Source organism: Vidua macroura, chromosome 2 (genome assembly GCF_024509145.1).
Source record: "Vidua macroura isolate BioBank_ID:100142 chromosome 2, ASM2450914v1, whole genome shotgun sequence".
Classification (NCBI taxonomy): domain Eukaryota; kingdom Metazoa; phylum Chordata; class Aves; order Passeriformes; family Viduidae; genus Vidua; species Vidua macroura.
This window is the reverse complement of record NC_071572.1, coordinates 60,839,183-60,898,875: the sequence shown is the minus strand read 5'-3', so window position 1 is coordinate 60,898,875 and position 59,693 is coordinate 60,839,183. Positions and strand designations below refer to the sequence as shown.

Sequence of the window (59,693 nt, the reverse complement as noted above, 5' to 3'; positions counted from 1 at the left end):
TATACTCTTTTTCTTCCGTGTCCGCGGTATCTCTGGGTGTACTCTGCGCTTGCGCCCTCTGTTGCCAGGGGGTCTTCTTCTACTCTCTGGTGGTCATTTGAGGAAGGCTCCTCTCTTCTTCCTCGGTGAAAGTCCACGGCCTTGTAATGATCTTTTCCATATAAGGTTATATGTTATATGCGCCTAAGCTCAAGTCCTGATATCTACACAAGGTTTCCCCTTTGGATTCCTGTTATTTACACAAGGCTTCCCCTTTGGTTTTCTGTTATCTACACAAGGCTTCCCCTTTTTGTCTTGATGAACAGAGTCTTTTCTAACTTATCACAATCCCCCCTTTTCTTTTTCTTTATTTTGTTCATCAAACCTTTTTAGTTCTTGTAAGCTAAGGGCTAAGGTTTCATTAGTCTCAGGATCCTCCAGTGTGGGTTCATATTTGGCCTTTATCAACATGAGGTGAGTGGCTTCTAATCTCCCCTTTACTATGTTTATGATCTTATTAAAAATACACGGGCTAAAGGTTAGTCCCAAAATCAGCAAAATTAGGGGCCCTGCAATTGTGGACAATAGGGTAGTCAGCTACGGGGAACTGTTGAACCAGGTTTCCCTGATTACCCCTGTGTGATCTGCGTAGATACAACACTCCTCTCTGAGCGCTGCACATAGCCCTCTTTGCTGTAGGAACAGGAGGTCTAATCCTCTCCTATTTTGCAAAACCACTTCAGATAGGGATCTTACTGATTTCTCTAAGGCTGATATCGATTGCTCTATTTGCTCTAAGTCTTCGTCCACTGCTACCCTTAGAGAATGAAATTCTTTTGTTTGTTTTACTAAGGAGGCCACTCCCGTGCTTACACCCGCTCCCCCCATGAGCATTCTTGAGGGTGATATATAATTTTTGGGATTATAACTATTTGTATGCAGTAATTTGAGGTATCATTGAAAATTTCTAGGGAGATGCAGGGTGTGAGTCCTCTTTTTGCACAGATCCAATTTGTGTTTTTAGCAGGGAGTAACCAGTTGGTTGGCTTATCCTCTCGTTTTGCTGTAGTCATTGTTTCGCACAGGAACTCTATGTGCTGGGGCACTCGGCTAATGCATCTCCCCTTCCCTGTTACCGAGGCTAATGTGATTCCTTGCTCCCGCGAATCTTTCCAATTACATGAAGGGGGGTTACTGCCATTTGCACATCTTGCCTTTTTCTGATATTCTAACAACAGTTTCATAAAATGGGGGGTTAACATCAAAGCAAAGCCAACAATGCTCTGTAAGCATGGGTTAGTTACGTTCAAGACCCGGTACGCTCCCTCTACCAGCTTCCAAAGGGTGTTAAATGGAGAATCCTCGCTAGGGGGTACTATTGTCTGGGTAACAACAGTTGAATTTTCCATTCCTGCGTTACTTTGATTACTGATTATTTCAACATAACTTGGCTCTCCATCTTTAGCTATTACCGGGTTAGGGCCTACTGGTTGGGTATCTGGTGGGATAGGCTCCTTCTTTATGGTAGACATGTTACCTCTGTCCTTACCGGGTTCCACGAACCGAAAACCCCATGTTCGTCCTACTGGCCATCCTGGATCTGATGGTTTAGTTACATTCAGATACACAAATTGACAATTCCCCTGACTGACTATGCCACCCGACCAGTCCTTCTGCGGAGCTTTACAGCCATGGGGTCCCCAAGAAACAGTAAGCCATTGATCTCCTTCTACTGACCAATCCGATGCTAATGTTTCACAGCCCCAATACCCACTGAAGTATTCCCCGGGGTAATTGCAATATCCCTTTCCTGGATTTGATGCTGGACACATATAGAAACCTATTTTATTTAGACATGGTTTGATGGGGGCTAATGTGCATAATGACGATGTAAAACTAGGAGATCTGGACGATATCTGAGTTTGAATTTCCTTCCTACCTACTCGGGTTAATATCTACTTAAAGGGTTGATATGAAAATTGAGAATATCTTCCTGGTAATAACATAATCAGAATTACAATAACGATAACTTGCCAAGGAGGATGGAGTCCTGGTTTTGCACTTAACTCATAATTCCCTGCCATTCCCCTTTTAGCTTGTTGCCCTTTTTATCTACCCGGGGTGGTTGAGTCGGTACCTTTGGGGAGATTATCAATACCCAGTCAGTAATATTTGGAGTATCTCTGCATTATTCCACTTGGGATTGGGAAGAGCCTGGTTCTTTCCCCTCTGCCTTGCTTGCCAACTCGGGTGCTTTGAGCCGCGGGGATTACCATCTTCTTGGCAGCAGCGGTACTCTCCAGAGCATCCATTCCCTTTTCCCCTTCTAGCCTTATACTGCTCCCAGTTCTTATCCTTGACCAGGGATGAGTCACACGGGATTTCTTTCAGTTCTTTCCGACAACACCGGTTTACAATATGGGCAACAAAGGGGGCAGGTTCATTCAGGTGGAAACAAAAATTCTCAGGGTTAACCCCTTTTCTGTAAACCTCCCACTACTCTTCTGATTTGAACCTTACCCACTTATTCTCCAATTCCCCTAACTCTAATATGATTCTTGTTAGTCCTCGCTCTAGCTTGTAGCAGCTGGAGCAAATCCCAGTAGGTGATTTTCCTTTGCGGCAATGGACCCACCACCGTTCTTGGCAAGTTTTACAAACAAAGCACACAAAAGGATAACAATCACAACGTATTTCTTTACACACTACTCTATAATCATCAGCCAAGGGGTAAGTGTATCCTTTTTGTTCCCCTTCTTGGTCTATCTGGATTACCCACACTGAGTCCGTTAGTTTTTCTTCAAGGTGACCTTCAGGTTTCTGGGTTGGCTCGTTACTCTCTAATGGTCAGCTGTAGTCCTTTTGTTCATCGGATGGTAACCTGCGTCTGTCGGTCACACGAGGGGAGCACGCGCATATATACTTTCATTCGTCCACATTCACTTAACTTTATTTTTCACTTACTCTCACACACAACAAAACAACTACAACAACAAGGTACCTTTTATTTTTCAACACACTTATTACACTTTTAGGTGTCCCTGGCCAGTCCCAGTGTTCTTGGATACCCCTCAATCTAGCTGTGTTGTTCCCAACCCTAGATCCTCTCAGGCTTAACCTCAAACTGGCAAAATTTTTACTCAATCCTGGGTGCTCTTGAATATTAATATCTCAACACAGCAAACTCAATTCTGGGTGCTCTTGGAATGTTAATCCCTCAACCCAGCAGGTTTGAATCAACCCTGGATGCTTTTGGAATATTAATCCGTCAACCCAGCAGGTTTAATCCTGGATGTTCTTGGGCATTCTTATCCCTCAATCCAGCAGAATTTTTAGGGGCCCCTCCCAATACATTTTACCTTTTATTTTTCCCCAATAGATTATGTCAAGAAAACCCTCTTTTTACCTTTTTTTTTTTTTTCTTCCCAATTAATTATCTTTTATTTTCCTCCCCTACATAGGGGTCCCACTCTTTCCCTAAGACCTAGTCCCGGTTTCCCCAGCAGGGGGTTCTCTCACTCTTTTTATCACTTGCTTCGTCTCTTTACTGGCTGCTTTTCTCGCGAAAAAGATGGAAACACAGCATGGGAGACTACCGCTCTCACCTAGCAGGTCTGGGGTAACCAGCCCGCCTCTCATTCACACACATTCATCCCCCCTTTTCTGCCCCGTCCCACATAAATTTATGAACTCCTAAGGGTTCAATCTAAACTACTGGGGAGAAAAGAAAAGGAGAAAAAAATTTCCTTCGTTCTTCCTTTTAATGCTAAGGCTGTGCCACTCCTTTATCCTTTCTCAATCTTCTTCAAACACGACTCAGGTTTCAGGGACTAGGTGGCTTTTCTCACAGATCAAATTCACTATTTCACACCTTGCTTGTTCAACCCCTGGGTTATAGTATCTCGGTAATTCAGGGGTACATGCACGACATGTAGATCTCTGTCTATATGAAATACAATACCACCTCCTCTGACACTTCAAGCATCGGAGGAGAACCCAAGCTGTGTGCCAGTCTGGCTTCTAGCAAAAGGTTGTCAATCTGCACACAAAACAGGGGATTACCCCTTCCAGACCCTACCTCAAGGGGTTCCTAAGCACCCGTTCAACTGGTGGATGTTCCCAGTCAAAGGCTAGATAGCAACTTGTTCAACTTTGGTATATCCCTCTCAAGAATACTCTGTCTCTCTCTCTGTCCTCCTGCTCTATGACTACCAAGTTCCCTGATGGATGAAGAGACTGACTTGGTTCAAGCTGAAACCAGCTGTGGAGAGCCTGTCTGGGAGGCCAGGCTCCCTCGGCCTGGGCTTGGAGTTCTGCAGCCACTGTGGGCAGATTGCCTCTCACTTGTAACAAGAACCAAACAGCAAACCCCATAATGCAAAGGAGCTCTCAGTGACATCTTTTAACGCTAAAGGGCAGTGCTATAGCACAACAGAACTCTTAGCCTAGCCGGGTTGGCTGGCTACTTTTGCAAGCCTTTTACCAACCAGTGATGCTTGTAAGCGGTGCTCGTAACTCTCACCTTGTACCATGCTCCCACTAGCTGCACTATCAGCTAGCGGCGTTCAAAGCAGCTCCCCAAACCACGGCTTGTGCCTGCGCGCCTGCTGTGTTATCAGCTAGGCTGCGCCTAAAGCACCTTTGCAAGCCCCGACTTAAGCCCCGTGCCACGCTCCCCCCACTCGCCAGGGACAGCCCGTGCCACACATGCGCACCACCCACTCTATCAGGTAGTGTGGACTGCTAGCTGCCCCACGTATGCGCTCTCCAGCACCGTCGGGCCGCGTCTCTGTATCTTAGTAACGCCGCACCGTGCTTCACGATTTCACTCACACATACACACACACACACACACACACACACACACACACACAAGCACGCACGTCCAGATGTAACAGACACACCACACCGAAACTGGGACACACCACACTGCAATCGGGACACAACACACAAGACACTGAAATCGCAATTTCTCCCTCCCCGAGCTGCGCTATCAGCTGGGGAGGTCCTCCCGCCTTTTCCTAGTCTGGCTTCTAGTTACCCGCTGGTTATTCCCCTGGAGCTCAACATTCAACTCGTCCCTCTCCGAGTCATCTTGTACCAAGTCATCTTGTACTGGGGCAGAGGGTTCAGGATGTTGTGGTGAATGTGGAGGTAGGGGTGGAGGGGGAGGAGGTATGTAGGGTGGAGGGGTGGAATCGAGTAAGTCTGTATCCTCTTTCAATCTTTTCTTCTTCTCCCTAGTACTAAGTGCAAACAACTTAGTGCGAATTTTCCCCACTATCTAGAGGGAGGCATACTTGCTTTCCTCTAAGTTCAAGGGCTCTTTAGAACTCACATAAATATTTAAAGCCTGACATATCTAATCCTCAAATGAACCAAACACTGGCCAGTACAAATGGTCTCCTCTTATTTGTTTCCCTCCCCAAACCTCTATGCAGTAGTGCACCATTTTCACCTTGTCCTTTCCTTTCCTGGAGGGGAAGGCATCCCAATTTTTAATCATTAGTCCTAATGGGCTATCTGGAGGAATTTGGGGAAGCTTTACAGGGGTTCCCCCACCCATGGGACCAGAGGGCTTGCTTTTCCTCTGTCCCATCTTCCTGAGTGCCTTCTTACATACACCTCCACGCTTCCCTCAATTCGTGGCCCAGCCCGTTGCTGGGTGTGGGAAACGCACTACTATGAGGTCCACACTCACGTCGTCTCACAGAGACGTCTCACTCATCACACTCCAGGATCCCAACCCCAACCGAGCAGCCCCCATTCCCTTTAAATGGAGCAACCTCAGTAGCCCCGAAGGACCACTGAAAGGTACTTATACAGTCCTGTGTCTTTGCCCGGGACTTCGTGTACAAAGATTAAGGGGTTGCCGGCTATTCTTTGCTTGCCACCGAATTTGGGTTCGTTGGTAAGGGTCCCAGAGGGAAGACTCCTGAGCAGGGCTCGCTGCCAAGGCAGCTATCAGCTGCCCCATGAGGAGCTTCCAACGGATAGCCCTTATCCGAGTCACGGCACCAGATTGTTATAAATTGAGGCGAATAATTTGTTCAGCCTTTCGAGAGTCAATCAGAAATTTATTGATTACAGCAAGCAATGGCAAGCAAACAGCGCTGGGTGCAGCAGCCGGGGAGTCAGCGCTCTGACAACGGCTCACACCGTTTCCCCCTTCCCACAGTCTTTTTATACTCTTTTTCTTCCGTGTCCGCGGTATCTCTGGGTGTACTCTGCGCTTGCGCCCTCTGTTGCCAGGGGGTCTTCTTCTACTCTCTGGTGGTCATTTGAGGAAGGCTCCTCTCTTCTTCCTCGGTGAAAGTCCACGGCCTTGTAATGATCTTTTCCATATAAGGTTATATGTTATATGCACCTAAGTTCTAGTTACACAATCAGCTTAAGTAATCAACATATTAGCTAGTTTCTGTCTTGCGGTTTTCTGTTATCTACACAAGGCTTCTCCTTTCTGTCTTGATGAACAAAGAGTCCTTTCTAACTTATCACAAAGGCAAGTAGCATCATCTTTGCATAATATTGCCTAATAAATGTCCTAAGATTTGTACAAATGGGAAGATGCAGGTTTGTGCCAGAAGTTGGAGTTTTCCTTTCCATGTCAGAGATTCCACTGGAAAGGAAATCACAAATTCCAAATCTGGAAATCACAGAATCCCAGCATGCTTTGGGCTGGAAAGGACCTTAAAGCTCATCCAGTTTAAACTCCTACCATGCACAGTAACACTTTCTACTAGACCAGGTGGCTCAAGATGTGTCTTTTAGTCAGACTACTCTGGTCAACAGGAAAAGGCAAGGACAGCCTCACCATCTACCAGAATATAACCTTTTTGAGATTTATTCAGAATTTGTAATTATGATACTCTAGCAGAGTATGAGTTCTATTGCACCCAAGATGTTTAACAGCCAGCCCTGATATTTGTAGAATGTCATGTATGTATGTGATAATTCGTGCAAATTAAAATATTCTTATAAAAGTTTCTAAGGAAAACTAAAATATAAAATGCACAAGCCAGCGATGGGGATTGCAACACTGGGTCGAAGCCACCTGGACAAAAGAGGGAGGGCTTCATTTGCAAGCTAATAGATGTGGCCAGCCCGGAGATGGATCATCCATCAAGGTAATCCGAAGAATGGAAGAACGCCTGGACAACGAACACGCGATAAATACCCGAGATCAACCATCAGGAGGATACATCTGAATACCAAACTCTGGGAACATGATCACGGGTGATCATCACTCTCCGAAGGGGTTTTGTTCCACTTGCCACAGTGAAAGAACTCCACATGAATGGGTACAGCCCAGAAAAGAAAAAAGGGACTTTTGCCCCAGGCAAGAAAAAACCTATAAAAATCACACGGACAGGAGAGTTGGTGTGAAGCATAGGGGAACCTCTGCTGCAGTGGTGGAACCTGTGTCTGACCCAGCACCGATCCCAGGCTCAGCACTGACCTTTTTGATAGTGGTTTTTCATTGTTATTTTCTAAATTTATATTTGGACTATTTAATAAATTTCCTTTCATTAATAAATTGGAGCATTCCATTTATAACATAGAATAAATTATTCCATGAGCAGAAATGTCCAAACCTGCCTTCTTAAAGAAAACTTATCTACTAAGATGTAGATTTTAGCGAGATCTTATGTTTGAGTTTGTGTCTTTATGAAAGTGCTCTGTTCTCAGAGTGAAATCACTGCTAATTATGCAGCTCATAAGGAGCAGAAATACCTTTTTCAGACTTGCTTAATTAGATCTATTTTGTATTTGTTTTCAAACTTTAATTTTTTTTTTTCCAACATGGATGAAAGTAGCCAAGAGAAAAAGTTATTGTGGGTAAGGTGGACAGATACACACTGATACATATGTATGTATTCAAGAAAGTGGTATTTGCTTCATTTCCTTTGGTACACGGAGCAGAAAAGCAATGTAAAAAATGAGCCAGTTACATATGTATGAAATGTCTGAAACTGTGATTGCTGCATTTCTACAATGACCGAAGAAGATTTCCAAGTATACTTGTTTTAATAAAGGATGAAGACCCAGACTCAGAGATGTATGAGAGGTTCAGAAAGTCCAAAAGCCAAATTTTCCTTGTAGTTAAAGCCATGATGTTACCATTTACTTCAGACTAGACTACAATCAATTCTCCATTACCCAGAAAAATGGGAGGGCTGAGATGGCATGGAAAAAGTAAAAAAATGCCCAAAGCACATAAATAATGAGTCCTGAAAAGCATAAAAAGGCCAGAGCTCTGCAGTGGTTAATCAGCTTGGATCAATAACCAAGATTGTCCAAGCAGATGCACCAGCAAGGTCTGGTCAGTGTACTGAACAGTTTCCACATGTTCCCCAGAGATGCGGGCAGGGCCTTCTTAGTTCCCATGGCAACACTAAAAAAACTACTAACTCTAGCTAAGTACCGATATTGAAATGCTAATTAGCTAATTACTCTGTTTGTTTTCTCTAAACTACCTGGAGATAACTGGCCTCCCACCCCTCCACACTGCCATTCTGGGACTAACATGCAAATAAAAACCCCTTAGGATCATGGGAGTATTTTTAGGAGATAAAAAGGACTATAAATCAAAAACTGAACACAGTAGAGGAGTCTAGACAAATGCCCTAGCTGAGGAAGAGGGAAACGCACCCCCTGATTGACTTTTACCTGTCGCCATCACCTAAGAAAGAATAGACTATGTTAGGCTGTGAGAAGCAGGGAGACAGAGAGGGAGAGAGAGCCCTGGTGCTGCCACCATGGAAGGAGCGGGGACAGCTGTTGTTCTGGACTTCAGCAACAGACTCTGCACACCATGCCTCCTCACTCTCGGGCCACTGGTGTGCCACAAGGAAAGAAGAAAGGACAGCTGCTGCTCGGGACTCCAGTGACAGACTCTGCACACCTCCTTCCTTTTGGCCGCCTGGGAAAGCTACAACTGCGGGGGCGAGCTCTGCGTCAAGTCCCCTGCCCAGCTGATCTTTTTAATAAAGAGCTGAACATTAATAAAGGCATTAGCCCTGTTCATTTCAGTCAGGAGGGTCTTCTCTGATGTGGGTCAAATCCCACATCACATAACCAGTCCAAGAACAGCATGGATCTTTCTGTAAAACTGAGCTAGGCTTGTCTGAACTCAGAATGACTGCATGCAGGCAGCTCAGATCTCCTAGCCTAATCCAGGCTGAGACTTAACAGCATTTCTTTATGTCTCATGACCAAAATATCAAGTGTTCCAGTTATAAACTAAAAAAATGAGAAGAAAAAAAGACAATATAGTTTAGGCTTATTTCATTAATACAGCAACATGGCTAAATGTCCCACATTTGGTCAGTAAGCTCATATAAAATAAGTGAGGTCATTTTAGGTAAAGGAAGAAAATGCAGTGTGAAAATGACAGCATTTTTTCTAGCCTTAGATGCCTCACAGATACTAATCATTTTTTTCATTTCTCATAACCTACATCGTTGCTGAGTCATCATTTAAGGAGGCCCTGTTATATATGCAATTTGTGCAGGTGGGGGTGCATGTAATAAATTGTAGTTATGAATGTTATACACTGTAGCCATAAAATGTTTTAGAGTTGCTGTAAAAAAAACAGGGCAAAAAACAGATTAAGTTGCCAAGCACCTAATTAGCATTTTAAAAGCCCTAGCCAGCAGAAATCAATGACCGAAAAAGCTGGCTCTTAGGTCACACCCAAGCGAATCACAGGCAAGTGGCGTAGAGGCTGGGACCTGGACTCAACACCAAGAGGGAAGACAAGGAGGGGAACATCTGGACTCATCACTAGCTGATGATCTGCTGCTCAGAAGACATTAGGGGCCAAAATGCCTTCTCTGTGAGAGAAGACTGCATGAATATGCAGCTTGCCACAATGACTTATAGCCAAAGGTGAAATAAAAGTATAAAAACCCTCTGCAGAAATACAATGGTGTGCAAACTTGAAGGAGGCACAGACTCTGTCGGTTTGCACCCAGAGCTGCTCTGTAGAGTGTGGGTGAACCCTGACCGAGCTGCGGTCGGGGCAAATTCGAACTCTAAATTGTTACGTGATCGCAAATAAATTTAGTTATTAATTATTAATTCGGATTGGCTTGTCTCTATTTACAACAGCCCAAAATTACAGAGCACTTTCTGACTGTCCAGAAAGTAAAACAAGATACAAACTTGTTGACAGTAGCATTTTGTTATCTTTCTTATGGAAGCAAAGCTCAACCGTGTAAAAAATCCACAAGGTGAAATTAATTTGTCGGCCAAGGGGAGATAAGAACTCAAATGATCAAATCTGTTGGTGACCTGATGAGCAACACTCTTCAAGTTGTTGTGATCTCTCCTGTGCCTTCATTTCCCACTTTTATAATGCATTTTAAAAACTAACAACAATGATGTGAAAAACAACTGTTCACTTTTAAAATTTAAAATATTTATTAAACCTTAACAAAAATACAACAAAAGGACTGCATAAGGAAAAATTTGCAGCGCTGGGAACTGCCCTGGTGGGTACTACATGGTGGGTTCATCTTCAAGATGGATGTTCCCTCTTTTATACTCGGGGCGGGGGGGTTGCATCAGCCAACCCTGGCCCTGCCGAGCCGTGGGGGCTTTTAGCCACTCGGCACAAAGCTCGGATAGCTGGTACATCTGAGGGTCCACCAGAAGAACGGGAGGGACACTCGGGCTGCTGAAATCCTGCTCGTTTATTGAAGGGTCGCAGAAGGGGCAAACAGGGAGACAACGAAGCAGAAGGGAGGCAGATTCCGAGAGCCCCGAAGGGCGGGGTGAGGATTCTTTTACTGCGTAGGGGTAGGAGGGTTTAGCATTCGAGGGTACAATCGGGAGAAGGCTAAAGGGAGGGGAAATATAACATTAACCATTGGGGAAAAGGGAAAGGAGTGTTCTTGGTGGAAGAACCAAAGGAAAAACGTGGAACAGAGAAGATTCTAGGTAAGGGGCAGACTTGAACAATAACTGACAGGACAGGGGGAGGGTACAATTCTCTTCCAAAAGGGGGTGGAGAACTCATACAACTGCTGTTTCCCATGGCAACCCTAGACTGACTTCCCCAACCCCTCCTCCTACATCTCCCCCGTTTTTATTTATTAAATAAGCACTTCCCAATGTTTTAAGCAACATACGTCTAAACAAAAATAAAGCAACCGAGATAATGAACATTATCAGAAAGATCCAAAAGAGTCCCTTGAGGATGATAGCAACCCACCCTGGGACACCCCATTGAGATAGTAGTTTATTCACAGGATCTACAGTCGAGGTCTCAGTCTTGAGGTCGTCAACTTGCTCTTGGATCCGCTGGATATTAGCTTGGATGGATGTGCTCTTTGATGCCAGATTGAAGCAGCACATTCCTTCAAAGTCCTCACAGCCGTGGCCATGGGCGAGCAGTAAGAAGTCAATAGCAGCCCTATTTTGCAGTGTGGCGTGCCTGGTGACTTCTTCGTCCGCTAGCAGGTCGGAAAGGGCAGCGGACGTGGCGTTGGCCTGCTTACTGAGCCAACACTCGAGGTGAGAAAGCTCACCGAGGGCCTTTGCTGCAGCATACCACGGTAAAAATATGGATACTGTGACTCTCTTCGTCTTTCCCCAATTGTAAATTTTTGAATCACAATTTTCGTCGAATTGGTTATAGGATCTCTTTTTGCGAGCCAATTTATTTTCATTTTTCCAATTTAAAATTTGGGTTTTGTTCGGTGTCAGTGTGGTAAGCTGGCCAAGGCTGCAGGGGCCTCCCTGGATTTGGGAGGGAATCCCTGCCCACACCCTGTCACCACAGATGAGAAAAACCCCCCTGGGGAGCACCCTGGGAACTGAGGAGGACCTAGATAGGATGGTCGAGGTGTAATTGCACCAATTTGCTGCATGGTATCTCCGATCGTGGGGAGATACATCGTGTCTTTTACTTCTTGGGCACCAGCCGGGAGGAGTTTAGCCATTTGATCCCAGTCTTTCTGGGAGGGCTGGTACCTAAACCTGACACAATATGTTGCCTGAGAGGAGCCCAATAGGTCCAATTCTTGGGGCTCCTGTGGTGCATGTGGTAGAATCCTCGTCCACTCATCCCAGGTGTCCACAGGATTAGGTTTTTTTCCTGCATATGGATAGTCGTTTGGCGACGGGGACTCCTACCAGGCACGTGGATAACAGATTGTCCACACTTCCCATGGCCATGCAGAAGTTGTCCTGCTTCAAGGACTTTGCCAGCGTGACCCATATGTTTTCTCTCAGCTGTGGGACTATCCAGCTCCTGACTGGTGACAGCCAGATGATGGCGATCAGGAGCATCAGATGTTTCAGAAGTGTCCTCAAGGCGGCAGTCATCCTCAGCGTCTTGTGATAAAAGAAAGCATAACTTGAATGATAAATTTTCCTCAGTGGTCCCTCCCCAACCTCCCCCGTTTTTATTTATTAAAGAAGCACTAAATAAAATTAGAGAAAAGGGATAAGGATTGAGGGAAAGGGGAGGTTAGGGGAAAGGAAAGGGCACAGGGGGCGATGGGGTAATTGGGTACGTAGAGTTCAGCGGGGGAAAATATCTCCGGGTAATCATGACACGTGTGACGATATTGGGAGGAACGGTCTTTCTTCTCCTCCTCTTCCAGGCAGTGGAAACTCCGTCCAGCGATGAGGTGTTCTCGGTGGTTTGCACCAAGGACACATTGTCTTGCTGAGCTGGCACCTCTACAAAGGGCTTGACATATTTCCCCGGAATCCATATTGGTCCTTTATCTGTAGAAACACAGGCATACCCTCTCCCCCAGGTTATTAGAGGGAAAGGGCCCTGGATAGCTTTGGATTCTGGGTCCTTTATCAAGACTGGTGGCCTCTCGGCGAGTTGCGCTCTGGTGTTATTGTGAAAATGGCGGATAACAGGAGGGTCAGGCTCCCTTTCTGAGCAGTTTAAAAAATTCAGGACATACAGGGCCTTACATAACCTTTCGGCTGGGCTCACTGTAATGTCCGGGTCATGTTGTTGTTCAAGGAGCCTTTTTAGATTTCTATGGGCCCTCTCTATTATTGCCTGTCCTGTAGGATTGTGGGGAATTCCGGTGGTATGGGAAATTCCCCACTGTTGCGCAAACTCAGCGAAGCGCTTTGACGCATAGCATGGGCCATTATCAGTCTTTATGTGAGATGGGACTCCCAACGTAGAGAATGCCATGAAAAGATGTTTAATGGCATCCCTGGTTTTTTCACCTGCATGGACGGAGGCAAACACTGCGCCAGAAAACGTGTCAATAGAGACATGTATGTATTTCATCCGACCAAACGGCTCGAAGTGTGTTACATCTGTCTGCCATATCTCTAGTGCTCCCAACCCTCGGGGATTTGTCCCAGTAATGAGGGAAGGGAGAGCAAAAGATTGGCAGCTCGGGCAGGTAGAAACAATGGCTCTTGCCTGTGCTATCGAGATCTTAAATTGTCACACAAGAGCCGGGGCATTCTGATGGTAAAATGCATGGCTGAGCCGTGCTTGCCGGATTATGTCTGGTAAGGTGGTTGAAGTGGTTGCGGATATTTGTGTTGACATGGCTAGGAGGTCTGCTTTCCGATTACCCTCAGTGATCTCTCCGGGTAAATCGGTGTGTGCCCTTACGTGCATGATATGATAAGGTTGCTCTCTATGGGAAAGTAGCCAAATGAGATCAGAGAGTAAACTGTATAAATTTTTGTTTGAAACTTCTTTGAGGAGGGCACCTTCGGCCCTTTCTGCTACCCCAGCGACATAGGCCGAATCAGTGACCACATTCAGAGGCTGTTGAAATTTTTTGAATGCTCTCACGACTGCGGCAAGTTCAGCGATCTGGGGGGAACCCTCAACCAGTTGGATGTCAGACTCCCACTTCTGACTGTCCAGGTCCTTCCAAGTGATCACCGATTTGTGGGATCTGCCCGACCCATTGGTGAACACTGTGAGAGCACCTGGAATTGGTGTTTTACTTCTAAACATTCTTGGGGCCAAATGCAATGTATCCTTAAACAATTTATGCTTAGGATAGTGAGCCGAAATTTGTCCGGGGAAGCTGTCCAAAGCAATGAGCAAAGTTTCATTAGTTTGCATCAACGAGTCCAATTGATCTAATGTAACAGGTAAGTAAATGCACGCAGGATCACACCCTGCGAGGGTTCGGAGGCGGTGTCGTGCCTTCATTATTAAAGTGGCTAGCAATTCTGCAGGGGTCGTGATCGTCCTAGAGGGCTGGTGTGGTAGGAAGAGCCACTCTAAGATGACCAGGGGATCAGATGCTCTGTTTTCCCACTGGAAGAGAAGTCCATGGAGGTGGGGGCACTTACCCAACACCGCGAAGTTCACGGGAAGGGTCCGGACCACACGGTGTGCCTGGCGAGACTTCAGAGCAACAGCAACCCGTTGCAGGGCTTCCCGCGCGGCAGGTGTCAGCTCGCGCGGTGAGGCGAGGTCTCCGTCGCCTTGAAGCAGACAGAAGAGAGGTGACAGCTCCTCAGTCGTCAGTCCCAGGAGGGGGCGGATCCAGGTGATCGTTCCGCACAGCTGCTGAAGGTCTCGCAGAGTCTTCGGATCCTCGTTGATGGTCAGTGTCTGTGGCGTCACTGTCCTTCCTGTGATGAGGAATCCGAGGTACCTCCATGGTGCTGAGAATTGGATCTTCTCTTCTGCTATCTGGAGCCCTGCAGCTTTGATAGCCTTAATAGTCTTGTCCAGTGTAGCCTTTAGGTATGTCGAGTCAGAAGCACAAACTAGCACATCATCCATGTAATGCAGGATGATGGCCTCAGGGAAAAGCCGACGCACAGGTGATAAAATCTGCGCTACAAAAGTCTGACAGAGCACAGGGGAATTTTTCATCCCCTGAGGCAGGGATGTCCAATGATATCTTTTAAAAGGTTCAGCCCTATTCAATGATGGTACAGAAAAAGCGAACCTGGGAGCATCCCCGGGGTAGAGCGGAATGTTAAAAAAGCAGTCTTTGATGTCTATCACTGCTAGCTGCCAGTCTCTGGGGAGCATAGAAGGTGACGGAAGGCCTGGTTGAATGGGACCCATATCTTCTATCACATCATTAACCCTTCGCAGGTCTTGGAGCAGGCGCCACCTGTCTGTGCCAGGTTTTCTAATTACAAAGACAGGGGTATTCCAAGGGCTGGTAGAAGGTGTTAAATGCCCAAGTTTCACTTGCTCGTCTATTAATTTATGAAGCGCACTCAATTTTTCTGATGGAAGGGGCCACTGATCCACCCAGACCGGTGTGTTGGTTTTCCAGGTCAAGGGTGGGGAAGTGCGCTCTGCAGTGGCCCACACTAAAAATCCCACGAAGGGCTAGGGATGTCGAGGCGGGCTCCCCATTGGGATAAAACATCCCTTCCTAATAATAGTATGTTTGAAGAGACAACAAAAGGTCTCACCGTTGCCAATTGTCCTTCCGGACCTTCCACGCACACAAGATGCCTACTCCTCAGAGAGTGGACCGCTCCGCCCACACCAGAGATCCTGCCGCAAGGGGGCACAAGCTCCCAGTCGCTGGGCCACCTCGCCTGGGGGATGATGGTCACATCAGCTCCTGTGTCTGCCATGAGCCGCATCTGCACCGACTTTCCCTGGAAAGAAAGTTTGGCATCAATTAATGGTCTTTCTTTACATACATTTTGGGTGAAGAAAACATGTCTCTCTGTGTCCGGGTCATCGTGGGTGTCCAGTACGTAAAGCAAAGCAAAAGGATCTCCTTTCCTTAAAGTAAATGGCGGGTGGTTACAAATGACAGAGACGGTGATCTCCTCTCCTGGTGGAAAACACACTACCTCAGGTAAGATGGTGATTTCATTCGGCATGTTGAAAGAGTCTTCTAAGATGAGCACGGTGGTGTCCCGACAGTCGTGGAGGGGGCCCAGGAACCCAGCAGGAACTCTCGTCAGGTACTCATCCTGGAGAGAGATGGTGACGCTGCTGCGGAGGACCCGACGATTGCCCTGATTTAGGGTACCTGTCCGGTGGAAGAGGCGGAGTCCGTCCTCGTGGCTGCGCTGAACTGCTGGACTTGGCCGCGCGGCCACTCGTCCTCCCTGATGGTCGGAAGGCTGGGATGCTGAGAAGGGCCACTTGGTGTCGTCGCGCGGCCCCTCCTCGCGCTCCGCCGCCAGTTTCCCGCTGGCTGGTACCCTTGTCGCTGTAGATGAAACTGGTGATCTTGATAAAATGGGTTCCTAGGATATGGTCTTGGGGGGGGCAAGATAGGTTGTTGAATCTGTGGCCAGTGGGGACAGTTCACCTGGATGTGACCCAGCTGACCACAGTTAAAACAGCGCGTATTTTGTAAGTTTATCATGGCCTCTCCCACCCCTTTGCTGACAGCCAGGGCCACCGTGTGCTCCATTGACATTGCCTTTGTGCAAGCCTCCACCATCTGAGAGATGATGGGCTCAGGGTCCTGAGGTAGTGCACGGAGAATCTTTTTTGTTTCCGAATTAGAATTAGAAATGGCCATCTTTCGTAGAAGCTCTGCACGAGCTTCTGCGTTGTCTATTTGTCTCTCAATGGCCTCTTTCAGTCTATCAACAAAAGTAATAAAAGTCTCCTCAGGCCCTTGCATGATAGAAGAAAAGTTTTGGAGGGGGGTCTTACCATCCGGTATCTTCAGGAGTGCCTCCTTTCCCGCTGCTGCTATGTCCTGAAGCAGCTCCTGTGCTAGTAGAATTTGGTCCTCCGGACTGCTGAACTCCCCTTCTCCAGCAAGGGCTTCCATTGCCTCATCCCCCACTCCCACCACCTCTGCGAGATCATACTTGCGCAGGAGTGGTTTCAACAGTTTTTTCCAATGAATCTCCCAGAGGTCGCATTCGGTGGGAGAAAACAGTGCCTTAGCAATATACTTTAAATCATGGGGGACTAGCAAACGTCCAGCAAATGTTAAGTCCAGCACATTTTTAAAGAAAGGCGAGTTTCTGCCGTAATCTTTGGCAGCCTTCCTTAACTCCTTCACCTCAGCGTATGGAATTTGCTCCCACTTTGGCTCCCTCCCCCGCCGGAGGATGACCGGTGCCGCAAAGCTGCCCAAGTCCCGTGCCAATTCCAAATCCCCATCCTTAATTGCCTCCTCTCTGATCTTTGCCCAACCCCCCCCCCCGACTTGTTGGAATGCTGGGGGCTGCCACTCTCCTCATCCTCTTCCGAGGATGAAGCAGGCTGGGTTAGGGCACGGTGCCTCCCCCTGGCCGGTGGGTCCCGGAGACCGTGCTTCTGACAGGCCAGGATGGCCTGCTTCCGGCCAGGCTTCTTCCTGGTTCCGGTAGAGTGGGAACTGGCAGTGGCAGAAGAGGAGGAGGCGTGTCCCGACCCACCCACCGGGGTGTGACTTTCTGGTGGGGGGTTCCCACCCACGGGGGCTGGGCCCACTTGGGGGCTGGTCCCAGCCACAGGGGGCCCACCCAGGGGTGTGGTCAGAGGGAAGGAGGGGACGGTCCCGACGCAGGGGCGGCACTCGACGGAGGGGGGGGAGGAGGCGGGGGCGAGATGGCAGGAATTTTCTGGAGTGAAGGAGAAGGAGGGGCGCCATCTTGGGGCTGGTCTTTTTCCGCCATGAGGCAGGCGCCATTTTGTCCTATTTGTTCAGTTAAGTCCTCTAAAGAGCAACAGGGTTTCAAACTAGGATTAGGGTCTCTGGGGTGGAGGGAACAGGAATGACGTGTGTTGGGGTGGCCAGTCCCAACACACGAATGGGACAGGGAGGATCGGGAAGCAGCAGAGAGGCGGCAGCAGCTCTGTGCCAATGTATGGCAGGATCTGTCTCCCGATCCGCCCTTAGGGGAAGAGGGAATAGGATTGCGGGGGGAGGAACACGAGGTAGGTGAACTGGGGACCCAACTCTCTCCCTTCTTTTTTAACAAATTAAGAATGGAATGAAAAAGCGGAAAAAAACGACCGACTGAAATCCTCCCCTGAACTTGTAAATCGTAAATCTTTCTCCCAACTCTTCCCCAGAAATCCGGCATCAAAACATCTTCCCATGTAGTAGCAGGAAAATGTTCAAAAATAAATTTAACAAAAGGCTTTAAATCTCTCTTATTAAAAGAAATGTTCCCTAAAACAAGGTGGGACTTAATTTGGATATAAAACTCCCGTTGAGCTGGAGACAGGCGGTTGCCCATTATATCAGGTCTCACAGCTAAATCACCCTCTTCGAAAAGGAAAAAAAACCCAAAAAAACAAAAAAGGGAGTTGAAGCCTAGTCAGGCGTAAGAAAAAGCGAGATAAGCATACCTCTGAAGGACACAGGCATAAAACGGGGACATCGAAGAGGGGTCTGGTGGAACTTCTGCTGGTCCGAGGGCGTTGCCGCTGCCGCGCAGCTTGAAAGTCCGTCGGTTATCAGCAGAACCCAGGAGACAGAAGCCTTCCGAACTGAAAGGGCGACTGTCCCTGGAACTGGTCCCGAACGCCGCTTGCAATCCTGGAGAAGGCTGGTCACAGAGCAGGCAATCTCCAGGAGACGGTCAAGGAATGGACTCGCTGGTGTCCGTCCCTGTTCGGGCAGCCAGTAGCCGAGCCGTGGGGGCTTTTAGCCACTCGGCACGAAGCTCGGATAGCTGGTACATCTGAGGGTCCACCAGAAGAACGGGAGGGACACTCGGGCTGCTGAAATCCTGCTCGTTTATTGAAGGGTCGCAGAAGGGGCAAACAGGGAGACAACGAAGCAGAAGGGAGGCAGATTCCGAGAGCCCCGAAGGGCGGGGTGAGGATTCTTTTACTGCGTAGGGGTAGGAGGGTTTAGCATTCGAGGGTACAATCGGGAGAAGGCTAAAGGGAGGGGAAATATAACATTAACCAGTGGGGAAAAGGGAAAGGAGTGTTCTTGGTGGAAGAACCAAAGGGAAAACGTGGAACAGAGAAGATTCTAGGCTAAGGGGCAGACTTGAACAATAACTGACAGGACAGGGGGAGGGTACAATTCTCTTACAAAAGGCGGTGGAGAACTCATACAACTGCTGTTTCCCATGGCAACCCTAGACTGACTTCCCCAACCCCTCCTCCTACATGGCCCCTCCCAGAGTCTGTTAGGCAGCTCTCCTTTGCCGTTTATTGGTGGAGACTCCTTTCTTGTAACTTGATTGGAGGGTCAGGTGTTGTCATGCTGTGCCCCTTTAGCAACAAGCTTTTCCATTCCCAACTGCCCCATGGAAGGGGCACATGTGCACACCTTCTTTTTACCTGTCCTAGACAACCCAGGCTGTCTGATGGCAATAATACAGAGGGGGGGAAAGGGAACTATGGGGAGAACAGAGGACATCTAAACTACAATAACAACTATACATCACTAAAGCTTTTCTTAATATTCACACGATAGTCATCCCTTAATTGTGAGAGCCAATCATCTCATTATCCATCTATAACAAATGATATATAATAGCTAGGCATTTTATGTAGGGTGGTGAGGCCCTGGCACAGGTTGCCCAGAGAAGCTGTGGTTGCCCCATCCCTAGCAGTGCTCAAGGCCAAGCTGGAGGGGGCTTGTAGCAACCCTAGTGGAAGGTGTCCCTGCCCCTGTAGGGGGCTGTAACCAGGACATCTTTTAGGCCCCTTCCAACCAAAACCATTCTGGGATTCCATGATTAATTTTATAAAAGCATGCTGCTGAGTATTCTTTTTAAGAGTTTGCTCAATTATATACATTTAAAGAAAATCTGATCCTCCTTTCAGAAAGGGAAAGAAATTACCATCAATCGCTACTACTTTTTGTTATGTTCTCTACAACCCAACAATTTCAGATTCCCCATTGGCTTAAGTAATATGAATCTCAACACACTGTTGTCTAATTAATCACAGTTTCTGGGTGCTAATAGAATATTCTGTCTCACCACAGTTATTTTTGTCCTCAAAGACAATGGAAGAGAGAAGAAAGTAAGCTTGGAAGCCTCAGCTGTGAGATGGCCCAAGTAAGAGCTATGACTTTCCCAGAGAAATGATTTGTATGCAGCTCAGGTCACCAGGACAAAGCTGTGTTTCTCAGCTCTTTAGGAGCTCATAGGAAATGAGTGGAGCAGTCTTGCTGTAGTTCTCACTGGGTTATTAACTGCATCTCTCCTTGCATTACTACAACCTGATTGATACAGGCTCTGCAATAATCCCTTTTCTTCAGGACAGTCTTTCATGGGTAGAAGAGGGGTGTTTCAGCTTGGTACTATATGGGAACCAGGGACAGCTACTACAGCTGCTGCTTTTATGAGGTAAACAGTGAATTTCCAGCTTCCCAGAGACTTACACTAGTAATTTTAAAAGTATAATTGGAAAATCAAGGGGAAAACTGCATTTGTTTCAGTCTGCCAGCAATTGAGAAAGAAGTAGAAAAAATCCACTATATTTTTGATACTAAGATGAATGTAACACTGTACATAACTTCAAATTTTAGGGAATTTAAGGATAGCTTAAAGTATCTTCCATGTCTTGCATAAGAGAGAAATAGACTAGATTCTAATATAAGCTAAATTATTTCTTGGCCTTTTTTTGTTTCCCAGTGGCTTAATCAATGGAGTTTGCACTTATCCTAATAGGATATTCAGTGACTCGATTCATTTTCCTGACAAGAGCATCTCTATTTTAATGTCATTCTTCTTCCCTCAGACCACTGCAAATCTTTCTTCCTCCTTAAACACTTTCCCATCACATTTTGCCTCTTGGCTAAGAGAAAAGCAGAAGCCTCAACAATGTCTAGGTGCTGGCAGCTTGTAGAGGAGCTTTTTATACACAGCCTTGTCAGACAGATTGTCACCCAGGACTATTTGTATTTAAATTCGCAAAGATATTTCAACTACTTTTACTAAAGATAGCTTTGTGTTGCCAATCAATAGATATTTCCCTCCCTATTGTAAATAATACATATTCTATTCATCAAATGCTTTTGTTTTACAAATTCTAACAGCTTTTGAGCTGAAGGTATCTTAAGTCAGCAATCATTAAAAATGCATCAATATGCCACTATGTATCGAGTTATGCATCTATTTAAACCCTTTGCTACACTGAGGCAAAAACGCAACAACATAACCTCAGCTAATGAAAAAAATCACTTGTGACATTTTGCAACATATCAAAGAAGGAATTAAACCTGGAACCCTCTGCAATCTTGGGAGGCAGATGAAAACCTTCATCCTCTTTGTGGCTTCCTGTATTGGCAGAGAACATATAAATTTGCTTGCTCAGAACAGGAAGCTAAGGAAAGAAGCAAAGTATTGAAGTTATTGCTCCACTGAGCCACTTGAGTCCTTATCTACGACCACATACATGTTATACAAACGTTGAGTATCTCTAACAAGCTTCTACCATTCAAAGAACATATCCCAGATCAGCGATTAGCAGAATTCTGTCACACTGGGAGCCGATTTGCACTGTATTTTAGGGAATCTTGCATTCTCTCTTTCAAGTTGCACTTTTAACCCATTAACAGACCATCTATTGCTTTAAAATTCAAATCAACTCACCAACAAATTACTTGCTCATGATTTTGACTCATTATTTTTACAAGGCTGGGTATGCTATAAATACTGAGGAAGGAAGTGAATATTAAAGATTATATAATCCTAATGCAAGTATTAGAAATTATATTGATCCTGGAACACCTTGCAAATGAAAGTTTAAACTTACAGTATTGTTGTAGGGTGACAACAGCAACAGAAAAGCAATCTGGTGCTGCATTTGCAAACCAGAAACTAGCATTATTGTCACTGTGCAGTTTTCAGTGAAACTTTGGGCAAAGTCCATGTACTTTAAGAGGTTGAAGTTAACACTGGGGATTAGCAAGACTTGTAGGGACAAATAAAGACAACCCTGTGCAGGGGCAATCAAATAGGGAAAAGAGGAGTCAGACTCTCCCAACTCCTTCATGGTGGTATAACCGTATACCTGCAGCACAGCACGGGGTGGGGAGTCTGTGATCTTGTGCTGGCTGGAACTTCAGAAGCTGCAGCAGCTCAGGCGGAAGCCCAGACTAAGAACAGCTGCATGGAATTTAGAAAGCTGCTTCCCTCTACAGCAGGGAAGTAACTGTAAGCCAGAATACACAGCTGAGTAAAAAGAATAAGAAGTAGAACAGGTAAAAATACAGACAACCTGTGCACAAAACCATGGTTTTTGGGCAGATCTTCACATCAAAGTCCAGTGCTGCAAACACAATGGCTGTCTGGGTTTCCTCATATTGAAGATCTGATAGAACACCTATGAAAATCACCATTCTTTGAATCAGAACCATAAAAAGAAAAAAGATCCCAGTGAAATAGGGAAAATGCAATGTAAATTTGGTCTGACAACTTTTTAATATCATCACAGACATTGTTAACTTTAATTTGTAAAAAGCTAACCTCAAGGGAGGAGCTGGGATGCTGCATTACTGTAATTTAGGGTGGGAGTTAAGTTGCATGTTGGTCACTAGTATTGCTTACTCAGCCTGAATTCATGTGTCCCCAGAGGTCTGACACACACTGCTTGTAGGACTTGGTTATTCCCTACCTCTGCCTCCCAGTTCTTCAGAACAGCAGGTACTTAGGAATAAAAAGAGGATGTATCATCTTTGGAAGGAGGGTCAGGTCTCTCAGGAAGTATTTAAGGGGGTTGCTAGGGCATGTAGGAAAAAAATAGGGAGGCCAAAGCTCAGTTCGAACTTAATTTGGCAACTTTTGTAAAGAATAATAAAAAATGTTTTTACAAATATATTAATGGCAAAAGGAAGGGTAAGACCAACCTCTGTTCTCTACTGGATGCAGGAGGAAACTTACTAACTGCAGATGAGAAGGCAGAAGTGCTTGATACTTTCTTTGGCTCAGTCTTTACTGGGAAGATGGCTTGTCCTCAGGACAACTGCCCTCCTGGGTTGGTAGATGGTGTCAGGGAGCAGAATGGTCCCCCTGTTATCCAGGAGGAGGCAGTCAGAGAACTGCTGAGCCACTTGGATGTTCATAAATCTATGGGACCAGATGGGATCCATCCCATGGTGATGAGGGAGCTGGCAGATGAGCCTGCAAAGCCACTCTCCATCATTTACCAACAGTCCTGGCTCACTGGTGAGGTTCCAGATGACTGGAAGCTGGCCAATGTGACACCCATTCACAAAAAGGGTGGGAATGAGGATCCTGATCATTATAGACCAGTCAGCCTGACCTCAGTACCCAGTAAGGTTATAAAACAGTTTATACTGAGCGTCATCACACAGCACTTACAGGATGGCCAGTGTATCAGACCCCATGTCAGCATGGGTTTAGGAGGGGGAGGTCGTGTTTGACCAACGTTGTCTCCTTTTGTGACCAGGTCACCTGCCTGGTGGATGCAGGAAAGGCTGTGGATGTTGTCTATTTAGACTTCAGCAAGGCCTTTGACACTGTCTCCCACAGCACATGCCTGGAAAAGCTGGCAGCCCACGGCTTGGACAGGAGTACTCTGCTGGGTTAGGAACTGGCTGGATGGCTGGGCCCAGAGAGTGGTGATGAACAGTGCTGCATCCAGCTGGTGGCTGCTCACCAGTGGTGTTTCTCAGGGTTCTGTGCTGGGGCCAGTTCTGTTCAATATTTTTATTGACAACATGGATGAGGGTATCAAGTCTTTCATTAGTAAATTTGCAGATGACACTAAGCTGGGAGCATGTGTCAATCTGTTGGAAGGTAGGAGGGCTCTGCAGAGAAACCTGGAACGGTTGGATGGATGGGCAAAGTCCAATAAGATGAAGTTTAATACGTCCAAGTGCCGAGTCCTGCATTTTGACCAATAACCCCCTGCAATGTTACAGGCTGGAGATGGTGTGGCTGGACAGTGCCAAAGCAGAAAGGGACCTGGGGGTACAGCTGACTGAACATGAGCCATCAGTGTGCCCTGGTGGCCAAGAAGGCCAACGGCATCCTGGCCTGTATCAGGAATAGTGTGGCCAGCAGGAGCAGGGAGGTCATTCTTCCCCTGTACTTGGCACTGGTGAGGCCACACCTTGAGTGCTGTGTTCCAGTTCTGGGCCCCTCAGTTTGGGAAAGACGTTGAGACACTTGAGCGCGTCCAGAGGAGGGCAACAAGGCTGGTATAGGGCTTGGAACACAAGCCCTGAGAGAAATGACTGATGGAGCTGGGGTTGTTTAGCCTGGAGAAAAGGAGACTCAGAGGTGACCTTATCACTCTCTACAACTTCCTGAAAGGTGGTTGTAGTGAGGTGGGGGTTGGTCTCTTTCTCCAGGCAGCAACCCACAGAACCAGAGGACACAGTCTCAAGCTACATCAAGGGAGATATAGGTTGGATATTAGGAGAAAGTTTTTTACAGAAAGAGTGATAAAGTACTGGAATGGTCTGCTGGGGGAGATGGTGGAGTCACCATCCCTGGATGTATTTAAAAAAGACTGGATGTGGCACTTGATGCGATGGTTTAGTTGAGGTGTTAGGGCATGGGTTGGACTCGATCTTGAAGGTCTCTTCCAACCTAGTGGTTCTGTGTTTCTGTGAACCCTGCGGACAGAAGTATCTTGGGGTTCATAGAGTTTTCGTGAATAGATACTTCTGGATACAAATCTACAAAACTAACTCTGTGGGATGAACCTGATGTCCATTTAGGTCTTACACTCAGGTTATCCCAACAACAGGGCTGTAAGGCTTGGAAGAGAAATGTAGCAATAAAAAGAATCATGGAAGCATTTCAGACTTTAAGTATTCTCTGGCAAATAAATTTTTCATAGCAGGAAACCTGCAGAAGTACACTGTCACACTAACAGTACTCTCAGAAAATTAAGGCATATCAACTTTCACCTTGGGAAAGAGACATAAAGTCCATTTCCAGAAGCAAACAGAAAAAGTTATTTTATACCCTATTATTATTACTACCTACTACTATTACTACCCTTTCACTAATATGTGAAAGAAAATCCTGTATTTAAGATACAACTAACTTTTGAAGACAGAGAAAAAAGCAACACTAACACACAAAATTCCTTTAAGAATAATTTATCAGAATACAGATGATATGTTCAACACTAATACAGTATATATAATCTCTGTTAAATGTTCTATAGACATACTCGAAAGCATACTGTGAATAAGACTTGAATAATTAAGAGGATTACTTAAAATATATATGTACACTTCAGAGGCTACTGTGCAGGAAGAACAGTTTTAGGGATTTCTGCACTCTACAACAAAAGATAATTTTTGACATTTCCAAGTAAGTAGTAATGTAAACTATTTTTTATTTTTAAGAAAGTGTTTCTAGTATTACTACTGGGTTTTGAAAACTATTAAGTCTATTTTCTTTCCATTACGTAGAAAGCACTTAAGAATAAGTCTCCACATAAAAACCACCATCCAGCAGACCTCAGTAAGTCCACTTTATAAACAAGTTCTTACCTTCATTTCATTTCAGGATAGCTCCTATGCAAATATACACACATCTAGAAGGTAACAGCCATAACATACTTGTATAGTGCTTCAAATGATACAACCAATATCAATGGAGACTTTGGTCAGAAGTGGCAGCTCACAAATATGTGCTGCTGTGGTGTGGTCTTTGCTTTAAGTTTGTGTTTGCCCACTATTCTCCTCCCTAATCTCCTCCCCTCCCGAGTTACCAATCTCCCCAAGCCCTTCCCTAACTTCCTCCCTCCCAAGTTGTCAATCCTCCCTATCCCTACCCCTTTTTCCAGAGTTTTCCTTGTCTATCTTGTAGTATTCGATACTCCATTTGTTGCTTTGTATTATCCCCGTCCCCTGCTCTCACTGATAGGTTTATAGAATGTTAGTCCTGCCCTAGATTCCTCCCCTGCCATGCCCTCATTGTTTAGTTGCCCTATACCACTCCCCCTGTAAAAACCTCTGCAGACCCCCTGGGCTTTGTCTTGGGGTCCCAGGTTGTGGACCTAATAAATCCATTCAGTTTTACCCCAAGTCCCGTGTCGTCGTTATCTGTTCCTGCGCCGGACCAAGCGATAACTGGGAATAGCAGAGCTCACGGAGGGAAGGTCGCGCCCCTGCTGTCACTGCCCAGCATGATACGACAGTGCACTGCGACAATGTGCAATGGCTAATTTAAATTTAATACTGCCATTCTGGTCTGGCTTGCTCAGAGCCCCAAAAAGGAGTTTAGCATGCTAGTACTTCTGTTTCGTGAAGCAATTTGGAGGAGAAAAGGTCTTTCAGTATTGGGCAGAACATACAATTTTCTTATTAGTTATGTAAGAAGTAATTTTTTTCCTACTGAAACAGATTTTCAGTGTTTTAAAATTCACTCTAACATTATGCAATCGTGCTCCTATACTATTACTACAATTGAAAATGATCCTGCTCTCTTTTTTTGTGTTTCCTTGTATCAGCATGAACATTTATGTGACCTGCGCCACAGATCATATGGCAGTTATCTCAACTAAATCTAACCTGAATTTATTTTAAAAAAGATTACTTATCTGATTAACTCATTTATACAGTTCACTGTCCATGAATGTTGGTGACTGCCAAGTAAAGTCAAACCAATGGGGTGCAGCAGTTATCTTTAGCATTAGCTTAAATGACTACTTGTTGTGGTTTGACATGGAAGTGAATTTTTTTTCAGGAAGTTGTGTCAAACCAATCAGTGGTCAGGTTTGGATATAGGCACCCAGAGTGACCACTGAAAGTATGGACACGCCTCTGAGAACACAGGGGATTAAAAGCAAGAACTCCCAGGAGAACTTGCTCTTTGGTTCTGGTCTTCAGAGAGTGCAGACTCTCCCCTGCCCAGCCATGGGCTGGGTGGGGGAGGGGAAGCCATGCGGCCTTGTAGGTAGGCCAAGGGGGCTGAGGGTCTGGAACTGAGCCAGCTCCTGTGGATGGAAGGGTGGAGAGAAGCGGAGATGCCTTTGTTCCCCCCCTCCCACCCCCAGAGAGAAAGAGACAGAGGGCCTGATGGCACCTGGAGATTTGCCAGCAGAGGAGAAGCAGAAAGTGGGGGGATGATGCCCAGCATGGGAGTCCAGAATGCTGAGCAGAGATTTCAGCCGTCCAGGGAGTCTGAACTTTTAACCCTTTCCAGGAAATGAGGGCTTTGTAAAATATTATTCCTCCTCGATTTGTAGTGGAAGAGAGACAGTCCGGGACCTGAGACGTTAGAAGAAGAAATTTTTAGGTGGGAGGAGATGATGAAGTAGCTTTTGGCTGGACTTTTCTTGTTAGCCATAGACTGAACCAAATTCTCCTGCAATAGAGACTGCATTTTAGGGGGATGCAGTGGTGACCCAAGGAGACCTGCTTCAGCAACTAACAGCACAGGAATGGCAAGAACAGAGGAAAGCTGAGGAGGGAATGGTGATGCCCTCTGTCTTCAAAAAGAAGATGATCTCTGTTCCTGGACCCTTGGCCCCAGGGGAAAATGGGGGGGACTGTAGACCCAAGATGAGAAGCTGAACTGTTGTATCTTTGGGTCCTAAAGCATCCTTAAAGCAGCCCTATGAGCAGTCTGTCCATGCACGGTGGTGAGAGCACTGTGACATGGAAAGGAGGGTGTCACACTGGTAGATTTTCTCTGGGCAGTTGCCATGTGTGACATGGAAACACAGGAGGTGGCAACTGTGTTTCCTGAGGGGTCTGTGGTGCAAGAGAGACTTCTCTCTCCCTTGATAGATTGAGTATTGATTATCTGAAGGGTGGTAATTTGATCAGGAATCCCGGGTGATGTTTCATGGTGGGTGTTTTGGAAATTGGGAGGAGGAGGGGTGTTTTAAAAGGTCTTCATCCTGGATTTAGTCTGTGTGTCTTCTGTAGTAGTAGTTTAATAAAGTTTTTTTCCTTTGTTATTAAGCTTGGGCCTGCTCTGCTCTGTTCCTGATAACATCTCACAGCATTTATTTGGGAAGGTGTATTTTCATGGGGGCGCTGGCATTGCGCCAGTGTCAAACCATGACACTACTCAAAACTACTTCAGCTACATACCCAAGGTAGAATTCAGGCAAACAATTAACACAAATAAACTGATGTTATTGTGATTGGTCAGGAGCACTTGATGACAAGACTTCCTCATGTAAAAGACAGTTTTAATCCTGCTCATACTAAACAAAGAAAGCTTAAAATATTTGAATCTCAAAAGGAATCAAATAAGTAGGGTTTTTTTGTTATTTTTTCTTTATGCACTCTTTTGAAAACTTATACTTTTGGCCATTTCATGTCTTTGGATTATCGTTTCTAGAGCTCAGCACATTTCCAGGACAGTAGGACTTTTTATGTGAAGATACATAAAAGGATGTATCACAGCTGAATTCTTAAAACTACAGCAGTATCACACCTGAAACAATCATCACTTGCCATCAGAATTTGTAATTTCACAGATGTTCTACCTACTTTTAAACAGGACATACTTGGTGAGGGAGGCCTTACCTACTTCCTACCATCTAGTTTTCTGTATCCTGTTTTTTTTTCCTAAACTTTTATTTTTACCTAATAATGGCTTCTGACCAGTACAACCTCTAATTATTTCATTACTTAAAAAGCTTGTGACTTTTACCATTACTTCTTTAACTACCTGAAAGGAGGTTTAGCCAGGTGGGGATTAGCCTCTTCTCCCAGGCAACCAGCAATAGAATGAGAAGACAGGGTCTTAAGCTGTGCCAGGGAAGGTTTAGGTTGTACATCAGGAGGAATTTTTTTCACAGAAAGGGTGACTAGATATTGGAAGGGTCTGCCAAGTGAGGTGGTGAAGCGATACACGGAATAAATAAATAGACTCCATAACCTAGGGTAGTTATGAAGTGGGTAAGTATGTCAGCGCCTGGCACAAGTGAGATAGCTCTCCAAAACTTGTGCCCCGAGCCTCAGTCTGACCCACACCTTTATTCCCAAAGATGTTCCATATGCAATACATTGCACAACTTTTTCATGCATATTCAACCCCTGGCCCCGCCTGTCCTCGCCTCTCATGCTAAATAAGTCCACGCCCTTCTGGGCACGCGTGGTTTGCTGTGGTGGTCGTACGGGGGTCTCTCAGTGGCCCTGAGGCTGAAGATTGTGGTCTTCCTCATGACTGAACTTTTGAACTTTTCCCTCTCTGTGTGTGTGCTTTTGTTCCTTTGGTGCTTACCTGAGTAGGTCTGTCAGTCTTAATAGGCTTGGAGACAGAGTAGCTTCTTTATCTGGGTTCTTTGCCTCCTCTGGTATTGTTCTTTATGCAAGAAGCTTCAGGATTTTGCATTTTCTTATGCCCTTTGTACCAGGCAGAGGTTTCTTAAGTAAAAGGTTAAAATTCAATACATAACTCTACAAGCTAAAATATAAATTCTTAATTCATTTTGTTAAGTAAACTCCAAAAATCTCTGTTTCAGTGGTAGAGTCATCATCCCTGGAGATATTTAAGGAAACCCTGGATGTGCTCTGGTATAGTTGACAAGGTTATGATCCATCATAGGCTGGACTCAATTATTGCAGAAGTCTTTTCTTTTTTAATTGATTCAATGACTCTGTGTGATTATCCATCAGGCTGCAGAGTAACAACATTCACCTAGAGCCAAACAAAAGAAAATAAGAGAACACCATTATTACCTCGATGTCCACCCTATGCCTGGTTTTAAAGCAGACACAGTGTAGCATATATAAAGATGGGAAGCAGCTCCAGGCAAAGGCATGCCAGCCCTGCCCTGCTCCGCTCCTTTCACCCCTCCGTGAGTTTCCTCAGGGAGGGAAACTAAGGGAAGCTTAGCCACAAATGATCAGAACTGTAACAATGAGGTTGGGTGGCTGGCTGGAGACCTGTGGCTGGCGACCAGGAGCTGTAAGCAAAGAGAGGGGGGAAACCAGTCGTGGAGTTAATGGGAGAATGGGAGGTACTGTGCTTGGAGAGTGGGGGTTAGATGAGGAAACTATGTAGGGCTGCAAATACATGAATGAATAAAAAGGGATAATGTGGCAGGAAAGAGCAGGAAGACCAGGCTGACATGAATAAGTTGGACTGGAGAAGAAAGAGCTGTGAGGAGAGAAAAGTGCTTGTCTGTACAAAAAATGTTATGATCCCCTCCCTACTGGGTTTTGGGGTGGCCACGGTGTAAAACATGCACGCTGTAACATGTGCACACACACGCTTGACGTCACACACGAGCACATGGCATTACATGCACGGCGCAACACACGCACGTGCTGTAACACACATGTGGCGTTACACGCACGGTGTAACAAATATGCACATGCCACAACACACACGGTATAACACACACGGCACAGCCCATGGACACGGCGTAACACGGTGAAACACGCACACGGCGTAATGCCTAGACGGCGTAACACAGCCACACACACGGCGTAACACGCACGTAACGGACACACGCCCTTAACACACGCACAGCGGAACACGCACACGGTGCAATCCGCACACAGATCCCAATACCCCGCGCATGCGCGCCCCAGCCGTATCCACTCCTCGCGCGCACGCGCAGGGCCGTGTCCGCCGCGGGCGCGCGCTGTGCAGTCTGGGAAGGAGGCGGCCCCGGCCAGGCGGAGTGCGGCGCTGAATCCTCCCGGCCGCTCACAGCACTGTGGAGCCGCTTCCCGCTCTGCCTCCCCTCCGGCCGCCGCCACCTCCTCCTCCTCCTCCTCCTCCACCACCCCACACAGGCACCCTCCCCCCGCCCCCGTCCCGCCGGCCCGCGGATTTAAAGGGGCAGCGGCGCCGGCCGGGGGAACCATGCCGAACTTCTGCGCGGCGCCCAACTGCACCCGCAAGAGCACCCAGTCCGACCTGGCCTTCTTCCGCTTCCCCCGCGATCCGGCCAGGTGAGACCACCTCGGGAGGGGCGGGCTGAGGGAGGGACGCCCGGCTCTCCCCCTCAGGCCCCGCCGGCCCACAGCGCTGTCTGTCTGAGGATACATCGTGCTGGAGAGCTGGCTCCCTTCCCCCTGCCCGCTCTGCTTCCCCCGTGCCTCCTTACCCGCGGGCTGGCGGACGCCTGGACCTCCGATGGTGCCTGAGGAGGCCGCGCTCGCTCCGGCGGGGCGGGGCCGTGGGACCCTCCGGGCTGTGGCGGCGGGCGGCTGCGCCTGCGCCGGGACGGTAGCGGCTGCGGCTGCCGCCCCTCGGGGGAGTGGTGGGGACGAGAGTGGCGGCGCTCCGGGATGCGGTGGGGAGAGGGTGCCTGGCCAAGACGGGGTTGGGAGCTGCCTGCCTGTGGGCAGGGTGAGGCTGTGTATGAGGTGGTGTAATAGCTGCGAGAGATGTGGGGCAGCTGGAGGGGTACCGGAGCCATAGGCTCAGGCAGGGGAGCCCTGCACTGTGGGGGGCTCGCGCAGGCTTAGCACTGGCTCAAGCAGTGAAAGTCCATCAGGCCTGCTCTGTGTGTTAGGCGATGTGGTGCTGGATGATGAGGTGTGTGCGTGGCAAATGGGACACTCCTGCGACGGGGAGGAACTGTCACAGGATTCCTGGGATGGTGGCAAAGCATCATGAGCAACAGCAGAGGTGATGGGAGAAATTCCCAATGGGTGAAAAGCAGGGGTGGTGTACTGGTAGAGCAAAAAGTGTGTGAGTGAGAGACAGTGGAAAATAGTATGAAAAATAAATCATGCACTTAGACACAGAAACCCCCATTAAAGGTTCACCCTTAAATCGAGATAACACTCTTATAATCACTTGATTTAACATGATGCTCACAATATTGAAAGGTGCATAGGCACAGAGCAATACTAGTTACCTCTTTTCTAACAGTCAATAGTTAAGGCTGGGCTTTTCATTATTTATACATGATATTTACTTCCTTCCTTCCTTGAAGCTGCTTGACCTGATTTTTGGAAAAATCAAAACCCGTTGGGAATTATGCACATGTAGTATTTTCTAAGGAAACAGACCCTCCAAGCAATTTCAAATGAAGATACAAAAAAGCCTATATAGGTAGTAGCTGCTTTCTAAAGTTGTGATTTTGGATATGTTATGAAGTTCTTCTGGATGAATGCAATTCCTTGCTGTAAAGGCTATCCAGATCCCTTGATGTCTAGTACATGCAAGGTGTTATAATACAATCCATATTCCACATGCTTTTGCTTTAATAAGAACTGAAATCAAAGTGTTTGCTTACCTACTCTTATTCTTCAATTTCATTATTTGCTCTTACTGTTGTCTTTTTCTACCATCTGTCCTGTCACATGTCACAGAGACCCTTAGCATCTCACACAAAGGAATGTCTGCAGTTGGTGTGGAATTGAAGAAAATTGGCACTGCCTGAGCTTCAGTCTTAATTTGTAAGAGGGCCATGCTGTAAAATGTGAGTCACATCAAGCTGTACAGAATTCATCAGTAGATGACGGTTTACTGTATGAAGAAAATACTCTCTTCAGTTCATAATTTTTTTATGGAAGGACATTTTGAATGTGTGTGTTCCATGATAGCAGTGCGGAGATGTAGTTAAAGGTGTGCGACTAAATGATTAAGTTTTAAAGATTAATTTTTTTAAAACTATATTTTATAAACTCTAGGATGATTTAGGTTGGAAGGAACCTTAAAGCTCATGTCATTCCAAGCCATGGGTAGGTATGCCTTCCATTAGACCACCTTGCTCCCAGCCAACCCTTGGAACACTTCCAGGAATGGGGCAGCCTCAGCTTCTCTTGGCAACCTATGCCAGGGCCTCCAAACCCTCACTGTAAAAAATTTCCTTCATATATCTAACCTAAATTTCCCCTCTTAGAGTTTGAAGACATTTCCCCATGTCCTATCACTGGAGTTCCTGATGCAGAGTTCCTCTCCTACTTCTCTGTAAGGCCCGTTCAGACACTGGAAGGCACTGTGAGGTCTCCATACAACCTTCTCTTCTCCAGGCTGAACAGCCACTACTTTCTCATCTTGTCTCCATATGGGAGGTGCTCCAGTCCTCTTGCCAGCTTTGTGGTCTCCTCTGGATTTGGTCCAACATTTCCATGTCTGTCTTTATATTGGGGCATACTGTACACAGTATTTTAGATGGGGTCTCACAAGATGGGTAGGAGGAAGGAGAAACTATACATAAACTGCTTATAGCATCTTTGTGCTCTTAAAAATAGTCAGTGACAAAGATGATGTTCTAAGTTCTCTAGAAGTTCCCCCCTTAATATTTTACAACTTTCTGTCCAAAGTTGGTAATATATTCTATTTTACCAAGAGCATTTAGAGACTAATAAATCCATGCATCCTTTTAGTTTTGCAGATTTGAGGGTGTTTTATTCTGTGGGTTGGTCTACAGCAGTCTGCAGATGGAGATGAAAATATGTTCCTTGTACTGCTTGCTCTCACTTTTGTAGGTCAGACTGGGGTGGTGAGCAAAATACATTGTCCCAAAATGTTATTTGCACTTGGCAGCTTACAGTGGGAAAGCTGAAAATAAAGTTGTTAGAATACATTTTAAAATAAATTTTAATTTTAAAAAATCATTGATGGTAAATGCATAGTCTGGGTAAATTGTTTCTACTACCTTACTGTTTTCAGTGTTTCCATAAAAGCTGGGTAATTGCCTTTAATGTTTTCCCAGTTCAGTGCTAAGCAGTTCCAGTCAGACATTCCAAGTCTGATCTTTCAGGTATTAGGAAGTCAGTGAGAACTAACCTGTTAAGACTACCTTCCTTCCTTTTGGCTTCTTGAGAAGATAAAGGGTTCAGAGATTAGCTTTTGGAGAAGAACCACCAGTATTTAATAGGTGGTATATTGTCTTTTCATATCAAACTAGTGTAAGTAGCCTCTGTTACCTATATAAGGTTTACAGTTTTATGCAGTCTAGGCAGTGATCCTCACAGTAAAATATGTTTGTTTAACTCTCATCTGGGATTGTGGCTCTGTTCATCATGGTGGCTCAAGTTACAGTTGAGGTATGAGTGTTCAGAACAAAATACTTCTTAAGCAAAGAGAAGCTGTTCTGCTGCAGTTGACCAGTAGTGAGGTGATATATACTCTAGTTGCAACTCCGTAAAATGCCATTTCAACTTCCATGAGATGTCAGCAGATCTCTGAAAATGTAAAGTTTGTGACTGAAGAAAACCTTTCTAAAAGCTAATGAACAATGCCTAAGCAGTATTAAGGAAACTTTCCTTCCTGACCATTCAGGAGCCAGGCTGGGAATCCCCTTTGCAGACTGAGACTTTAATTGCTGTGAGCAAAGCCCTCTAGGGCAGGTGGCTCCAAATGAAAGAGAGTGCCATTTGACTCCCTGGACATGCCACACTCATAGCCTTGACCCTGGGTTCTGGGTTTTTTGTAGCAGAGTCTCATATGTCTTGTTCCTTTCAGCACTTTAATCATAACATGATAACAGCTTGAGCTGATGCCTCTGGGGATTGACCCTGAACCAAGAGATCCCTGGGCTTTTATATCTTTACAGTCTCTGCACCCATTCTTTAAGTGCTGCCCTTATGTACAGCATTATTCCAAGTACAAATATAACAAAGCTAACAGGATTACCATAGGGTAGAGTACAACATTATAGATTCCTGTGCACAAATACTTAAATGATTACCAATAAAAAAATCACATAATGATCATGATGGTTGATCATCCACTACTAGTTTGATGAGAGAATGGTGTATCCAGTTTTGTTACCTAAAACTTACAGCAAATAGTATATGGCAGTATATGGTCCTTCCTATTTAACTTGCAGTTTAGATTTTACTGAAAATACCTTAGTTAATCCTTCATCTCCAGATTGTATGTCATGCAGCTGTATTTAGTTTTATTTATTATTTTGTGTGGAGTTGTCTCCAACCATTTATTTTCTAAGAGGCTGATCCTGGGTATAAATCTCTGCCAAACACTATTCCTGTTCATGACCACTCTAGAGGTTGATGAGAGTTATTTCCAATATCTTGCTGTCCCATAATACTATTCCTAAACTCCAGGCTATTTTAAATCTACCTGACTACATGTTTGAGCAGTTTTATTATTTCTTTGTTTCACAGGAGCCTTTGTATGATCTGGACAGTGTACTAAAGTGATTTCTCTTGTAAGCTTGGTGGCTTCCAGCAATACTTGTATTTCAGTTCCATTAGATACATTATTTTTTGCTGAAATAAAGAACTATGGCTCCTTCAGCAGTGTAAATGTATGATGCTCTCCAAAAACTTATTTAGAATTAGTATAGTCACTCATTAATTACATCTCCACCAGGCTGCCTTTCCTAATGCAAGTTAATTCAGCCTCTTGGGCATTCACCAAGGGTTGTAGAGGTTCTGCCTTAAGCACCTCTGAGTTTCTTATTCCTGTGTAGTCTGTGTGTCATTTGCCATTCATGTATGAGAATCCATTGTAAATGGGATTAAATCCAAGTTCTCTAGAGACTGATCATGCATATCTCCATGTAGGTGGCTGAAGTGAAATACTACTTGAGCACATCATGATGGAGCTCATTGTTGAAGGGATTGGGAAATAAAGTTCTAGATTAAAAAAAATCTCAAGCTAATATGTGTATTTAAAATAATTTATTCACAACTATGTGCTCTTCATGGGGATGATGCTTGTGAAGCATGTTTAAGAATCATGTCCATTTCATGTATACATGGTTGTTGGATGACTTGGACTTAAGTCTGCTCCTTTTCATGATAATTGCTGTTGCTGCTATTGCTTTTAACATAGGAATTATTCCCTGCTGCTACAGCATCCAGTTGAGTTGAGTAGTAAAACTCAGGGCAGTCTTGTGGGTATAGGTTTTGCATAAGGACTTCACAAGCTGCATAAGCCTGTCTTCTCATGCAGAAATAGTTCAAAAGGCCTTGGAGTAATCTGGCAATCCCAATGCCAGAGCCAAAGCTGAAGCTCCTTTTATAGCTTGGAAGGCTTTTTCTGTTTCTGGACCCCACTGCACAGGCTCTCCATTCTCTGTCTTGGTGGTGTTAAGGAATCCATTCAGTGCTGGCAGCTCAGGGCAACTGCAGCGCCAGCTGCAGATGGAGCTCTGGTGGCAAGAGCCAGAGGCAAGAGGCAACTGCTGACCCTTTGCACAGCAAAAGGGCACAGGGATCTGTGGCACAGCCAGGCACATGGACACTCCAAGACACCGCAGGAGCTGACAACACCCAACTTTCCCACACTTAGACTGGTGAGAGGACTTGGACTTATTTAGGTTCCCTCCTTGGATGCACCATCTTGAGCTGTGATTTTGTTACTGCACTGTGATTACAATTATTTTAAGGATTGATATGACAGATTGTGCTATGGGAAACCTGGGGTCAAGCCAGTAAGGAAACCCGATCTGACACTCAGAGCTGCAAAGGGGCCTTAGTCCTAGCTCAGGTGGTGCAAGTGTGACTGCCAGAGTGGCTCCTGGGTGGCCCAACAGGGAAGTTTCCTTAACAGTACCCTCTGCCAATGATTTACTGAACTACTTTACCCCAGTATATCCAGTCTGCCATATCTTTCTATCTTGAAGAAATCCTTGCAATTGGGTTTTTATTTGTTACTGGTTGAGTAACCACAGCCTGGTTACCATAGTGTGGACCTTTCCTGGCTCTGCTAATCTTTGTCCTTTTGTTAATATAAATACTAAATACTTTACTTCCTGACAACACAACTGAAGCTTAAAAAAAGACGCACAGTGGTCTTTTCTACTAGACAAGTAGTATCTTTCAATCTTCATAAGCCTTGCTGGCAACTTACAAATAATCTATGTATTCTACAAGTATCAATTAATGTGGTAGTTTTACACCTTATTATTGCATGGCGGTAGGTGTCAAAATTCTCTTCATATTTAATGGACCTAACTCTCTGTCTCCTGAAGACCATAACAAAACTTAAAAGCATTTTCTTATATCTACTTTTTTTTTTTTTTAATTAACTGAAGTTTTTTCCTTTTCTTTTTGCTGAAGTGGCAGTATGAAGTCTTAGGTAACAAAACCCCAGTTTCCTGCCCAGACAGGACCCCTTGCATATCTTTGTCCTGGATGAAAATGAAACCGTGTCCTCCAAATTAATTTAAATAACATTGTTTTGAAAATTAAAAAGATTTCCTGCTGCTGTGACTGTGCTGCTAAACTGAGTGACAGGTGATGCTTGCCATTTATGAATAACATCATATCTTTTTGAGACAACAACAGTTCTCTTTATTCTAGAGAAAGTAATTTACCATCTTCTTACCTATATAAATGTACATGTCTGAAATATACATTAATAAATATACTTTAAAACTATACACAAAATTACCATCATTATAAGCAAGTACTAGTCCACAGAAAATACCATATTTGTACAAAAAACAGTGTTTCACCTGATGTGCACCTGCTGGAGAGCCTGCTTTTGGCAGGGTACATCAAATTGACACCCTGACAATCCATCCAAAAAGCTACAACTAAATCTGAATTCACAAAAAGGATAACTTTACTGCAAAACAGGACACAAAAACCACACATTTTGAAGACAAGCATTCCTCTACAAGCAGATCTTTCCAATTCCCCCTTTTTGAAGGAAATCCATATGCATATAATCACATCAGAGTGAGCAATTACTTCAGCTGGTGTTTTCTGTGCTCTCCAGAAATCTGTTTTGTCTGCGAACCAATTGCCTATTTACTTATTTGCCAATTTGCCTATTTAGCAAAAGAAGAAAATACTTTTACAACTAAAAAAAGATAGTAAATCAACTCTTAGGTTAAATTTTTTTGAAAGAATCAGCATATATTAAAATTGTGTTGATAATGATTTTTAATAATTTCCTACATAATCTTCAAAATGTGCAGGTAGTGGCATGAATCATTACTGTAAGAGTTTAGGTTGTTGCATTTTGGTTTGGGGGATTTTTTAATATAAACAACTTTGCTATCAATCTTGCTTTCTGAAACCAGGTTTAGCTAAACCTTTTAATTATCCCCCAATATTCACAAAATAAAGTAATAGAATAGAGTGACAGAGTCTTTAAGGTTAGAAAAACCCTCTAAGGTTGTCAAGTCCTGTCACTGCAGGCCCCCAGCTGGGTAGTAATTAGCATTGACTCCATGATTGCAGAAGGCTGATCAATTGCTTTGTTATATCCTCTTATACTATATTATATTATACTTATTAAGTAACTCAGTAACCCTTACAGCCAGTCCGATAGAGCTTTGACCTAATTGGTCAATCCAGCAAAACACCATCCAGTGTCCAATTAAGAAATCACCCTTTGGTAAACAAATATCCATAACACATTCCACATGTGCACAACAACCGGTTTCTCATTCTTTTCTCTGATCTTCTCACAGCCTTCCCTGGGAAAATGCCTGGGAAAGTCTGTGCCTGCTCTCTGTGGCCAGAGAGCTGCTGCCACAAAATCCTACTATTAAGCCAGCTCCACCATGTTGACTACTGAACCGTGTCCTCTAGTGCCTCATCCACATACCTTTTGACAGCTACCAGGTCTGGTGATTCCACCACTTTTGTGGGCAGCCTGTTCCAGTACCTGACCACCTTTCAGTGAGGAAATTTAGCCAACCTAAACCACCTCTGACACAACTTGAGGCTGTTTCCTCTTGTCCTGTCCCTTGTTCTCTGGGAGCAGAACCTGACCCTCACCTGGCTGCACCCTCCTGTCAGGGAGTTGTGGAGAGTGAAAAGGTGCCCCCTGAGTCTTCTTCTCTCCAGGCTGAGCCACTGCAGCTCCCTCAGCTGCTTCTGGTGCTCCAGACCCTACCCCAACTCCATTTCCCTCTCTTTACATATTCCAGCACCTACATCAAGGTTGTGAGGACCCCAAAACTGACCCCAGGATTGGAGGTGCCTCAGCATTGCTGAGGGACAGTCACTGTGCTGGGCCTGTGGCCACACCATTGCTGGTACAGGCCAGGTGCCCTTTGCCTTCTTGGTCACCTGAGCACACTTGGCTCATGTTCAGCCACTGTTGACCAGCACTTCCAGGGCCTTTCTAACAGTCAGTTTTCCAGCCACTCTGCCCTAAGCCTGTACCTCTGTGGGGGGTCGTGGTGATCTGAGGCGGGACCAGCCACCCCAGCCAGCCAGTGGCACAGGACTTCTAGGACTTTGTTAGGCACAAGGTCAGTACCACTTCACAGCCTGCAAACACTACTTGCATTAGGTGTACTCCCAGCAACAGTGGTGTAATATACTGCTTTGAGATAACTTTTAATTTGTGCCAAATATATTGCAACGGAAGGACTTGCATAACAGTATATGGTATGCATTAGTTGAATAGTGAAAGATTTGATAAAAGTTAATACATAATTTTATTCTAAGATCTGTCTAGTTGCTTCTTGGAGCTATGCAGAGCTATAGTGAGTGATCTCAGGGGTCTGACTTCCTTTTTCTTTGTTATTCCATTCCTCAGAGACTGTTCTGTTTGGAGCCAAACTCACAGTTTGGCTGAAGTGCTGAATTCAGACTCAGATGGAGTTTTCAGGTTTGAGTTCAGTCATATAACCTGTCATCTCCTTTTAGTCCTGTAGCTTCCTCAGGGAATGTCAACATTTCAGCCTTTGCCATTAGAGCTTCCTAAATTTCTAGAACTCTGGTTGCTGATATGCTGTTCCAGTGGGTTGAGAAGCTTGGTGCCCATGTCTGATCCGTGATATAAAAGAGGGGAAATTCAGATTAGCTGTAGGGAAGAAATTCCTCCCTGTGAGGGTGGTGAGGCCCTGGCACAGGTTGCCCAGAGAAGCCGTGGCTGTCCCATCCCTGGAAGTGTTCAAGGCCAGACTGGATGGGGTTTGGAGCAACCAGGTCTAGTGAAAGGTGTCCCTGCCTATGGCAGGGCCTGGAAAGAGATGGGCTGTAAGGTCCTTTCCAACCCAAACCACTCTAGGATTGTGTGGTTAGGATCCTCAAACCAGGGCTCTGGACACCAAAGGCTTCTTTTGGATCATGTGCTCAGGTGGTGCCTTAAAGAACCTAGAAATAAAACAACATACCCTGAGATAATATTAGTATAGGAGGTAACACAAAGGCTGGTCTTCATTGGAGGCCTCCAGGGGCAGATATGGAAAAATGCCTGCAAAATGCCCACCCCTCATGGGGTGAATACAGTTTTAAAAGTTTAGCAGATCAGCATAATTGAAAAAAAATCACCAATTAGAGAAATAAGAGGTGATGCCATTTCCCTCGGTCCAACCTTCTCTGAATCCTGCCTGCGCCCTCCCCCCACCCCCCCCCCCCCCTTCCTTAGATGGGAACTAAATGTTGTTTGTGAAAATGTGTCTTGAAGAGCTGTTTTTTGGCCTTGGTTCCCAGACAGAGCCAAGATAGGATAGGGGGCCTTGGAATGTGGAGCTTCTTTCTGCCTAGGGAAAAGTACTGGGTAAAGTATTGGGAAAACTAGCCACAAATAGAACAATAGGCAAAGTTACAAATATATATGTAAGAATACAGCGAATATATAAAAGAAAACAGGCAAAAATAATTTGGCATCACAGGCAGTGTTTACTTCAGCACAAAAGGCAGCAGCCACAGCCAGTTTTTGTTCAACTGTTGAAGAACTTTGTAAGGGAATGATGCCTTGAGAGGCTACCTAGAACAGGGGCTAGACAGTGTTAAAAGAATAAAGTAGGTATTTATTAAAAAGGCCTTCAAAGAATACACCTTGGGCAGTACAAGAGCCTGGCCGAGGCTACACCCATGTTGGACAGCAGATCACATGTTTTCATGCTTTTGTAAGTTTTGGTCCATTTGCATATTAGGGTTAATTGTCCAATTACAGCTTCAGGTTATGAAGTCCAATCCTCCCAGATTGCTCTCCTCAATTTGCTGTTTATACTTTTTGGGCCTTAAGCTGCAATGGTGTCCTTGGTTCTCAGGCTGGAAAATGATTGTTTTGTCTAACTAAACTGTGAAGAGAACTTGTATGAAGTTCAGAGTTGCGTACTAATGCAATACAGAATCTGGATAATATGAAAGCTAAAACTTAAGGCATCAGGAAAGAAGTATTGAGTAGTTAATGACATCTGTGTGAGACTCATTTTTGAATAAGCCCCCTCTGAAGAGCTGGTGGTATCTCTTGCTGTCACTCATTGACTATTACTAAGTACTGTGTAGTACTTACTAAGTACCTACTTAGGTTCTTTGGTTGGCGTTAACATGGGAGGGCAAAGAATTCAGGCTGATGTTTGCCTGCCCTTGACAGCTATGTGCCAGTTCTGAATGCACCATTCTTGCCACCAGTTTGTCTCCCTGTGATTGCCAGGAGGTGATTCAGGGGAGTTAACATAATGTAAGGAGCTCTGGCTTTGCTCTCTCTCAGTGTTTGTCAGCTTCCCTGAATCACTGAAAGAAGCAGGTAAGACCATGGGGTCAGGCTCTTTCTCTGGACTGAAACCCTCCCCACTAACTGTAGAGGAGGCTGATCAGCCTTTGTGATCACATTTAATGAGTTGTTTAGTAGTCAACACCCACTGAGAAAGTCTGAAAGCCAGAGTCAATATAATTTAGATGCTATAGATCTCCCAAAGATTGTTTATATCATTTGATTAAGTGAAGAAAGCTCCCCTGTTCTCTTTTTGGGGTGATTGCACTGACAAGAGTGCAAGATCTGTTGTGCCAAAAAATCAGGTTTTTTAAAACATTGTTTTCTTTCCTATTTTAAGTCTGTGAAAAACGCCAATCACTTGTTTTTTAAAATTTTAAAAGTTTATTAGTAATAAAATAGTTATAAAAATAGTAATAAAATTAGAGTAATAAAAATTTGGACAATTAGGATTAGGACACTATGAGACAATAAAAAGCAAAGAATTATGGATGTCCGGATATTTTTGGGCACTTAGCTGCCAAAAACATGCCTTGCAAACAAAGGAATAACGCTTAAAAGCAGTAGTCTGTTGCATATTAATATATCATACATGATCCATAAATTCCTTGCAAATTAAGAAATTTTCTGGTTTTTGTCAACTTCTTCCCCTTAAATGGAGAGAAGGTGGAAGAATGTTTGTCTTTTCCGATAAGGAGGCAGTAACTCTTTAGGTGTCCTGTTGCTGTTATCTCTGTCTGAAGAGTTTCTTGATTATCTTATCCCTTTCTTGAGCTAGTAAAAAAAATACCTTACATCGCATAGTTTCTATTTTAACATTATGTTATAACCTAAAACTATATTTAACACACTACTTAAAAAGGATTAATACAGTATTACAAAATAACCTTCCATAACACATATAGTATTCAATTTAATATTTGCAAAGAGCCAATCATTTAATCTACATTTTTCACAAGTCGTTACTAAGCATACTGTGTGTTAAAAATGGGACCACACTCCCGGTACTAGAGTATTTATTATAATAATAAGGCCTAAAGCATGGGGGCCCACAGGTTGAACAGGAGTGTTCCTGTCAAGGATACTGAAGCGCTGGTGCTTGGTCTTCTTCCTTTATTGAGCAGCGATGTCCCAGATGTTCCAGGTGGAGCGGCACAGCTTCACTGGGTTGGGTGCCCCCTTTTTATACTGTTTTTTGTTCCTTTGGATTGGTTTCTGTAGGGATCCTTCATTTGCACGAAGGTTTAAGGCTCTTGATTGGCCCATTACAGTTCTGTCCAGGCTGGCTCCTTTCACCTGGGGGGTGATAAACTTTACTTAGATGTAATACCGTATGTTGAGTACCGTATTTCTTATAACTACCCTTTTAACCCCTTTTCCAGTATAATAACCAAACTTTTTAACAGTACATGCTTAACAATTATCAACTATTTTCCAACAGTTTCTAACCTATTTTTGACACTCTGTATGGATCTCCGAGAGCAATATTAGAAATTATTTTGATTTATGGCATTTGCCATCACTGTTATTTTAATATTTTGCATGAGCAAAAAATTGAGATTTGCAAATAGTTCGGCCAGCAGAGATCAGAATCAAAGATTCCCCTTTTTCATCTGCACAATTGCTCTTTACTGAGCTAAAGTAGAGGTGAATCCACTTAGACCTGTGATTTCCTCATCTGGGCTGCCCACTTGTCCTGGTTTGACAAGGAAGTGAGTTTTCTCCGGAAGTTGGGGTCAAACCAATCAGTGGTCAGATTGGGATATTGATGCCTGGAGTGACCACTGAAGGCATTGGACATGCCTCTGAGAACACAGGGGGTTAAAAGCAGAGAACTCCCAGGGGAACTCTCTTTGGTTCCCGTCAGCAGAAGAGTGCAGACCTCCCCTGCCCAGCCACAGGGTGGGTGGGGGAGGGGAAGCCATGTGGCCTAGGAGAGGTAGGACAGGGGGTGAAGGGACTGGAACTGAGCGGAACAGAAGTGTGGAGAAAAACTGAGATGTCTTTGTGACCCCCTCCCCCCCAAAGAGAGAGAGACAGAGAGCCTGAAGGCACCTGGAAATTTGATATCATGTGCCGGAGTAGAAGCAGTAGAAGCGGGGGCGGGGAAGGTGCCCACCTGTAGGAGTTGGAATTCTGAGCAGCTGAGAGTCCAGCTGTCCTGGGAGCCCGAGACTTTTAACCCCTTCTGGGACAAAGAAAGCTTTGTGAAACATTAGTTCTTCTTGATCTGAAAGGGAAGAGAGACAGCCTGGGACCTGAGATGTTAGAAGAAGAAATCCTAGGTGGGAGGAGATGATGGAGTGGCCTTGGCTGGACTTTTCTTGTATAGCCATAGACTGAACCAATTTCTTCTGCAACAGAGACTGCATTCCTGGGGGGATGCAATGGTTTGAGCCAAGGGAGTGGCCAGCTGTAGTGACTGCCAGGGCTGGAGTGAGAGTGACCTGCTGCAGTGATGCCAGGAGAGTGACAGGAGTGGAGTGAACAGAGAAGGATGAGGAGGGTGTAGTGGTGCCTTTAGTCTTCAGGGAAAAAGAAGATCTCTGTTCTCGAGACCCTCGGCCCCAGGGGAGGAGAAAGTGGGGGGGACTGTTGTCCAAAAATGAGAAACTGTTGTACCCTCGGCTCCAGAGGAGGAGAAAATGGGGGGGACTGTGGTCCCAAAATGAGAAACTGTTGTTCCTTGGCCCTTGGCAGAGCATCCTTAAAGGAGGAGCACTATGAGAAGTCTTGGTCCATGCACAGTGGTGAGAGCACTGTACCTGGGAGGAGGATGTCATACTGGCAGACTTTTTTCCGGGCAGTGCCATGTGTGGCATGGAAACACAAAGAGGTCGCAACTGTGTTTCCTGGGGGGGTCTGTGCTACAAGAGAGACTCCTCTCTCCCTTGATGGATGGAGAATTGATTATTTGAGGGGTGGTAACTTGATTGAGGGTCCAAGTTTTGTCTCACTGTGTTTTGTTGGAAATTGGGTGGAGGGGAGGAGGAATATTTTTGAGGGTTTTCATTCTGGATTCTGTGTGTGTCTTTTATTATAGTGGTTGGTTAATAAAGTTTTTTCCCTCATTTCTAAGCTCAAGCCTGCTCTGCTCTGTTTCTGGTCGCATCTCACAGCACTCGTTTGGGGAGGGTATACTTTCATAGGGGCAGTGGCACTGTGCCAGCGTCAAACCATGACACCCACCAAAATATCTGACAAGACAGCCTTTGTTCTTATATTGTTGAGTAATCACTAGGTTTTTTTCTCCTCCTTACTGCTATAAACAATAATTTCATGTTTGCAGTCTAAAGTAATAGTAAAATTGCTTCCTTCTAACTTCTAGCAACAGAACAAGTAACTTTGTTGCTCAGAGAGTGATGACATATACCCCATTACAAGGAGTTGAAGCTGACTACTGCAGCATTTGCATCAATTACTGCAAATGGTTTACTCACCAGGGGGAACAGTCTGCAGTTGCATACCTAAATGGAGTCCTGTCAGTAAAGGAAATATTTCTTTATCTTTGTGGTATATCTTGGAGAACTAATCCAAAGCAAAAGTAAATACATGTAAAAATATGTATCTAAGGAGAACTTCGGGCATGGAAGCACTGTCTGTGGAATGGTTGCTTTTTTCTGTTGTTATTTTTTCACTTTCATAAATCTACTCAAAACTCCCCCAGTGACCACAATAAATAATAATACTGTATTTTGATAGGAGGTGGAAAAGACAGCTATGTTAAAAACTGCCTAGAAAACATTATGACTTTAGACTACAAGCACATCTCTTTGGTTTTTAATTTTTCTTTTTAAGAGCAAATTCTTTAGAATTTAATAGTTAGATTTCATGAGCAACTGTGCTACAGTCTGCTCTGTGTGTGCGTGACAAAGGCAAGAATATATAAATTAAGGGAAAAGACTCCTGAATTTGATGGGATGATGTTGAGTGGTGAGCAAAAACAGAAAAAGTATTTTTACAAAAATTTGATGGGATATCCAAAGGAAGTTGTAAAGAACTTTCCCAAGCCTTGTATCAAGGTCACTTGCACTCCAATTTTGAGTATGATTTGAAACTGTAAGGGATTTTGTTTTATCCTAAGATTGTCTAATTCTTCTCCTTACATGCAGATGTCAGAGATGGGTAGAGAACTGTCGAAGGGCAGATTTAGAAGATAAAACTCCAGATCAACTCAACAAGCATTACAGATTGTGTGCTAAACATTTTGAGACATCTATGATATGCAGAAGTGTAAGTAAAAACAAGCATTTATTTACTGCGTCTTGCAAAATATGACTGACATTTTTCACCAGAATGCTGCTTTTTAATCTTTCAGCTACTGGGTAACTCGTCCCTAGGAAAATTAATTTCTTAGTCTTAATTGTGATCACTGCCATTACCTGAGGCTCCACACAGGCTCTCAGCCATTGAAAATGAACAGTCGGAGGAGAGGGAAAAAGTGGTGCTCCTGGGCAGTTTAATGTGTTTGTTGAACAGTCCCTCACTGCAGTGCTTTCTTTGTCTCACTTGTTTCACTAGAGATTATAATATTATATAAGTTTATTGGGTGTAATTTTGCATATCTCTAATTATTTAAACTTATTAATGTCCTGTTCCTGAAGTGTGTACATGGTGTGATTTGGTTAAATTACACTCTGTTGTGGCCACAAGATTTAAACACTCTGTACATCTGTCAAGCTATAATTTCCTGTTACATTTTCATCCAGCTAAAGTCAAGGCACTGTTTTCTGTTAATGAAGTAATAGCTTTCAGTTCTTTTTGTCAACAATATGATTTTAATAGCTTGCATAAGAGTAGGAAAGGGTGGACATGGGACTTTGTATCAGGTTTTAATTTCTAGGCTGAATTTCGCTCTGGTACATAAGCAAATCGGATCTTTTAGTTATGAATGGTAATTAAAATATGCGGGTCAAACTCTGAAGTCCTAGTGGTATTACACATTATGAGATCTCTAATTAGCCAGCATGCCTGAAACATATGAAAATTGGAAGTCATTATGACTCTGAAAGGAAATGCTATGAAACTGGGTTTGTTTGAAATGTATTTCAATCTAATGACAAGATGACATCAGTTACAATTTTGTACTTAGTAGAAATTAGCCAGTATAGGCAACACACGTTTACAGTATATCCAAATATAACATTTTACTTTAAATATTTTTTTTTTAACTGGGAACACTTACATGATCATCTAGAAGTCTTTTCTTCTTTTTTTTTTATTCACAGATAAATTTTCCCTCAATATGATCTTTCACAGTAGTGCTTGGTGGACATCATAGTTCTACGAAAAGAAGCAATTGAACATTTTCACAATGAAATGTTTCTAGAATTGTGAAATAAGTGATAAAACCCAAAACCCAATAGTAACAAAATGTTTCCTTTCTGATGTATGTCTTTTTATCCAGGTTTATTTTTTTAAAAAATCATAATATTGCAGTAAATTAAAATTATTGCATCCAGGGTCTTTGATATAAAGATAATGGAGACAAAAAAAAAGGATTTGTAGTTTGGATTGGAGTTTTCTGTAGTATCTCTGTAGTGTTCTTTGATATCCCTGAAATGTAAATTGCATAGCTTAGCTTTCTCTTTGGTAACATAAAAAAGTCAAAGTACTTTAGAATAATAACATAAACAAGAAAAGAAGGAGGAAAAAAAAGGGCACACTGTCTGAAATTTCTCAAAGTATTCCCTAGTCGAGATGTCTGTTTTCTTACAGAGCCCATACAGAACGGTTTTACGGGATAATGCTGTGCCAACTATATTTGATCTTACAAGTCACTTGAACAATCCCCACAGCAGACATAGGAAAAGGATAAAAGAGCTGGTAAGTTTTTAATGTAAAATTATGGGTTTATTATTAAAAGAAAAAATGACAAGTAAGTTAATGTGAAACTTTTACACAAAAACGTAAAATAAAAATATTTAGCCACTTGAGTGTTTGTATTTTCTATGCTGCCTGTTCCTGTATCTTTTTTGCTGATTATAAGTTAAATGCATGATAAAAATTTTATCTACTAAGGAAGTCTTTAAGAAATAATCTGGAAAATTAAATGTGTTGGTCCAGAGCTGATTCTTTCATCCAAATCAAATGTATAGTTTTCTTTTCCTTGTTACTACAGTGACAGCTGAAGACAACTGAAGCATGATATCCCAAAATTCTTGCTGCATGTTGATTGTGATCTTTGGTTCACCCATTTAACTTCTGAAATCTGAATCAATTCAGACATGCTTGTTCTAGCTTACTGTTCTGAAAAATGATCCATGGATAAAACCAAGATTGTGAAATTTTTTTGTGGGATTGTGTCTTGTGTGTCATTTAGGGGAGAAAGTGTCTCCATGGTTATAAGTATACTGACAATTAAGAGGAATTCCACTCCTAATCTCTGTTTATACTTGAAAAATTGCAGACAATTTCTAAATGTTTCTTTGTGAGTTTGGTTGCATCTGTTGACTGAAAATGGGGTTAAAGATAGTTCTGTCTACTGGTAGTACATTACCAAATTGCAATAGTATCTATTTAATGGAATCTAATATATATACTAATAATTATATATATTGAAGAACCTCCTAATACAACTGTTCTCATGTAGTTAGTAGATACATGTCATGGCTGTAATAAACTACCTCAAGAAACCTCCTGGTCTTAGAATTTCTAGCACTTTTTGGCAAATGTTAACTGATCTCATATACCATATTTGTATCTGATCTTGATATGTTAATATTTTAAGATCACGTGTTAGACATTGTCATCAATGTAAGTTCTTTTTGTTTGTTTTTTTAAGAGTGAAGATGAAATAAGAACATTGAAGCAGCAAAAGAGTAAGTGATCAAAATAATTGAGATAATAACTTTATTTGCTAAGGCTGACGAGGTAATGCCTCATAACTATTAGTTTATATATAGCAGGAGGATAATTGAGTTCCTTCTTGATTCAGCCAGCCAGTCTAAATTATTTCCAAAATACTCATTCACTTTTAAACTGGAAACATTCTTGTCTGGACTCTGGTAACTTAAAGGTAATGGGCAAGTAAAAGCTATGTTTTATTTTTGACACTTACAGTAATTTCATTTTGTAGTTGATGATGCTTTTGAACGGAAACAGGCAACTCAAGAATCGAATGAAAACAATGAGCAAAATGCTGTCTCAGAGGAAGGAGGGGAAGAACAAGAGGAAAAAGCTGTCCCCTTAACACTGGAAGAAAGAGAAAACAAAGATTACCTTAAATCATTATTTGAAATTTTGATCTTAATGGGTAAACAAAATATTCCATTGGATGGCCATAATGTTGATGAACTTCCAGAAGGTATTTTTACTTCAGATAACTTTCAGGCTCTACTGGAATATAGAATAAATGGTGGCGATGAAGTTCTGAGGAAACGATTTGAGATGACTGCAGTCAACCTTGAGTATTGTTCGAAAACTCAGCAGAAACAAATGCTTGAGATCTGTGAAAACTGTGTTAGAGAGGAGACACTGAGGGAAGTAAGAGACTCACACTTCTTTTCTATTGTCACCGATGAAGTAGTAGACATAGCAGGAGAGGAACATTTGCCAGTGTTGGTGAGGTTTATTGATGATTCTCACAATCTAAGAGAAGAATTCATAGGATTTTTACCATATGAGGCTGATCCTGAAATTTTAGCTGTTAAGTTCCATGCAACTATTACTGAAAAGTGGGGTCTAAACATGGAGTACTGTCGGGGTCAAGCCTACATTGTCTCCAGTGGATTTGCTTCTAAAATGAAAGTTGTGGCTACGAGACTCTTGGAAAAGTATCCACAAGCTGTGTATACACTATGTTCCTCGTGTGCCTTAAATGTTTGGCTGGCAAAATCTGTTCCTGTTGTTGGTGTTTCTATTGCATTAGGAACAATTGAAGAAGTTTGCTGTCTTTTTAATCAGTCTCCACAATTACTAGTAGAACTGGACAACAAAATTTCTGCTCTTTTTCAGGACAATGATGAGAAGGGTAATGAGTTGAAGAAGATCTGCCGTTCTCAGTGGACAGGCAGACATGATACTTTTGAGGTATTAGTGGACCTCCTGCAAGCACTGGTACTGTGCTTGGATGCTGTGAGCAGTGACTTCTCTGTCAGGTGGAACAACTTCATTGTTGGTCGAGCATTTGTACTTTCAAGTGCACTAACAGACTTTGATTTCATTGTCACTATTGTAATTATGAAAAATGTTCTGTCTTTTACAAGAGCATTTGGAAAAAATCTCCAGGGACAAACATCAGATGTGTTCTTTGCAGCTGGCAGTTTAACAGCAGTATTGCACTCTCTGAATGAAGTGATGGAGAATATTGAAGTTTACCATGAATTTTGGTTTGAGGAAGCCACAAATTTGGCTACAAAACTGGATGTACAAATTAAACTGCCAGGAAAATTTCATAGGGCACAACAGGGGAACTTTGACCCTGATATGACATCAGAAAATTACTACAAAGAAATCCTAAGTGTCCCAACAGTAGAGCATATTATTCAAGAATTAAAAGATATTTTCTCAGAACAACATTTAAAAGCTCTTAAATGTTTATCATTAGTGCCCTCAGTCATGGCACAGCTCAAATTCAATACGTCTGAGGAGCATCATGCTGACATGTTCAAAAATGACTTGCCCAATCCAGACACACTTTCTGCTGAGCTTCACTGTTGGAGAATCAAGTGGAAGCACAGAGGAAAAGATATTGAACTTCCAGCTACTATTTATGAAGCTCTTCACTTGCCTGACATAAAGTTTTTCCCTAATGTTTATGCATTGCTTAAAGTCTTGTGCTTACTTCCAGTGATGAAGGTGGAGAATGAAAAATACGGAATAGGACGAAAGCGCTTAAAGGCATACCTGAAAAACACCTTGACAGGGCAAAGGTCAAGCAACCTTGCTTTGTTGAACATAAACCTTGACATAAAACATGACTTAGATTTGATGGTGGATACTTATATTAAACTCTATCCAGATAAAGTGGAATTTCAAGACTGTATTCCTTCAAACAATTCTGAAGTAACAGATGATGCCTAACTTTTTAAGCTCTAACCAATCTGTTGAAACAGCTTCTTCTTAATTAAGTTTCAAAGCTGGGGAAAAAAAACTGATTAAATCTTAAAAAATCACTGCAGTTGTGTTTTCATTTTAGGCCTTGGGCTGATCAAGCTGTGGTCAAAGACCTAAATTACGTGTTGATAGTCCATACTACATGTGTTTGACAAACAAAATCAAGCCTGACACAAGCCTATGCTCTTGGCAGAGGTGCTTTCTACATCTGATTGACTTAACTAGGTGCTCGTTTACTTTATTGCATCGTGGGAAAAGTACATTATGATTGTAGATCTGATGGGGCTGTTACATATTCACTGATTAATTAGGATAAGAAAGAAACTCAAACTATTAAAAGGAGTATAATCTATTTCAGTTCTGTTACTTACGATTTTTTTTAAAAATCCAAACTTTTAAGAAAGTCTTTGATGTATATTTAAGTGGCATTTTGGAGAGTGGATTCAGCTATTGCACGATCCCCATGCTGTGAACAGGTCTTGGTGTAAAGTGAATGTCAGTGATATAGGGGTACATTTTAACATTTTGTTGGAAGAGTCAACCTCTTTCATCTCTTGATGACTGTTTACATTCCTTTGTGTCAGACACAAAACTTTTTTCTTTAGGCTTAAAAGGCATGGCAGGAGTATTTAAATTCTTAAAAGACACAAAAAACTTAAAATCTATTCCACAAATGTTTAAATCTGTTTGCTCTGTCCCAACTCTGACACAAACCCATCCATCTTATAGTATGTTTATTTGTAAACTCACTGTGGAAAGACTAAAATAAGAGTTTGTTGTTTGTCTAGAAGTAAGATTGAAAATATTGCTGTTATTTTTGGTGAGAATGAAACTTTTTTGTACAGTTTATGGAAATTTAAAATAAAATGTGAATTGTTTTTTACATAGCATTGGATTTCCTAGTAAAGCTATGCCTCTGGAAATGTGGTTTGTAAAGGTGCCTTTTATTTTAGCAATTTTTTCTTCACTGTTTTTGCAATTCTAGTGAGCAGCCTTTTCTGAAGACAGAGGAAACTGTGTGATAGTACCACTGATCTGCATGTTCTGCAAGGTTTTTTAAAGTATTTTGAGATAGCACTAACTACAGTGCTTTTACTGATTGAAGTTCTGACAATCAGGCAGAAAGAGATTAAATTTGGTTCAAAAGTAGTTTTGCAGCTATCCTGATGCATGACAGGTTTATAACTTATTTATTGAACCAAACATCAAATATCAAGTGGCTTGGGTTGGAAGGAACCTTAAAGCTCCTCCAGTTCCACCCTCTGCCATGGGCAGGGACACCTTCCACTAGACCAGGTTGCTATAAGCCCCATCCAGCATGGCCTTGAACGCTTCCAGATGGGGCAGCCACAGCTTCTCTGAGCAACCTGTGCCAGGGCCTCACTGCCCTCACAGCCAAGGATTTCCTCTGCTATCTAATGTAAATTTCCCCTCTTCTAGCTCAAAGCCATTCCCCCTGGTCCTCTCACTACAGTTCCTGATGCAGAGTCCCTCTCCAGCTTCCCTGTAGCCCCTTCAGACACTGGAAGGCCCTGTGAGGTCTCCACACAACCTTCTCTTCTCCAAGCTGGACAGCCACTACTTTCTTGTCCTGTCTCCATATGGGAGATGCTCCAGTCCCATTACCAAGTTCATGTCTTTTTTATGTTGGGGGTACGTGGGAAATTGCAGTACTTTTATGTACTTCGCAGTTGCAGTGAGAAAGGCCCCCAACAACAGCAAATTGAATGATTCTAAAGAATATGGGTTCGTAGTGCTCTAATATAGTCAAAACAATAAGATCAAATTTGGAAAAAACCCCACATTTTCTAAACATTATCTTTTCTTTCCACTAGTATTTGTATATGCTTTCTGACATACTTTCATGTCATTGCAATTCTTGTCTCAATATAAAAAGTGTTTTAGCTAATAGCTTTCTCTGTTGCTTTCAATATATGAAAATAGCTCCCAAATCTTGGTTAAAGCTATTTTAAAAAAAAAAATTAAAATTAAAAGTCATATGGAAAATAGGCTCTTTTTAAAGATGATCTCAATTACAATTTTAATAAAATAAATAAAAAATACTTCCTATCTTGGAGTTCTGTGAGTTGCCCTGCTAAAGACAGCAACATGGTGGTCATGACTTCAGAGGTCATGAGCCCTGTGTCAGTAAAGTTAGGTTGGATAAGCCCAGGCTTACAGGTGCAATCAGAGAAGGAAAATTGATATCCAGTACCACAGAATTGGCCAAAAGAGCTGAAGTCTGCTTTCTGACTGTAAATGAGGCCTTTCTAACCAATGTACTGAGACAAATTGAAGAAGGGAAGCGCAAGAAAACTCTGCTTAAGTTACTAAGTGTCTGCTGGAGGGCAGCTGAAGACATGCATGTGATAAACGTTGCTAATTAGCTGGCTCAATCTTTTGGTTTTGAACTGCCTTTCACAGAGATATTTAGCTTGTCTGTAAATCAGGAGCTCTGATTTATTGTAATTTATTGCAATTTGATTTGTCCTGTGGGTGAGGAATCTCTTGATTTTTTGATACCTATAGGAGTTAATCTGAATAATGATGATTTGATAGGATGCTGAAAACTAAAAGAAGGGAGATTAAGATTAGATGTTAGGGAAAATTCTTGTCTGTGCAGGTGGTAAGACACTGACACATGTTGCCCAGAGAAGCTGTGGCTGCCCCATCCCTGGAATTGTCCAAGGCTAGCTTGGACACGGCTTGGAGCAATCTGGTCTAATGGAAGGTGTCCCTGCCCATGGCAGGGGGGTGGATTAAGATGGTCTGTAAAGTCTCTTCCTACCTAGGTCATTCTGGGTTTCTGTGATTGGTCTGTGATGTGGAGGAGCAAAGGCATAGCAGATTGCAATGATAGGTGCCTCTTCAACAGGAGAGGTTTCTGTGGAGGAAAACAATTTACTGAAACGATAATGTTTCCCATCTGATTTTTAGGGGTGCACAGAAAGAATGCAACTGTAGTGTAATCCAGTTACACAATAGACTGATACAAATGTGTCTGAAAATGAAACAATCACTGAAGATAAACTTGGATTCTGTTTTATTGAACAGATTCTGGAGACAGGGAATTACAGTTTTTAAATATTCTGTCAATTCAGGGTAGCATATATTTCCAAGGTGTATGTGAGGTATTTATCTTAGTTTGACCTGGCATTTTGGCACATTCTATGTAATGAAGTAATTGGTCTGTTAAAATTAATGTAAGTATTGCTGCTCAGATATAATTTTTAGTGAAAGTACGTTTCTATAACTGCTCAGCCTACCGTGCTCTGCGAAAGCAATGCTTGTTTTAATACTCAAAATGTATTTCCTTTTCCTGTTGCATCCCGGGTTTGGGTTTAGATTAGGGGTTCTTATTTATGTTAGCTAGCCGAGTCCTGTGTACCCTCGTGTTCTCCCCGCCTCCGGTTGTTAGCCCCAGGCTGCCCGCCGTTGGAGTGTTCCCCCGTCACTCCTGTAACCACTCCCCCATCCAGTCCTGAGGAGTTCTGTGTCTGTCACCCCGATCCCGCTGTCCCACTCGCCCCGAAGCCTCATATCCGCCCCTGCTGTGTTTCTATTGGTCACTGTAGTACACATCATCACCACGGCGTCTGTATTCATTGGGCGGGGGGGCCACCTGCCCTCCCTGTCACACCCCTATATCATCCTACTCCCCCCCGGTGCCGGTGCCATTTCCCTACGTGGGCGTGGGAAGTGCGGGTCGCAACCCCCCACCGCAGTTCTCCGCGACAATAAAGCCTTCCCGCTTTCCTTCATGGGTGATTTGGACAAATTCCTTCCCTCTTTGCCTCAGACCATCACGCGGGCGACAGAACCCGGTGACCCCGACTGGTGTGCCAGCTGCAGCGGCACGTGGGAGAGAAACGGCTAGCCCAAGCTCCAGAGGGAGAAGCACCCAAAGGTCCCCGAGCTGTCTGGAGCTGGGAGAAACAGTGCGACGCCACTAGTGATGCCCAACAATGGAGCCAGGGCCGGCAGAGTGGCCCCGCACAGATGGAGACTCACTGAGAAGCACCAGGAGCTGTGCGAAGAGCCGTCGCCTCCGGTGTGGGGCCGCGCCACCAATCAGCGAGCGCTGCCGCTGAGCCGAGCGTGTGCGGTCCGTGCAGAGTGCCGCCGCGCGGCCGCAGAGCCACACCGGAACTCTGCTTTGTGTTAGACTGAAAATGGGAGCGGAGACTCCCCAAAGTAGGTCAGTGAACTCTCCGCCACCCACAGGGAGGCATGCGGTGCCCCCTGCGTGGGAGGGGAAGTGAAACTCTTCACGGCCACGAAGAGCCAAAGAAGAGAAACTTCCCGGGACGAGGACCCTGGTGGCAGCTTTTTATTTGCGAAGATCCTGGTTTGGTGAGTATTTAGCAGCAGGAGGGTACCCGGGCTAAACTCTCCTTCACTTGGGTGAGCTTTGCTGCGCTTCTGAGGGTACGGAGCACACAGCGCACAGCGTGAAGCGGTGGCCACCGAGGTCTTTCGCATTTTTGGGTTTTTTTCCTCTTTTTCTGCAGCAGGGGTGAGGTTGTGTGGGTGAAAATAGCATGGGGACGGTGCTATCTGCCGACCAGAAGGAATTTTATACCCTACTTAAGGGAGCTCTATTGGTGAAGGGTCCTTACCCCAAAAATTCAGTTACACATTTTTTACAGTGGCTGTACTTTTCCTTCTCATGCATAACCGCGGGTGATGCTCACAAGACAGAGTTCTGGGAGCGGGTGGGAGCGATATTGGTGGAGGGGATCGAATGCAGGGATCCCTCCCTAAAAGGTTCCTTTGCCACCCTCCATTTGTGGATTTCGGAAGTGGTAAAAGCGGAGTCCGTGCAAGAAGCGAGCTGGGAAGGGAAGGAGCCATCGTACAAAAATGTTGCTTCCCCTGAACGTGTTTCCCCATCTTCCTCTCCTACCCCTTCTTCCCCTAACCCAGGTGGGCAGGGGGGAGTACTCCGCCGCTCCAAGGCGCAGGGAAGCTCCACAAACGTGGACTGTGCTCCTGGCTCCCCCGAGCCCCCCCCGGTGCCCCCGCCTTAGCGAAATTGGCCACTTCACTGGGGAACTGACCCCAAACCTCTTTCCCAATCCCTTTTTCTCAGCTAAGAATCCCATTTCTGGTGCTACCCCGCGCTGCTCTGTTTCTTTGAACCCTTTTCTTTGTTCCCCTGAGGAAACCATGGCCATGTGGTCAGGGTCTTTGTCTTCCCAAGATGGAGGACGGTCACATGGAGGGGCTTCTTCTTCCCACAACCCCTTTCTCTCTTTTGTTCCTGGTGTCCCCACCTTTAACCCAACCCCCTCCTGCCTCCCTGTGGGTGTGGGCACCGCCCCCTTGGGAGGTCAGGTTACTCCCTCACCCATTGTTCCCCCTTGTGTGGGTGTTCCCTCCAGTCCTTTAGGTGTTCTCCCAGTTGCATCATCGACCCCGCCCTCTCCCTCCGGGGAGAGCTCTGCTGTCTCCGCCCCGCTGCCTGAGGGAGGCAGCCCCCATCCTGTTCCCTGAACCCTGTCCCCATCTTCCCATGGGTCCTGGAGGTCCAGGCGGGAGGGAAGAGGGGGGAGGGAAGAGCAGATACCCCTACCTTCATCTTCCCATGAGCCCCAGAGAGCCAGGGGAGAGGAAGTGGGGGGGGGGACGACAGGAACCCCTACCTCCAAGTTCCCATGGGCCCTGGAGATCTGGGGAGGAGGGAAAAGGAGGGAGGGGGCGGGAGCCCTTGCCTCCACATTCCCATGGTTCACGGAGACCCGGGAGGGAGGGAAGCAGGGGGAGGGGGGAGTAGGGGCAGGTTTCTGAGCCTTTTGCAGATTCCATGAATTGGGTCAAGATGGCAGCTAAGAGGCATGTGGAGGTATCAGAGGTCCAGGACAAGTTTGTCCCAGAAACAGCATCCATGAACGCTGACACACAACTCATCCCTGAAAAGCCCAGAAGTTATGTGGTTGCCTTAGATGCTCTGCCTCCAAAGAACGTTGGTCCAAAGCAGCCTCCATGGAGACGCCAATGCTTCCACTGTGATCAGAGGGGACATTTTGTTATCCAATGTCCAGTTCCATTTTTGGGGAGGGCATCCCCAGGGACAGTGGGAGGGGGGAGGAGGAGGGGAGGGAGACCCCATTCTCACAAAAAAAAAGAAAAAACGTGTGTCTGCCTCGCGTAAACATAAAAATAAGGCAGGCCACAGCACCTCAAGGGAAGCTGTGATTTATCAAGTAGTTGTGCAGGTGATGATTCAAAACATCAGGATGCCTGTGTGTACAGCAGATGACCCCACCAATTGGGGGTGATGCAGGTGATGCAAAGAGGAAAAAGATCCCACATCTCCTTAAAAAATGCCTTTCCCCAAAGCCCCAGAAAAACCCTTCCAGCTACCCCAGTCCATGTGTGTCCCCAGTCCGCATGTTTGTAATAAAGTTCTTGTCCCAGTTCCCTTATCCCCAAACACCCAGGGAAGAACCACCCCCCAGTGTCATCGCAGCAGGCCCTCTCCATCTGCAAACAGCAGCCATTGCAGTAGCAGAAACAACAGGAGCAGAAGCTGAGCAAAGAATCAGTCAGACGAGCAGCGACGAAGATCAAGCAGCCATTCTTTTTTTTATATATTTTGAAAAACAGGGAGATGTTGCATCCCGGGTTTGGGTTTAGATTAGGGGTTCTTATCTAAGTTAGCTAGCCGAGTCCTGTGTACCCTCGTGTTCTCCCCCCCTCCGGTTGTTAGCCCCAGGCTGCCCGCCATTGGAGTGTTCCCCCGTCACTCCTGTGACCACTCCCCCATCCAGTCCTGAGGAGTTCTGTGTCTGTCACCCCGATCCCGCTGTCCCACTCGCCCCAAAGCCTCATATCCGCCCCTGCTGTGTTCCTATTGGTCGCTGTAGTACACATCATCACCACGGCGTCTGTATTCGTTGGGTGGGGGGATGTTTGCCTTCCCTGTCACACCCCTATATTATCCTGCTCCCCCTCGGTGCCGGTGCCATTTCCCTACGTGGGCGTGGGAAGTGCGGGTCGCAACCCCCCACCGCAGTTCTCCGCGACAATAAAGCCTTCCCACTTTCCTTCGTGGGTGATTTGGACAAATTCCTTCCCTCTTTGCCACGGACCCTCGTGCGGGCGACAGAACCCAGCAGACCCCGACTGGTGTGCCAGCCGCAGCGGCACGCGGGAGAGAAGCAGTGAGCACGAGCTCCGGAGAGAGGAGCGCCGAAAGGCATCGGAGCTGCCCGGAGCTGGGAGAAACAGCACGACGCCACATTTTCCCATGCACAGAATTCCTGCTAGAAACCAGTATTGATACTTGGAAAAAGAGCATGTGTCATTTTGTCTCCTGTAGTGTTATTTCTGTCATTGTCTTTAGAAATCCTGTAGCCACTTGTTCAAGTGCGAAGGTTGTGCTGTTAAGAAGTGGAGGAGCAGAACCACTTAATGATTCTAGGTGCAACTAGTCTGTCTTCCACAATCACTTTCTGTGCAACAGTGCAAAATCTCAGAGTGGCCACAAACATCCCAATTACTCTTAAGCTGAGGACAATAAATCTCTTTATTTTATGTTTCAAGAAACAGCCACTGACCTAGAATAACAACAGGTGTTATCCCAAAGAAGCTTAACATTCCATCATTTCCAGACCTTTAGTGCTCTCTACTTTCCATAAGGAAAACAGTTACAACAAGGAATAGGAATCTCCCAACATTTTGCCTAAATGTAATAAGTGAGACATCAGCAAAAGAAAAAAAAAAAAAAAAGGAGTTGTAAGTTTTAATTGTAAGTTTTAAACACATCTACAGCAGTTTCAAAACATGTGCATGCTCTTTGTAAGCTTTCTCTACTTTCTCTAATTTATTTTCCTATATAATTATTTATTTTCCTACAGCAAACTTGCTTTTTTCTTAAAATTGTGCTGGTGGGTCTTCTGTTTAAGCTGGCAAGAGTTATCCCTGGAAGTGTCCTTGCGGTCAATGTGAGTACTAGTACTAGTTCAGGGAGATTGAGAAGCAGCAATGACAGAGCAGATGTCCCTGTAATCCCCTATTCCTCTGTTTTGTAGTGTCTCAAAATTAAATACATCAGTGAGTAAACTGGCCATGTGATTGCTCATGTGATCTTAAGAGTAAAGGATACTCTTGTGTTGCTCCCAATGCCACCCACCCCCCCATGCATGTTGGCTGACATAAATACCCTAGGATGAAATTTGTTTTCTAGTTGTAGAACTTGAGGTGCAGAGTAGATGATGGCTGTTACCATCCCCCAAGGCCACCCAAGCCATCTACAGACCTTCCTCAAACCCTCATGGCCACAGCCTCCAAAGAGCAACACTATAATAAAAAGATGATTTTCAAAAATAGTTATTTTATATAGGCTCCTACTTGGATGCCTTCTTGCTATGATACCATGCTCTAAGCCTGGCACAGTCCCAGGTGGAGCCCAGCCTTCCCTTAGAGCACCCAAGAGAGGGGCCTGTGGCAGCTTCACCTTTATTAAAAGGTGCTAAGAAACACTGATTTACATTTAAAAATGGAGATCCCTGTGAAAGCCAGTGCTGGAGGCAGCCAATAGTTTCAGGTGTCTCATGGCATCTTTTTCACTGAGAGGGGACTGCAGAGTCTCTCATCATCTGTGGCAGTCTACAATTGGAGCTGTAGACTGCTGCGACCACACACACCACTGTTTAGAGTGAAAATTCAGCTTGTCACCTCTTCAGCCAGCAAACATCTGAGCATCTTGGCAAAGGAGTGTCTTTCCTTGGCCCTGGAAGAACCTGTAGATCAACAAGAGAATACCCTTTGCATGACCCCCAAACCTCAGGGTGATTTCTTAGCAAGTAGATTTCTGGCAGCCAGGAGTCTTCTGAATCTGTTGTCAGCAGGACGCAGAGATTGAGGAAAAGAACTCACTAGGACCTTGGGGTTTTTTGTTCTCTCTTACTCCTGGAACATCACTTCAGTCTTCATAGCTGTTTCCTAGTGAAGCGTTTCCTGGAAGCTCCTACTGTACACAGACACTTCTGTACACTAAGCACTTGCTATCTTGGTGAATGAAAAGGCGTCTTTTATTCCTGGAACCAAACCATCTTAAGTTGCTTAAAACCTTAGAAATAATGACAAATAATATTTTCAATTATAACTCATAGAAGAGAGCGCTGCTACTTACTTAGAAGAAAAAGTCATATTAGAAACAATATTCAGGGCAAAAGATTTTCAGAAGCAATATGGTTTCAAATAGACTTGGATACTTTCTACTCCTTCAACCGGCAAGAGCTACCTTTGCATTGTGGAAGAGAAGCAAAAAAGTGGCAACCGAAGAAACTGTTTCTTTGGTAGTTTGTTTGTGAGTTTGAGCTTTTAGGTTTTGTTTTTGGGTTTTTTTTTTCCTTGGTTTGCTATTATTTCTAACACAAGATCTGTTTCTTACTTCTAATGTTAATAAACCCTATCAGGAGATAGGTTTTGATTTGGGAAGTACATCAAATGTACAGCAGTTTTTCTAGAAGTTCATGCCTAGAATGCAACATGAAACAACTCTTCAGATGTAACCAACTAATTGTACACCTTTCTTTCTAGAT

At 44.4% G+C, this 59,693-nt stretch overlaps 2 protein-coding genes across 3 annotated transcripts; one reads left to right on the top strand and one right to left on the bottom strand.

Annotated features, from left to right (window-relative positions):
• Positions 1–15,198: 15,198 nt before the first annotated feature.
• Positions 15,199–17,311, bottom strand: LOC128804073 (uncharacterized). Its single transcript, XM_053971518.1, has 3 exons — positions 16,589–17,311; positions 15,769–16,133; positions 15,199–15,567 (listed from the first exon to the last, which is right to left on the bottom strand). The coding sequence occupies exons 1-3, from the start codon at positions 16,707–16,709 to the stop codon at positions 15,271–15,273; spliced, it is 783 nt and encodes a 260-aa protein (XP_053827493.1). The 5' UTR covers positions 16,710–17,311; the 3' UTR covers positions 15,199–15,270.
• A 13,039-nt stretch (positions 17,312–30,350) lies between these two features.
• THAP12 (THAP domain containing 12) lies at positions 30,351–51,032 on the top strand. 2 transcript variants are annotated; one of them, XM_053970073.1, is made up of 5 exons: positions 30,351–30,695; positions 45,198–45,318; positions 46,804–46,911; positions 47,870–47,906; positions 48,164–51,032. In XM_053970073.1, the coding sequence occupies exons 1-5, from the start codon at positions 30,607–30,609 to the stop codon at positions 50,107–50,109; spliced, it is 2,301 nt and encodes a 766-aa protein (XP_053826048.1). In that variant the 5' UTR covers positions 30,351–30,606; the 3' UTR covers positions 50,110–51,032. The 2 variants fall into 2 exon arrangements, with proteins under 2 accessions (XP_053826048.1, XP_053826050.1); XM_053970075.1 differs by lacking the exon at positions 30,351–30,695 and adding an exon at positions 31,084–32,176.
• The last annotated feature ends 8,661 nt before the right edge of the window (positions 51,033–59,693 follow it).

What these genes read in the sequence shown, in the direction of transcription:
- LOC128804073 (XM_053971518.1), bottom strand. Translation starts at nt 16,709, where the DNA reads ATGGAAGCCCTTGCTGGAGAAGGGGAGTTCAGCAGTCCGGAGGACCAA. An exon ending in ACTCCTGAAGATACCGGATG is followed by an intron (nt 16,134 to 16,588) that starts GTAAGACCCCCC and finishes TTTCATCTACAG; the next exon opens with CGACAAGGGTACCAGCCAGC. An exon ending in AAATCACCATCTTACCTGAG is followed by an intron (nt 15,568 to 15,768) that starts GTAGTGTGTTTT and finishes CTTTCTTTCCAG; the next exon opens with GGAAAGTCGGTGCAGATGCG.
- THAP12 (XM_053970073.1), top strand. Translation starts at nt 30,607, where the DNA reads ATGCCGAACTTCTGCGCGGCGCCCAACTGCACCCGCAAGAGCACCCAG. An exon ending in GGAAAAGGATAAAAGAGCTG is followed by an intron (nt 46,912 to 47,869) that starts GTAAGTTTTTAA and finishes TGTTTTTTTAAG; the next exon opens with AGTGAAGATGAAATAAGAAC. An exon ending in AACATTGAAGCAGCAAAAGA is followed by an intron (nt 47,907 to 48,163) that starts GTAAGTGATCAA and finishes TTCATTTTGTAG; the next exon opens with TTGATGATGCTTTTGAACGG.